Raw genomic sequence first — 67,676 nt, forward strand, 5'->3', positions numbered from 1 at the left:
GGGGAGGGGAGGTTGGGTTGTCACCCCGTCTACCCGCGCTCTAAGTTGAGTTTCCTTCTCCGGGGCTGCCGGGGCCAGAACTACTGATGGAAACCAGCTGCTGGAGGCGCGGACGCCGGGCGCACGCCCAGGCCCCTCCCCGGCGCCGGCAAACCCGGCTAAGGGGGGGAACTAGGGCGCCCTAGCTCCCCACCCCCCTTCCGCAGTAGGCCCGGGGCCCTGGCACGTCCGGCGAGCCTGATGCTTTCCAGATGTGAGCCTGGTTCCCCTCCCCCACCTGGCCCGTTGCTCCCGCAGAGTAGGGGGGGAGGGGAGCCAGGGTCCGACACCCCCCCAATCAAATGGCTACACCACGGATCTGGGCCGGTGTCCCCTCCCCGCCGGTCTCGTTCCCCTGACCAGGTCGTAAAATCCGAACTGCGATGGGCTGACTGCGGTAGAGACGCTCCTTCCCCCACCTCTACCTCTTTCCTGGGCTCTGGCCTCCGCCTTCCCGCCTCTGTCTGGGGTGGTCGGGACACGCCCATCCAGGCCACGCCCCTCCCTCCGGACCACGCCCCTCAGGGCGCCGAGGCCCCGCCCCCGAGACGCACCTCCGCAGGCCCCGCCTCCGCCACCGTCCCCTGAGCAAGGCTGGTCCACCCGCCTGTCTCTGCCTGGGTGTCTGTATTTTTCGGTCCCCGTCTCCGAGTCTACCTTTCTGTCTGTGTGTCTCTCCTGTACCCTCATGTCTCTGTGTCTCTGTCTCTCTGCGATCCTCTGCTTGTCTGTCTTCCCGAGTCCGTAGGTCTCTCTCCAGATTTGTCTGTCCCAGTCTCTCTCTGCGTCTGTCTCTCCTTGCACCGCTCAGCCCCTCTCTCGGTGTCCCAGCCCGTCTTCATTTCTCTCCCTGTCGCCCCCTCCACCTTCCTGCATCTCTCGTCTCCAGTGTCTGCACCCACCCGGCCGCGGGAGCGCCTTGCCCTCGGATTTCCACCTCCTCGTACGGCTTTGGCGCGGGCGCCCCCGTGTGGCCGGCAGGGGACTGTCACGAGAGGACTGAGGGCTGAGTGTGCGCGCCCGCAGGTGTGTGCTGAATGCGAGAGAGACACCGGGCGTCCGTGGGTGACACGGGAGATGGTGTGTGACACCGAGAGACTGTAAGTGTGTACTAATGGGAGATTGTGAATGAAGTCAGGGGTTGTGTGTGGCTATGTGACCTTGTGAGATGTGTGACAACCAGAGTATGATTGTGAAACTGTGTCACACCCAGAAGTTGTATGTGACTGTGTGTGAGAAGAGAGAGATGACATGTATATGACTTCGTGTGACACCATGAAGTTAGGTGTACCAAAACACTATTTGGGGGATTGTTTGTGGCATCAAGAAATCATATGTGAGGGTGAGAGATTGTGTGTGACAGTGTGCAATATAGTGACACGAGTGCTGTGTCACATGGGCAGACAATGTGTGACACTGAATGAGTGTGATCCACCCAGAGATGGCATGAGAAGGTAGTGTGATAGGCCAAGAGGGACAGGGTGTGACACAGAGACCAAGTGAATGTGAGACAGCATGTGTCAGCCTCGCTGGTGAACTGTGAGAAGGGTATGTGACTGTGTGTGACACAGATTGTGTGGGAGGCTGACAGACTGGCACAGCGTTGTGACAGTGCATGAGAAAGTGTGCAACTATGCAGGGCACTCAGAGATTAGAGTACAAGAGAGCCCTGGCTGGTGTTGCTTAGTGGTTGGAGTGTCGGCCGTGCACCAAAGGGTCGCAGGTTCAATTCCCGGCCACGCCTGGAGTGTGTTGGGGAGGCAGCCAATCGATGTTTCTCTCATCCATCTTCCTCTCTCTCTCCCCTCCCTCCTTCCCTTCTACCCTCTCTAAAAATCAATGGGAAAAATATCCTCCAGTGCGGATTAACAAAAATAAAAAGTAGAGTAGGAGAGAGACCTTGTGTGTGTAAGTGTGCAGCGTGGGAGATTACTGTGTGAGGGCGACAGCTGTGTGTTGTGTGATACGGACTGAAGCTCAAGAAGAGGTTCTGTACATGACAGTGGGGGTGGACAGACTCTGTGTGACTATGTGTCAGGAAATGTGTAAGACTGTATGACATTTAGAGATTGTACAAGAATGTATGTGACTGTTCGTGGGAGTCACTGGATATGACTGTTACTGTGTAATAAAACATATGATAGTGTTTGACAAGGAGGTTGCATGAGTAATTACATGTCACTATGTGAGGCACTGAGAAAGTGTGAGACTGAGATAGGATGTCAGACAGAGAAGTTTTTATCCGATGAGTGTGTGTGTGACATCTTGAAATACTGTGTGACACTGTGTAAAACTGTACATTTGACACTGAAAAAGTTTATCTGGTCGTGGTTGTGCAAGGTGTCATTGGTGACGACGTGTCACACTCAAAGATTGTGCAGGACTGTGTGTGGTATTTTGAGAGACCATGTGACAGGCACTGTGGGAGATTGTGTGTTGGGCACAGACCATTTGTGAGAATCTGTGGTAATACCTGTGACACAGTGAGTTACTGTGGGTCTCTGTGCGAGGGACTGTGAGTACGAGGCTGTGTGCTGAGAGGGGTCATCTGTGATGGGTGACGCTGAAATAGTGGATGTGACAGGGAGGGAGAGCCTGTGTGATGGAAGGAGAGGCTGTGTGGGACACACAGGAGAGATGTGTGTGACTGTGGAATAAATGCAGCAGGGTGTGGGGCACACCTGGAGAGACTGTCTTTTCCTGTGAGTGAGTGTGAGAGAGACAGAGACAGAGATGGAGAGGGGAGACTGGGAGAGAGATAGAGGGAGGGAAAGAGACACAGAAACAAAGAGGGGGACAGACAGACAGAGATAGGACCCAGAAAGACAGACCCAGGGTGGTGAGAGAGCAGTGGGGCTGGTGGTGGCAGCCGGCGGAGGCGGGTCCTCAGGGGCTGCGCCCCGGGGGAGGGGGTGGGGCTGGGCTGGGCAGGGGGACCCAGAAGCTGTCTCTCAGCCTCCGCCACCAGTCTGTCATCCCAGCCCTGAGCGACAACAGGTAGGAGGCTCTGGTCTTGGCCCCAACAGGTCATCCCTCTGCCCCTTCTCAGCCAGGCTGTCCCCCTGGGAATGAATGAACGAGTGAGTGAATAAGTGACTATTTCTTCATTTCCATCAGCCCCTCTCTCCCCCAACCCTTCCATCTCCCTCCCTCTGTCCCTCTGTCTGCTGTCCCCTTGTCCCCCGTGCCCCTCCCTCTACCTCGGCTTGTGTCCCTATCTCTACCCTCTCCCACCCCCATCACTCCATCCCTCCTGGGCTCCTCCATCTCCTTCCCTAACCCCCTCTGTCCCTTTGTCCTCTGTAACCCTCTCCGCCCTATCACTTTGTCCCTCCCTTTACCCCTCTACTTGTCCCCCCAGCCCCCTCCATCACTTCACCCTTCCCCTCTCCATCTCTTCCTCCCCCGCTCAGTCTCTTGATTTCTCCTGAGCCTCAGTCTCTCCTTCTGTCACTTTGTCTCTCCCTCTGCCCCTCCATTTGTCCGTCTCTTCACCCTGTCTGTCCCTCTCCCAGTCAGTCAGGATTCTCCCCCACCCCAGCCCTCTCTCCAGCTGCTAAGAGCAGAGGAGCCTTTGAGGTGGAGGCTGGGGGGGGAGCTCCGGGGGGGAGCGGAGGGGCAGCTGCAGCCAAGGCCCTAATGAGGCGCCCTCTGCGCCCCTCCCGCCGAGATCTTAATTCCTTGTTCTCCCCGGAGCCACCGCTAATTGGCCTGAGGAGGCCCCCTCCTGGCTCATGCTCCATCCCTGGGGGCCGAGGACACCTGGATCCCGCTCCAGCACCTGTGGCCCCGTCCTTCTGTCCCTCCCCCCACCTGTCCCAGCCTCGCGCCTGTGCCTCCCTCCTACCTCCCTGGTCCCTCTGTCCCCCCGTCCCTCCTTCCACCTGCCTCTTGGCCCCCCACCTGTGCGGCTCTTCATTCCTCCACTTTGCCCTCTGTCTGTCTGCACCCCGCTCCCACTGCCTCGGGTACCCTCGTGCGCTCTTCCCCCACAAGCCCGAGTGGCTGGGTCCCGCCCCCACCGCCCCCCTCACCTGGGGGCCAGCCTCGCCCTAGCCCACCCCCGCGGCCGCCCCTCCCGCCCGGCCTTTAACTCCTTCCCTGCCGCAGCCATGTCCAACAACATGGCCAAAATCGCGGAAGCCCGCAAGACGGTGGAACAGCTGAAGCTGGAGGTGAACATCGACCGCATGAAGGTGCGGGGTCGCGTAGGAGGAAGGCCGGGACTCCGGGGCTGGGTCTGGACCGGGTGCTGTGGGGGTGGGGCACGGAGCCCGGGGCGTGGGGTGGGGTGGGGTGGGGTGGGGAAGATCCTTCCTAACTGGGGGGGACCCGCGGGCGGGCTCGGGAAGGGGGCGGGGCCAGGGGCGGGGCCAGGTCCTGGGCGGGGCTGCACAAGGGGAGGGCGCGGGCGAGGGGCGGGGCCTGTGAAGGGAGGGGCGGGGCCAGGGCCTGGGCGGGGCTGCACAAGGGGAGGGCGCGGGGCGGGGCCTGCGAGGGGCGGGGCGTGGACTTTACCCGCGTGCCTGCAGGTGTCGCAGGCGGCGGCGGAGCTCCTGGCCTTCTGCGAGACGCACGCCAAGGACGACCCGCTGGTGACGCCGGTCCCCGCCGCGGAGAACCCCTTCCGCGACAAGCGCCTCTTCTGCGTCCTGCTCTGAGCCTTCCCGACTGCGCGCCCTCCCTCGCTAAAGTTTTAATCCAATAAACGTGGTGACTGGTGGTCCCCGAGGCACGCGCAGAGCCTGGAGCCACCGCGGGGGAATCTGTGTCCCTTCTCACATCTTGAGTGTGTGTGGAGTGGGGGGGGGGGTTGCGGGTGAGGACATGCAGGGTGTGTGGATGCGGAGGGCGGGCGTATCGGAGGCACTCCGCGGTCCTGAATATATTTAATAGGCCCAACAGTCCCACAGGCAGCTGGCTACTTGTATAATAGCTTTTTTACAGATGAGGAACCGGAGCCAAAGGAGGCCCCAGCTAGGAGGTAATGGGGTGAAGATTGTAAGGGGGCTCCAGCGCCCCCTTAACCCCTCAGCTGGCCCTGCTCCTCTCCTCCCTCTTGGGCTGGAGATTCTAAGTAGTCCCTTTGCGCAGCCCACCTTTCTCATCCCTGAATGATTTCACCCCTTTTTTTCACATTCGGCTACTTCCTGCCACAGGCCTACCCCTGTCCTGTCCTTGAGCACTGAACTCTGTTCATTCATTCACTTATTCGTTCATTCTTCCAAACACTCCCTGAGTACCTGCTCTGTGACTGGCCCTGTGCTGGGGGAAGCTGAGGACATGCCTGTGACTGAGACAACCTGGCCCTGCCCTCCTGGAACTTAGAATCCAGTGGGAGAGACAGACCTGTCCCCAGATAGTGACAACCCAGAGTAGGCAGGACTGGGGTGGGGGAGCTCATAGGGAGCACCTGACTCAACTTGGGGGTCAGGGAGGGCTTCCTGGAGGAGGAAGCTGGGACATGGTGGTAATAAAACTTGGGACCCAGAGAAGAGAGAAGTGTGGCTAGAGAGAGAGGAGGTGAATTAATGTGTACATTCCTTCCTTCAAATTATTTTCTTTGTTCTGGGGACACAAGGATGACTGTTACAGCTCTGGTCTCTGCTCAGTGTTTCCCACCTCACATATTGGTGGCCTGCAGGACATTTATAGGCTGCAGTTATATTTCTTTGGTTTTCTACTTTTGGCCTACATAACGTTTAAAATGTTCTTGCCCTGACCGGCGTGGCTCAGTTGTTTGGGCGTCATTCCGTGCACCAAAAGGTTGCCGGTTAGATTCCCAGTCAGGGCACAGGCCCAGGTTTCCGGCTTGATCCCCGGTGGGAGGCGTGTGGGAGGAAGTTTTGCTCTCACATCGATGTTTCTGTCTCTCTCTCCCTTTCCCTTCCTCTCTCTTTAATAATAAATAAATAAATAAATAAATAAATAAATAAATAAATAAATAAAATGTCCTTTACTTGTTTGCAAAGTTGAAAAATAGAGTACTTCACACAAAATTTCCTACTTCCCACTTCTTTGGAACTGTGACCTCAGATCTCCACAACCTCCCAGGGTGATCATAGGCTATAAGATGCGATGGGGGGGGCTTTCCAGCTTGCTGAAGTCCCCACCCTGCCCTATTGTCTCTCAGTTGAAGAGATCAAGGTCTAGTTGAGATTTATCATTGAGCCTGTGTCAGGGGCTCTTTATAGTAGAATGAAGAGAAAGATGAAATGTCTGTTGAAAATGAGGAAATTCAGATAAGCTGTGGGTTTGGTTAATTATTTTACCTGGTTGGCCCAGGGGCCATTGAGTTCAAGACCCCCTCCCCACTCTTCACTCCCACTGCCTCTTCTCTAGATTAACAACTCTGTGCCCCAGAGTGAGGCCAAACCCCAGGATCTAGATGGAGATGGACAGCTCCCTGGGCCTCCCCTCCTCAGAGGGGGGCTGCGCATGTGTCTGGCGAGTGTTCCATCCTTCACATCAGATTAGGGTCCCCTGGGCCCCAACTCTGAGCTTCCTGCTGAATTGAGGCAGGAGAGGCTGTAATTACATCTCCCTCCTGCCTCCCACTTCTCAGCTGGTTGCATCATGTCTGTGGGAGCCCCGGGGGAAACAGGGGACAGAGAGCCAAGGATGAGCTGGGGGTGGGGTGGGAGGGATGCTGGGACAGAAGTTGCCGGAAGGATTCTGGAATTTCTCCAGTCTAGCATCCTTGCATCTCAGAGCCCGAAATGCAAAGGAATCTATAATCCTAGGACCCTGGAGGGCTGGAATTCCGGAGTCTCAATCCTGTGGGGCCAGGATCCTGGGGTCCTGCCCCTGTCCGGCACTTCAGAACTGTAAGGATTTCTTGAACCTAGACTGTTGGGATGTAACCTTCTCAGCACTGGGGTCTTGGAGCTTCCTCTTTGGAATTCCTGGTCTTGGGAAAGGGAAGCCGATGGGGAGCAAGTGGGGCTGGCTGACCCCGGTGGGGAAGGCAGGAGGTGCCTGCCTGGAGCAGGGGGAGAGAGAGGAGGGGAGGCGGGTGAGTCTGGACCCAGAGGCCAGTCAGGACTGAGGCTGGGAGGGGGAAGCCAGAGGGACAGGATAGCTCCCTGGTGACCAGCCTGCATGCGTGCAAACCCAGATAATCTTGTCAGCTGGGTATTGTCTGTACATCAGCAGCTTCTGGTCACAGCCACCCTTTCCTGCCACTCCCAGCTGTGAGGTCAGCTCTGGGGCCAAGGGGCAGAGAGGTGACTGCCTAGGGAAGTACTTTCTCTAGGAAGTACCCTCTCAGTCATTCCAAACCCTGAGGGCTACTGGCTGCCCCTCCCAGGCTGTCTTTCCTCCCGCCCCGCACAAACCGCACGTGCAAAAGGCAGTGCTGGGCCAGCTGCGGGGCTCGGGGAGCTGTAGCCCAGCCAGAGGAGCCACAGTGGTGACCCTCGCCTCCTGGGCGTCCTGGAGCCCTGTCTCACTCAGCAATTCTCCTATAGCTCCCAAAGGGACTCAGTCCAGCCTTATTGTACAGCCACAGCCTACAGGCCCCAAGTGATGTCACCTGGCCAGGTGGGACTTGAGGTTGGAGTGGGACCTGGATGCACTCAGGAGGGGTGGGAGGAGTTGTGGGGAAGCCCGAAAAATAGAAGGGAGAGTATCCCTGGTGAGGGGCACACAGCCCAGGTACAGGCAGGGCAGGGACACAGAGCAGAAGCCCCTGGAGCCAGGGCAAGAAGCAGATGGATACAGAAGGACCCACTTGGGGTGGAGAAAAGGGTGGTAGGCAGAGAAAAGAACCTCTGGCTGTAGGTGCTGGGACCTGCCGAGGAGGGACAGGTCAGGATGGACACACAGCAGCTTTTTTTTCAAATGTGTTTTTATTGATTTCAGAGAGAGGGAAGGAGAGGGAGAGAGAGAAACATCAATGAGGGGGTCATTGATCCGCTGCCTCCTGCACGCCCCCTGCTGGGGATCGAGCCCTAAACCTGGGCATGCGCCCTGACTGGAATCGACCCGTGACCTCCTGGTTCATAGGTTGACGCTCAACCACTGAGCAACACTGGCCAGGCCACACAGCAGCTTTTCACAGCAGCGAGAGGGCACAATCAGATGGAGGACGGAAACAAGGGGGTCAGGAGGGGTGGGGCCCAGAGGGAGCCTCAGCAGCAGCACATCCAGAGCTGGACTGGGTAGGGCAGCGGAGGCTCAGAAGCTCCAGCCAGCAGGCGCCGGAGAGGCCCACTGCGGCCGCACTTCCTGGCCTGCTTGGCACTTGGCCCCTCGAGGACACCCATCCAGATGTGCGTCCCAGCTGGGTGTGAAGTGACTCAGCTGAGGGCCTGCCAGCCCAGGCTCCAGCTCAACCCTTCCTCTCCTGTCACTGTTGCACGCTATTGGGAACAGGTTCCCATCAGATGGTGTCCTCTGAGCCTCTCCACACCTCAGCCCTTGGGGCACAGTAAGCAGGTTAGGGTTTGTTGAGTGAATAGTAACCCCAGCAGCTACTGGGGGCCTTCCTGGAGGCAGGGAGGGTGGATTCCATCTCCAATCTTCACACAACGGCCCGACAGGGGCAAGGCAGCCATTTGATGAAGGCAACAAGGCTCAGCTGGGGAAGTCATTTTCCAGCATCACGCAGTGACTGGGAGTGGTGGAGGTGAGCTTCTAAACCCACTCCTTTCCCCTGCACCGTGTGCATGCAAACACACACACACACACACACACACACACACACACACACACACACGAGACACGGCCATAAAGAAATGCATGAGCCTGCAATAAAGACACAGACACACAGGTGCACAAACAGGCCTTAGAGTAAAGGATGGCTATCCACACATGCCATCCTCATATTCGAGGTCCCTGCCACACCCCTCCGGGCGTCTCCCTCCCTGCCCCCTGCTGCGTGTCCATTTCCAGTTGCCCTCCTCCGTCTGCCTGCTGCCCCCCTGCTCTGGGTCCCTGGGGGAAGCCCCTGCTCCTAGTAGTGGGTGGGGGGTGAGGAGAGCTGCTGACTCACCCACCCACCAGTTCCTTCCCACAGGCCGGCCCCTCCCTGCTCCGGAAATCATCCCCCCTCCACACCCCTACCCAGCCTGAAGAGTGACCTCTCACCCCAAGGCACCTGGAAGAAAGAGGAACCTTTGTTAACTGCTATGGGCGGACCTGGGGGGGGAGGCACAGCTGGGGAGGAGGTCCTGGGTCCCCAGAAGGTATGTCCGGCACTGGCAGGGACTCCAGGGAACCTTAGTTCTCTCACTAGGAATGAGTTCTAGTCATTGCTACCCTTACCTGCTTCCCAAGCACAGAATTGAGGCCAAGGTTGTAAACCTCCCCCCTTGGCACAGATGGGGAAACTGAGGCCTGGAGGAGGGCAGGGGCCTGTCTGAGGACCCACTGGGAACAGAGTGGAGCTCCCGAGTGCTCAGTGGTCCCTGGTGGGGACAGGAAGCCAGTGAGACGGAGGCTCCAGGAACCAGAACTCCCCCACCCTGCAGCTCCCTAGATGCAGAGGCCTGACGCTGGCCTGCCAGGCATAATCCTTCATTAATATGATATAGCTTCCTGAGTTCCCTCTGGCCTGCCTGGCGACTGCAGGGCATAAGCGGGGAGGGGCCACACGGCTGGGAGTCTGGGGCCCAACACACAGACACTCCAAGAACAGTGCTGTGTGGTCACTCTTGCAGGCCCCAGTGAGGCTAGAGTTGGGGCATCCATCCTGCTGAAAGCTGGGGCTGCCAGCTGGGCATGGTGATAAGGAGCTGGGCGAGGGTGTTGTGGTTACCGGAGGACATGGGAACAGAGGGGAAGTCTGCAGCCCCTGGGGCCAGGAGCGTGGCTCCTGGCCTTGGGTGGACACATCTGCACAGGCTCCTCCTTACAGAGTTCTCTGGGAGGGGCTGCTGGCCAAGGTCAGCCTCGAGGCCCAGGAAGCTGCTGTTACCCCCTTGTACAGATGAGCAAACTGAGATATACCAAACTGAGGTATACCAGCTTCCAGTCCTTGCCTAAGACCATCACAAAGCAAGGAGGTGGTCGAATTGGGACAGAAACTCAAGATAAATGGAGTGAGACACTGAGTTTGTCATTTCTACCCTGAAGCTGCCTCCCTGAAAGATAAAGGGTGTCTGAGAGGGTCTCCCAGTTCCCATTGGGCCCTACGGGACCAATGAGCTCAGTGGGAACAGGGCAGGTGACTGCTGTGCTGGCAGCTGGGACACATGGCAGTTTGTAGAGGGTAGGATGTGACCTCCTGGATGTTGGAGCCCTGGACGGCTGTCTGTGGCTCAAGTATTATTCCTGGAGGTCAAGGTCGCCAGAGCTTGGCCTGGGGCCTGGGATGCTGAGGTGAGAAGCAGGAGGGCAGGGCGCTTTTGAAAGCTCTCTGAGGACTTGGCACAGGTGAGGAAACTGAGGCCTGGAGGAGGGCAGGGGCTTGTCTGAGGTCCCACTGAGCATGGGAACAGAGTGGGCATGGGGCTCTGCAGTTCAGCGTGCGAGAGCGAGCCTGAGGACGGGCTCTGGTCCAGCCACCTCATTCCCCAGCCTTCTGGAAGGAGCAAATTGTGTCCAGGGAACAGAGACCTCAATGGTGCCTGGAAAACACTGCATCGGGGAGGAATTTCCTGGTCATTTCTCAATCCCTGGGCAGTGTCCTAACCCTGGAGCCCTGAGCCCAGAATAGCTCCCAGGGGCCACCCCCAGACAGCCTTGTGGACGGGCCAGTTGTGTTCTGCAGGGCCTGTTCTGGTCCCGACTGGTGAGTCCAAACTCCATGTGTCATGACTTAGTGACTCCCAACCTGGGGCCACTGGGAGATGCTGGGGAAGGGAGGGGGGCAGAAACCTGTGTGTGGGGAAGTGGCAGGTGGCTCAGTGACGGGGACTGTGAGAAGACACAAGGAGGGGAGGCAGGGAGGGAGATGGACGTACTGGGCTGAGGGGATGAAGGGAGAGTGCCAGGGAAGGAGGGAGGGAGCAGAGGGGGCCTCTGGAGAAAGCAGGGGAAGGGAAGGCGGGGCAGAGAGAGGAAATGAAAAAGCTGGGGCGAGCAAGCTAGATGAGGAGGGAGGGAGGGGGGAGAGAGGGAGGGAGGGAGAAGCTGACACACAGAGACCTCACAGACAGCGATCCCAGGCCTGAGGGGACAGAGGAGGGACAGAGAGAGGAGGCAGAGGTGCGGTGAGGAGGGGCTGCCAAGAAATGCAGAGACGGGGATAGAGAGCAGTGGGGGGGAGACGGGCAAGGAGGGAGAGGTGGAGGGGTTGGGCAAGGGAGGGGACAGAGGCAGAGACAGTGAGAGACAGAGAGACAGACGGGAAGAACTAGGAAAGAGGAGAGGAAAGAAGACAGAGGGACAGAAGAATAGACAGCCAGCCGGACACACGGGAAAACTGGATTGCCTGGAAGGCCCCCGCTGAGGTGGGGACTAGGGGGAGGCTGGCGGCAGATTTCTGAGCGGCTGCACCGGCTCCCCTCCGTCACCTCCCTCCCCACCCCCGGGCCCCTCCGGTCAGGCCAGGATGGCAGACTCCTGCAGGAACCTCACTTACGTGCGGGACTCGGTGGGCCCGGCCACCAGCACCCTGATGTTCGTGGCAGGTGTGGTGGGCAACGGGCTGGCCCTGGGCATCCTGGGGGCGCGGCGGCGGTCACGCCCATCGGCCTTCGCCGTCCTGGTCACCGGGCTGGCCGTCACTGACCTGCTGGGCACGTGTTTCCTGAGCCCTGCGGTGTTCGTGGCCTACGCCCGAAACAGCTCGCTGCTGGGCCTGGCCCGTGGCCACCCCGTGCTGTGCGACACCTTCGCCTTCGCCATGACCTTCTTCGGCCTGGCCACCACGCTCATCCTCTGCGCCATGGCCGTGGAGCGCTGCCTGGCGCTCAGCCACCCCTACGTCTACGCCCAGCTGGACGGGCCGCGCTGCGCCCGCCTGGCGCTGCCCGCCGTCTACGCCTTCTGCACCCTCTTCTGCTCCTTGCCGCTGCTGGGCCTGGGCCAGCACCAGCAGTACTGCCCGGGCAGTTGGTGTTTCATCCGCCTGCGCTCCACCGAGCCGGGGGGCTGCGCCTACTCCCTGGCCTACGCCAGCCTCGTGGCCCTGCTGGTGACTGCCATTGTCTTCTGCAACGGCTCTGTCACCCTCAGCCTCTGCCGCATGTATCGCCAGCAGAGGCGCCACCAGGGCTCGCTGGTCCCAGGCCCCGGGGCACGGGCACGCGAGGACGAGGTGGACCACCTGATCCTGCTGGCCCTCATGACAGGCATCATGGCCGTGTGCTCCCTGCCTCTCACGGTGAGTCCCCTCTGCAGCTGGGGTGGGTGGGTGGGGAGCGGCAGCACCCAGCTCTGTCCTCCATTGTTTGTGCCCATTTCACTGATGGGGAAACTGAGAATCAAAGAGGTCAGAGGCTTTGGCAACTGTCAAATAACTCCCTACTTTCTGGAGGTCCCTCCCATGTGCTTCTGCTCCATTGGACTCCTCCTGACGCCTGGAACCCCCTTTTCAGATCTGTCCCCCACACAATCAAAGGCATGCCCACCTCCCCTGCCCCTAATGATAATAAGATCCACCTTCACTGAGCACTTGCTCTATGGTTTACAAATCCTGTTTTAGATACTCTTCAAAATGGCCCATGCACCCATTCCACAAGCAATTACTGAAAACAGGTCAAAGTTCCCGTCTCATTACCATTTTCACAGATGAGGGGGCGATGTCTCTTGCCCACGATGGCACAGGGTTGGGTCTGGACCCCAAGCTCCTTTGATTCCAAGGTGTGAGCTCCCCCCACCTTCGGCTCCAGACACCCAGGCTCCCTCCCCCCAGTGCCACCCTCTCTCCGCCATGGACTCTCCTCACCTCACCCCTTTCCTCCCTGAGCCCTCCCAGCCTCTCCGGAAGTGAAGCAGGGCAGGCCCCCCACCCCCCACTGGTACTGTGGCACATGTCATCCCATCTATACACTGGGCCTCAGTTTCTTTTTCTGTAAAATTCAAGGCTGGGCCATACTTGAGAGTCATCAAAACTTTAGGGACTTTAGGGGGGTTACAGATGACGCAGGGACTGGAAACTGGACAGACACACACGGTCGCAGCCCCGGGACCCATCCACGCAGCTCCCTCTCTCCCCCTCCAGGCCTCCCCGGCTGTCTCCTGGGGCTTTCTCTCTCTCTGCTCCCCGATCCGGTGCCTTCATTTCTTAGTTTTCATCTGTCAGGGAGCAAGTGGGTGGAGGGGAGTGAGGGTGGGGCGGGTGGGGAGGCGGGTACTTTTCGACACCCTCTCCCTGCCCTCAGATCCGCGGCTTCACCCAGGCCATCGCCCCAGACAGCAGTGAGACGGGGGACCTGCTCGCCTTCCGTTTCAACGCCTTCAACCCCATCCTGGACCCCTGGGTCTTCATCCTTTTCCGCAAGGCTGTCTTCCAGCGCCTCAAGCTCTGGCTCTGCCCCAGGCCCGCCCGCGCGCCCCTGCAGAACCCCCTCTCCCAGCGCGCCCCGGGGGGGAAGGACCCACGGGCCCCTGCCGCTCTCGGGGGGAAGGAGGGGAACTGGGTGCCCCTGTCGGCCTGGGGCGAGGCGCAGGGGGCGCGCCTGCCCCCCGCACAGCGCTCGGGCAGCACCGTGGGAACGCTGTCCAAAGCGGAGTCCACGGCAGCCTGCTCCCTCTGCTGACATCGCAGGCGCTGCCAGCCCCGCCCTGCCTCGGAGCGGAGCCGAGCGCCAGGGCGAGGCCGGAGCTGCAGGTGGACGAGCAGAGCGAGGCCCCTGGAGCCCCTGAATTCTGGTGGTGGAGGGGGATCAGCTGCTATATCTCCTCCTCCAGGGTGGCCACACCAGGCTCTGGGAGGTGAGGGGGGAGGGGCACGGACGTTTATCCTGGAGCACAAGAGCAAAGTTCTCTCAAAATAACCAATGGCCTGGCCGGCCTGGTTAGGCCCTTGCCGGTCCATCCATCTCACTGTCGAAATATTTAGAAGGCGGAAAAGTTCCCAGAGCTCCCGTGCATGGGGGTTTCTTACGGTTAGTGTTCCTGTGCCAATCCCCATCCATTCAGGGTACCCCAGTCTCCAGGGGATGGTCCTACCCTCTCCTAGGCCACTCCAGGAGCCACCTCCTCTCTGCCTCCCCTGACTTCTGGTTCCCCATCTAACTTGGGGGCCCTGCCCCCCCAGGAGAAGCGGGGGGAAGGGGAGATGCTGAATTGGGGGTGACACTGCTGGGCGTGTGCCTAGGAAACTTGGTGTGGCTTGGTAGTTGTAAGACTTGGACTGTGGGGGCACGGGTGTGGGGTATGAATCCCAGGGATGGCCCAAGAACGCAAACCTAAGCCCCGTGCCTGTCCCCAGATAAATAGCTGCCTCCAGACAGAGCCTGACCTCACCTCTTGTGTCCTTGGAGCCCTCACAAAATTTTCATTCGTTCATTCATTCGTTCAACAAATAGTGGGCACTGACTCTGCCAGGTGCTGGAGACACAGAGCAGTCTCTGCCCTGCCCTGCACTCTGTTGGGTGATTTCCAGACTTCCACCCCTACCCCCTTCTTGTTGCCGTACCCTGCCCTCAGAGAGGGCCAGAATCAAGGGTGCCCAGGAGTGAGCCAGTGAGCTAAAAAGTTGAACGGAAGTGTGCTTAGAGTGGTGGGAGAGTTAATGGGAAAGCACCTCCCACTCCCCAACCCCAGCCCACCCCAGTTCCCCTTTCTCACTTGCTCGTGGGTTAAAACAATAAATCCAGACCTGGGGAAGGGAGCTAGGCAAGGCAAGAGCCGTCTACAGCAGCTAACACTGGTGATGTGTACTGTGTGATATGTACCCTCCTACTCCAGCCTGCTATTAGAGCCCTTCTACAGAGGCCAGAATCAAGGCCCAGAGGGGGCAATTAACCAGCCCCAGGTCACACAGCAAGAAGAAAGCAGCCTGCGGGCAGAGCTGGTCCATCTCTGGAGCCCAGTGCACTTGTTGGGCCAGTGACTTTGCCTCTCTGTACTTTGGCTTCCTTTTGCGTAGAAGGGCGATCAAAGCCTAGGACTTCGCTTACAGGGCTGTGCTGAGGATGAAATGGTTAGCCCTGAAAAGCCTTCAGCACAGGGCCTGGAGGGAGCCTACAGTAAACAGGACTGTCGCTTTCTGGCTCTCTGGGCAAATGTAGTTTGACAACAAAGCAATGTTTGCTCCATTGTTTTGACATTTGTCTTCAGTCACTATGTTTCTAATCATATCAAGAAGAAAAGGGGTGTCTGGGAGAGTTAAAAATAGGTCAAGATGACTGCTTAACGGGTTTGGGGTTTCCTCTTGGGGTGATGAGCATGTTCTAGAACTAGATAGTAGTGGTCGCACAACATTGTGAATGTACCAAATGCCTCTGAATTGTACACTTTAAAATGGTTAAAGTAATAAATTTTATGTTATGGGCATTTTACCACAATAATAAAAAAACAACAACATGTTATACTGAAAAAAATTGAGAGTGTGTAGAAATTTTTATAGCAGACTCGACAAAGTAATATTATTTGGTTGAATTTAATAATAAAGTTCATTTGTACAAAAAACAGGTGAAGAAACCTCTGGTGGGGTCCGGTCTTTGTTAACAACATGGCCCAGGCTCAGTGGGGAGCCACCCAAAGGGACCCCCAGAGGGCGGTGGAGGGGCTGCAGAGGGGTGAGAGCTGAGAGGGGCCTGCTGTCCAGGGCACGACTTACCTCCTGTCTCTGTGCTGCCCCTGAAGGTGGGTCAGTTCCCTCCAGGCGGCCGTAGGGCTCACTAAAGGCCAGCGCGGGGCTGGAAATTCAACCCACAGCACCCCGGCCCGAGGCGGGTCTATCATCACGCCCATCTTTCCGATGCGGTTTAAGGGAAGAGGGTGAAGTGTTGCTGGTTTCCTGCTGGCTCCTACCGCCTGTCCCAACATCTCTGGAATCTGCCTCCCCCTGTACCGCCACCACCTCTGGCCTAGATGTCTACACTGTCTGCCGGGTAGGGGTTTCAAACAACTCCCACCCTGTCCACCCCCAGCCCTCGGGGATGATTTGGGAACTCGTCTCCTAGCTGATGTCCTGACTCAACTGCCCGTGTAGCCTCTCTGCTTGCCAAGTTCAAGGGCTCCCACGGCCTGGAGGCCAAGGGCCAACTCCCATTCACTCTGCTCAACCACACAGACAGCAATCTCCCCCAAAGCGCCCGTGACCTTTCGGGCCTCCACCTCTTTGCTTACTGAGCTCATCCTTCCTGGAATAGCATTTCCCCTTCTCCCTCCATCAAAAGCACCCTGGCCCTTGGTGGTCCTGCTTAAACCCCTCTCCCTCCGTGAGGGCTTAATCACTCCCCTCAGGCATGCTGGCGTGTTTTGGGCTCCAGGCTGGCACAGGCATTTGCTCACTCAGCAGGCTCTTAGAGAAGGCTGACTGTAAGGCAAGTCTTATCTCCGTGATGCTGGGGACAGTGACAAAGACAGCCCTGCCCTGCCCTCCTGGGGCTCACAGTCAAGCGAGCAGGGCAGGGCTGGGGGAGGGGAGGGGAGGGGAGGAATCTTGGGTGACAACAGAAGGGCTTCTTGGAGGGGATGGCTGAGCTGAGACCTGAGGATTGGAAGAAAGTGAGCCAAGAGGAGGGTCCTGTCATGGTCACAGCTCTGACTCTGGCCTATAATGCCTTTCCTCTTTAGAGCTTCTCATTCATTCACTGATGAACCTGATCTGGGCCTGAGGCTACTGTGTGCCAGCTGGGGATATAACAGTGACATACATCGCATTGGCCCTCCCTCGCTCATGATGTGGTGGGGTGACCATTTAATACAAATATGTATTACAATAAGCAACACAAAGACAAAATTACGAGCTGTTACATGTACCGAGAGCACAGCGCAAGGATCTGTGAAAACATACACGAGGCACCTGCCTGAATCTGGACTGGGAGGGGTCAAGAAATGACACACTAGGAATGGATCTGTCTCCCTCCAGGACTTCATTCATTTTTAAGGTCACTTCTTTACTCATCTTTCTTCCTAGCTCCGTGCCTGGCCTACACCCTGCCTGGCTGATCCCTTCGAGTCGCAGCAGATCACCGGGACTTCTATAGTCACTGCCCCACCTACTGCTCACACTGGGAATGACATTTAGAAACGGCCCCCAGAGCCACTGCTCTGGACAGCAGCCCCTACCCTCTGGGAAGCCAGAGAAACCTGGATTTCCCTGGCTTGGCACTGGTTAGGCACCTCCCGGTGTATCTCCTTGTCTAGTCACATTGTCAGGACAGGCTTTGGCTGGTCTCGCAGATCTGGGGGCCTGAACTGGAAATGATTCCCACTGCATCTCTGCTTTGGGCTGGAGTCAGCTCCCCTCAGTGCCTGCCTGTGTGCATTAGAAGCTCCGAGTGTGGTCTATGTGTTTGATTAATAAAGAATGGGAGAAGTCATGATTATTTAATAATGTGCCCTCTATTGGAGTAAACATCTTTCAAAACACAGGACCCAAGGGGGAAAATGCAGGCAGTAGATACATATGGGCATTGGGAGGCAGTGGGTAAAAGTGTGGGTGTTGGGATCTAAACATCTGGGGTTTTGAGACCCAGCTCAGCCACTTCCAAGAAGTGTAGTGCAAGATTTTGCCTGCCTGGCCTTCAGTCCTGCAGTCAGCTCTCAGTAACTTACCTTGTGCCTATGTGCCCACCACACTGAACTTTATTAGGACTCAGTTTGGCCTGGGTGAGAATTAAACGTGTAGAAAGTGTTTGCACAACCCTCGGAGGTATTTTTATGACCCTCATTTTATAGATTATTCTCCATTTTGCAGATTGGTAAACTGAGGCCCAGAGAAGTGAAGTCACTGCTCCAAGGTTATCAGGCAGGAGGTGGCAGAGGTAACCCCTGAGGCTTGGTGAGCACATGCTCACTGGCTTGGAGCCCAGTCCTATGGGTCACCGAAGCCTATCTTCTCTCAACTCTGTGGCCAGACTTTTGCACAGGTCTCCTGGTGCTGAGAGGGCAGCTCCCATCTCAGACCCCACCACGATGACCTGAGCCTCAGCCCAGCCTGCCCACTGGCTGTCTCTGACCTGTCTGAAGTCATCTTTGCTTTAAAATGACCATTTACTCTAAAACCGGGCAGCTGAGCACAGACTTCTTGGGGTCAGATCTGGTTCAAATTCCAGCTCTGCCACTTCTGACTTAATGACCGTGGTACAGTCTCTTCACCTCTTTGGGCTATTTGTTTCCTAGGCTGCAGAATGATGACTGATGGCATGCAGTCCAAATGGCTGCTTGAGGGATTCAATGAGATCACTGATGCAGAGCACCAAAGAGAACCTGCGAAGTAGGAAGCAGCCCAGAGAAGGTTTCCTGGGCACTCGCATACCCCAGGCCTGTCTTGCCAGTTCACTCAGTGCTTGGCTCAACCCCAGGAGATAGGTGCCATCATAGATGGGACACTGAGATCTGGGGACAAATCTTCTGCCTGAGGCCATGAAGGCAATTCAGTGCTAGAGCCAGTGGTCAGCTCAGACCCTGAGCTCTTACCCATTTATATTCTTACTGTGCCAAGTGCCAAACCACAACCAGATGGCAGAAAAGGGGGCAAGGAAGCTGGGGCTCTGGTGATGCCCACACCAGGAAGGTCCAACCCAGGCCTAATCTCTGCCACGGGGAAGGCACCTGAGGTTGGGCCCTGCCAGGCTCCTCCACCCGCCCACGGCCAGGCGAAGATGAAGAGAAGGAAGTCCTTTTATTCCACTGAACTCTGTCTCTGCTTGACTCCTGCCCAGCCTGTGGTCAAGTTCGAACAGCTCAGAAGTTAGTGTCGATATATTATTAATTCCCTGTGCCCTCAACGGGGAATGGATGGGATCTGCAGCAGGGGGCAGGGCATATATATTTTGGGAAAAGCCCCTCGAGGGTTGTTACAGCCTCCCCTAGAGCTGGCTGGACTGCAGGCCTTTCTTTGAGTCCCCCTTACCTTAGGAGGTTAAGGAGCTCTCTGTAGTTTGCAGTTGCTCTGGGCTATTTGTTTCACTCCTCCTGAAGTCCTGTGCTCTCTCCACAATTCAGGAGCACGCGGAACACTTAAGTTGCCTGACTGCCATCGCCTCAGTGAATGCCACCCCTTCCCCATAGTACCCTATTGAGAAGCCCCCACCTGCCAGGGTCTGACGCTGCAAGCTCAGTTCTTGTCTTGTGGTCTGACTAATGTCCCCGTTTCCCCCTCATCCCCCAAGGATGGGGTTGGTCTCCGGCACACATGTATACCCCTGTGCTGCCCTGTGGCGATCAAAGCTGGCTGGCCCTCAATGACTTGCAACCTGGCTGGGATTGGAACTCCAGCTCTGAGGTCCGCACTTGGCTGCACCAAGTCTTCTGAGCCAGCACGAACGAAGGTTCTTCCAGGCTGGGGTTGCGGGGTTCCAGGCCCAGAAGCCAAGACGAGGGCCAGAGCCAATCAGGTAGTCACTGTATTTTATTGGAAAACATTGATATATATTTTTCTTCACAGCTTGAACTGAACACAATATTGCCCGGTTTAAAAAAAAAACAAAACCAAAACCCAAACACTCCAAAAATGTCCACAGCTTCACGCCTACCTGCCCTCACCCTCAGCTCTTGGCTGGGTCTCCCACTATGCCCCGACCCTCCTCTCCCCTCCCCTACCCTAGAGGCTGGGTATCAGAGGGTGGATGAGAAGAGAGTCTCAAAGCTGGGCAGGTCCCAGGAAAAGCCACTTGATCGACCTGGCGGTATAGGGAGCAGATGAAACGAACAGAAAAAGGGAAAAAATAAAACCCAGACGACCGAACTGCCCACATTGACGTACTTGTCCCAGAGGCGAAAGTCAGAAGCAAGGTCACGGATCATGCTCTCCGCTGGGGGTGTGCGGGGGCAGGCAGGTGGGCGAGGGGAGGCAGGAAAGAGGGCACAGAAACAGCGCGGTTGTGAGGGAGCCAGCTTAGTCACCACGGAGAAGCGGGAGGGCTGGCTGACCAGGAAGCAGAGCCGCCCTGGGCTGCTGGTCCTCGGGCAGCTGACAAGATTATTTATTGCAGGTATTTTCTCTCGAGAGCATGATGGGGGGCATCTCCCCTCTCCCCACCCTTCAGCTAGCCCAGCATGGTTTTTGACAAAATTTAAAGTTTTCAGGGGCATAAAGAAAAAACAACAGGATAACCTAGCACATTACAAAGCGACCATCCCCACACATCGGTTCCCACGAGGGGACCTCAGTATGGGTGGGTGGGTGTGGCAGGAGGGGGTGGCATGGGATGTTAGCACCAGGTATTTACAGAACAGCTTGAGATCGCTTTAGGAACATGGGCAGATTCGGTCCGCAGAGTGGCCAATTGAGCAGCCCCACCCCGTCCAGCGTCAGGGAGCCAATCAGGTGGTTTCGGAATAGCAGCCAGTGGGGTCTGAGTGCTGTCCACTCTGTCCGTCCCCTTCTATGAGTTGGCCCCTCAAGTGGTAAAAGAATGCCAGCTTCCAAGACTCCCTTGCCCCTCAACCCCCTCCGGGGCCACATCCAGCCAACACAACCCCTCAGTCCTTCTGGAACACCCCTCTCAGCACCCCTGCCCCAAAGGCTGCTGGAATTTGCACACGCATCACAGGGCTGGTTGCATGCAACAACAAAGGCGTGCTCTGACTGGATGAGGGCCTCGTCCCCTCCCTAGCAGGTCCCAGGAAAGGACTGGCAGCCACCCCAGCACCCAAAATAAGATGACAAACGGAAGGAAACAAACTGAAATGGAGGAGAGCCACCCGGGCTGGAGGAGGAGGGCAGAGGCTCCCCGAGGAGGAAGGGAGAATTCGTCTTATAAATGCATTAGGCCCTGGCAGAGGGCAGTGGAAGAGATGAGGGGTGTGGGAGGGGACTCAGGGAGGAAGGAGAAAGAGCAGTCATGCAGCTTGGGACAAATCTTTTGTTGCTTTATCAGATTCTCAGTCAATCGATTGGTGTTTGCTAGAACCGGAACGCAGGGGAGTGTTGAAGAGAGAGTGCGCGCGCGAGAAGAGAGAGATCGAGAGAACGGGCATCGCCAGCTGCCCGGCCTTCACTTTGCGGTCATCATCTGTACAAACTCTGCAGGGGAAGAGGGAGGAAGAGGTCAGCCACGAGTGGCCCTCCCTGACACGAGGGACCCGGGCCTGGCCCCACACAGCCCGGCAGCTCACCTTCATAATTGACCTGCCCGTCACCGTCGATGTCCGCTTCTCTGATCATCTCGTCCACTTCCTCATCTGTCAGTTTCTCACCCAGGTTCGTCATCACGTGACGCAGCTCTGCCGCACTGATGTAGCCATTGCCATCCTGGCATTGGGGGACAGGTAAAGGCTTTGAGTGGAAGGCAGTGACTTGGTCTTCCTGGGGGACAGTGGGACAGGGCAGCAGGGACGGGACTGTCTGTCATGCTCACTGGGCAGAAGAAGGGGCTTCCTGAAGCTGCAGAGTGAATGGCAGTCGGCGGGCACTGGAACGCAGGCTTCCCGGGAGAGGTGACTCAGTGGCTTTAGTTGTGCTGTGCACCCCATGGCCCCACCTGCTCTGTCCCTCGGCCCAAGTCCCAGAGCTGCTCTGGAAAAGGACTGCTGACCTTGTCAAAGACACGGAAGGCCTCTCGGATCTCCTCCTCGCTGTCGGTATCCTTCATCTTTCTGGCCATCATGGTCAGGAACTCCGGGAAGTCAATGGTCCCGTTCCCTGGAAGGTGGGAAGGGAGTTGGGAACACCCTGGACCTGGGCTTTGGGAGACAACTTACATCGCCCCAAGAAAGGGTCCCTGGCTCATGAGGGTGACCAGGAGTGGGGCTGGCCACCCACTCCACGGGGCTCACCATCCGCGTCCACCTCATTGATCATGTCCTGCAGCTCTGCTTCGGTGGGGTTCTGTCCCAGGGACCTCATCACCGTCCCCAGCTCCTTGGTGGTGATGGTGCCATCTCCATCCTTGTCAAAAAGGGAGAAGGCCTCCTTGAACTCTGGGGAAGAAAGGGAATGAGTCAGAGGTGGAGGGCCACGGGGAAATCCTGATGCTGGGATGCTGACCCCCTCCCTGGAGGAAGGCCGAGGGTCTGTCCCACCTAAAGACACCAGAACTGGACTTCAGTTCTAGTCCAAGCTCTCGCCTCAGAGCTCAAGGCAGCCCCTTCCTTCCTTCAGTCAACCCTTACTAAGCACTTCCGCCCAAGCAGGTAAAGTGACCTCTTGTGCCAACCTAGCTCAGTGAGGACAAAGGGGGCTGACTGTCCTTAGATGATTCTACATTTCTTTTTGGCCTCTGGATTCAGCCTCTACCTCAAATGATGAAATGGACCAATGTCACGGAGTGGATGAGAGCCAAGAGAAGTCTCCATCTAAAGTATGCCAGCCAAGGTCAACTGGCTGGGAAGGGGAGGCTGAACTCCTTCAGTTGGCACCACATCCCTCCTGCCTGGTACTGCCAGCCCCGTTCCCTGGGGCTGATGCTACCGGCTTCCAGAGGAGCGAGTGAGTGGCTGTGTGGAGTGTGGGGGTGCCCGCGGCAGAGCCTGCTGACGGACGGTGCGTGGGGTAGGTGGAGGGATGGAAGGAGAGGGGACGGCTGCCAAGCCAGGAGGATGAGGAGCTAGTGGCACTGAGTGGGAAGGCCACAGCTGGGGACGCTTCAGGAGCACGAAAGGAGCACGTGGTGCCTGCCCTCCCACTGGGCCCGTTTTGGCACCTGGCACTCTCTACCCCCAAACCTTCAGAGAGCAGATGCCCAGCAGCCTATTCCCAGAGGGTGTGGGCTGGGGTGAGGTGGGGGACAGTGTGCTAATGGGAACAGGGTGGGAAGTGGGGTGTTTGTGTTACTCAAGGTCAGAGAGCTGGGTGTGGGTGGCAGGTGCAGTGGGAGTCACACACACAGTCGAGAAGCTGTGTCCGAGCCTCTGGGCCCTAAGGAGATGGTAAGAGTCTCCTTGGGGACACCAGCACCTCCCTTGTTGTTCTTGGGGGCAGAGAGTGGGTCACGTGCACACCCTGAACTCATGATCACTAAACAACAAGGTAGTTTTCTCTGGTGTGCCTCAGTGGTTCTCCACAGCCACCTGGGGCGAAAGTTAGAAGCTGAAAGTGTGACTGTGTGCTGGGGAAAGGAGTTGAGAAGTCCACTCCTGCCTTCTCCCACTTCCAAAGCTGGGAATCCAGTACTTATGAAGCCCAGTGACTCGAACAGCAGAGCTGCAGTCTGGGTAGCTGCTGGGCCCAAGGGCCCATTCTCTGAACCTCTGCTCCTGCCTACTTTGCGCTGGCCCACTGCTACAGAGATAACCTGAGAGCAGGTCTCTGTCTTCTGGTAGCTCAGTCTGGATAGAGTGGGACCCGGAAACCCACTCAGTCACACAACAGTTCCTGCAGCTGTGACCTTTCTGGCCTTTTGGGGGGTGGAACTACAAAAATGAGTTAGATGGGATCCAAGGATTTCTTTGGTTTACTGGGAGATGTGATGGTTCTTTGTTCATTTATTTAGCCTACAAAAACGCATGGAGCACCTGCTAGGTTCTAGGCACTGAAGGTCCAGTAGGGACCAACAAAACAAAGCCCTAGCTCCAGGAACGCACATCTAGAGATGGACAAACAGCAGAGAAGGGCATCATAAAATAATGGCAGGCAGTGAGAAAGGCTGCAAAGGAAATGGAGTGACATGACAGAGAATAAAGGAAGGTCTATTTGAGAGCGAGTGAGCACAGGCCTCTCCAAAGTGACACGTGGTGAACGGAGACTAAGGGGAAGTTGCTGCCCAGGCAGAGAACAGGGGGGCGCATATTTGGTGAAGGTGAGGGTGAGCACGCGCGAAGGCAGCGCTAAATGCAGGGGTGGGAGTGCCAGGCCAGCTCCTGAGTGGCTCCTGAAGTGGGACAGGGAGGCAGGGAGCTCACCTGCTGAGCCTCACTGCCAGGAGCTGGGACAGGCAGCTGGGTTCACCCTGCAGCCACTGATTAAACTGCCTCGGATGACCCACAGCCAGGAGAGGAAGGCAGCTTTTGTTGTCTGGTTAGTGCCTGTCTCAGGACCATGGGGTCTGGTGTTACTGGAGCACCTGGGTGCTCTTCCACACCAGTCATCAACATTCTAAGCACAAGACATGGCTCTAGGTGACATAGGGGACACACAAGTTTATCTGTCAGGTGTCACTCCTGGCTGGAGGAAGGTTTGGCTGGGGATGCAGAGGCCTTCCTGAGGGAGGACTGGGGGGAGGGGGGGAGTGGGCAAGCTCACCTGCGATCTGCTCCTCAGTCAGCTGGTCAGCCTGGGAAAGCAGGAAGGAGAAAGTTAGTCACTGGGCTAGTGGCCATCACCATCCATCATGGCTATATTCTCCTTGTGCAGCCCAGCCCCCTCTGGTGAGGCCAGAGCACCTGGGCAAGGGAGGGCCATGTCAGAGTCAGAGTCTGAGGCAGAGCCAGGGCCTGGGACTCAGGTGGGCAGGATGGACTGACACAGGGCTCAATTAAGCTGCTGGACCCAAGGGTTTCAGACCTTGACCCAGTGGGCAGGAGAAGTACCTCTCCTCACCGGCACAGCATAGGTCCGCATCTTAGTGTCAACACCACCACTGGGAGCCCCAGAGGCTGAGTGAAGGGAGCAGTTGCCCTAGAGGCTTAATCAGGCAGCTCTGGAAGGCTACAAACTGAAGCAGGCCAGTCCTTGGGCAGGGCAGAGGGACGGTGTCTGGGGCTATCTGCTAGTTTCTGTGTCAGCTATTTGGAGGTGCTAAGTCTAAGCACAGTGCACTCAACTGGCAAAAATTATCCTAACTGGTGGCTCTGAGTTGCTCCAGTGCCTGAAAGAACCCTGGTCAGTCTGGAGGCAGCTGCTCTACTCCCTGGCACACAGGGATGGCGCAGGGCATCATTCTGATGTTTCTTTGGGCAGAGGGGCAAATGTCAGGGAAGAGACTGCAGTGAGCAGCAGCAGTGGTGGCAGAGGCTGTAGGACTAAAGTCAGCTTCCCCAGCTGCGCTGCAGTTTTTAACCCTTTCCAGCCCTGGCTGCTCTGGGGACTGGCCAGTTGGTGGCAGGCAGCTCTTGCTGCATGCGGGGTTTGGGGGCGGGGTAGAGGAGAGGCCAAGACTAGCTCTTCTTGCACTGGTGTGCTGGGAAGCAGCCAGGCGCAGGGAGCCTCTGCGGGAGGACTCAGGTGGGACTGATCCAACATTTAGCTTTAGGCAGCAAAAGACAAATTTTCCTTGGTTACTGTGAATGGTGCCAAGAAGGCACTGCTGTCCCCAGACCACTGTGGGTGCAGGCTGACTGCTCCCCCTCCTTGACTTCCTTTCACAATTAGGGGAAAGCGGCTCCAAGTCTACAGCAGGTTCTAGCTTTGGGTCTGGGAGCCCCCCAAACCGATGCAAACTACTGCATTTGCATTATGCTACACAGAGGTTCCAGAGCTTCCATGGAAGCTGGCAACTACCCCCAAACCCCACCCCATCATAAATATTAAGAAATGGTCACATTAGAACTGGTCTAAAATATTGTTTTTTTAATCTAAGGTAAGAGAAACTTGAGGCCAAGCCCCAAACAGGCAGGATGGGAGAAGAAATCAAAGTGACGATGACAGAGGAGAGAAAGCTAAGGGAGGGGGAAGAAAAAGCACCATACATGCACATTCTAGAAAAGTCCAAAGTCTAAAGGGAAGGTTGGGAGGCCAAATGGAGATACTTTTGCATTGCCTTAAAAAGACTCGGGCTGCTGGGCTCCTGACTGCCCACCTGGCAGCCCCAGGCCCATGAGCCCCTTGCTGTACCCTCCCCCCTGGCTCCTACAGGCAAAGAAGTCTAGGCTGATCCCCTAGATCCTGCCATCTGAGGAAGCTGCTAGGGGAAAGTGAGAAGAGAGGATGGGCTCTGGTTACCAAGGCCAGGCAATGCCAGGGGAGGGGAAGAGGAAGACTGGGGAAGAGAGTCGCCATGCCACCTGCTTCCATCCTCTCCCCTGGCCTACATGGAAAAGCTAGCCCAACCAGGGACACCCCCCCACACACACTCTGCAAGAAGCCCAATTCTCCCCAACCTCTGGGAAGTGCTGTGAGGGGCTGGGAGCATGGAGGCTGGAGCCGGTTACAGAATGCCCAAAGACCGCTGTCTGCCACTCCTCACCACCAGTGAGCTGGAAGGCACAGAGGAGGCACTGCCACACTGTTCCAGGGTTGCTGCAAATAGGCGTGGCTCTGCCTGGAGGGCCTGTCAGACACTGACCCTCCAGGCCAGGAGACCCTCTCCCCTGCTGGGCACAGGAAAGGTCTTAGTTCAGAGCTACAGATCACAAAGCGTGGCTGCTGCCCAGAAAACCGATCACCTGAAAAGCGATCATCGATCATCACTGGGGGGTACCATTTTCAGGACTTCTTCCCTTTCCAGATCTGAACATTTTAAGCTTTAACCAAAAACTGCTTCCAAAATAAACCAGCTGGTCTCCTGCTTCCTTATTCCTCATCTTGGGCAAGAGGCTGGACAAGAAAAAAATCGTGAGGGGGGGAGGTGCAATTTCTCTGCCCTGCCCAGCCCCCAGTCAATGCCAGAGAGCAGTGTTAGATGAGATCAGGAACCAAGGCCAGGGCCCCTCACCCGGCCAAGGAGGAGCCACAGTTCTCAGGCCAAAGTCCGTCCAAGGCCAGTTAACAGAGACTTGTCCCACCCATACCTTGCTGATTACAAATGGAAAGAGAAACTAGCTGGAGCCAAAGCTCAGGTCCTGTTTGGGAGGTAGGGGGGCCTCCTGGCACCTGCCAGTGCTTCAGTGCCCCTTCAGCAAGGTTCTGCTAGGGGAAAGTGGGGTAGCAGCAAGAGGAGCCATAGAGTCTGTGTCAGCAAGTATGAGATCTGATACATAGCAGCGGCTGCCTGTTCTTCCCAGCCTTGCCAGGGAGGAGGGCTGCGCACGGTTCTAAGGCTGAGCCTGAGGGGGCTGGGGGTGTTGTGGGTGGCAGGGAGTAGGAAAGAACCAGCCTGCTGGTTTTCTCTCAAAGCCCAGCTGTGTGAATTAACAGAATTACTCAGTGAGGGCCCTGAACGGAGCAAGTGGCCCTCAGGCTGATGAAGGGGTCCCTCTGGAGGACCTCTCTGGTCCCCACAGCCCCCACCCTGAGGCGAAAGGAACAGGAGGCCGACTGTCACTGACGCCACACTGTACTGCACTGTCATTTGGCACAAGTGAGGAGACGCAGAACAGTGCGTGGAGCTGGAGATCATGAGAAAATCAGCACTCCTGTTTGGAAAAAGCAGCTCTCGGGGTCTGAGAGGGGCAGTGAGGGGGTGAGGTTCAAGGCTTAAAAAGCTGCTCCTTTGATGCATCCTAAACTTTGATCCCACACCTCGCTTTCAGGCAGCTTCAGTGCGCAATAGGGGCCTGAAGGACTCCGCCTACCTGCGCCCACTTGCTCCCACTGCCCGGGTGCCTTCTGCCCAGCCCTGTTCTTCCTGGGGAAGGGGGACCCTAGAGCCACTCCCCATGGCCTGTGCAGCCCACTCCGCATCCAGACAGAATAGTCTTTGTCCCAGCTTTTCCCTGGAGACTTCCAGGGAGCTACCCACATCTACCTCCAAACCTAGGCCCACATTGGCTGTCATTCATTTCCTCCAACTACCCTGCCCTAGGCCTCCTTCCACCTCACCGTGGAAAGCCACCTTCTCATGGACCCAAACACAGCCCCCCCAACCCAACTGCCCTTCCTAGATCAACAGCCTCAACCCACTAATCTCAGAACCTTTTCTGGCTGCCCCCAAATCAATCATGAGGGCCTCTGTTGCCCCATCACGGTCAAGCACCAGTCTTGCCATCACCCCCTTTTAACCACCTCCCCAATCCCAATCGTTCTCAGTCCCCGTAGGCTTCAAGAGCATCTTCGAACCTCCACTGCCACCCACCCCAGGCCCTTCCTCCCCTAAGCTTTACCCTCCTCCCCCATCCTCTGCAACACCGGTCCTCGGAGAACCCCCACTCTATCTCCCAGGGTCTGATCTGCTGAAGTCACCCCCATCCCCGCCCAGGTCCAGCGACCCACCGCGCCTTCTGGGGGAGCCCCCCAGTAGCCCAGCCTCCCTCTGATCCACCTTCCCTGCATCCTCTCAGGACCCAAAGCCTTCCTCAGGGCGCAAATAACCCCCTCCCCAGCCAGTGTTTCTTATCTCGACCCCTGGGGTCCAAACATCCCATCTCAGAGACCAAACGTCCTATCCTGGATTCAAAAGCCCTTTGGGGGTCCAAACGTCCCCTCTGAGGGTCCAGATGTCCCATTCTGGGTTTAAATGCTCCCGTAGAGGGCTCAGATGCCCATTTTGAGGTCTAAACAAACCGCTTGGGGCTAAAAGTAGCTTCTGGAAGTCCCCAATCTCCATTTAGGGATCCAGACGTCCCGCTCTGGGTTCGAATGCCCCCGACTGGGAGGCAGAGAGGGGACCAGAGGTGTCCGCCGGGGCCCGGGCGGCCCCCATTCTGGGTCCACTCGCCCTCTCAGGGGTCCTGCTCCGCCGTGCTCGCCTCAGAGACCCCGCTTCCGCGGCCCCCTAGCCTCACTCACCATGGCGAGGCCGGGGTGTCCGGAACGCGGAGATCAAGGTTGCTCCGGCGGCGGCAGCAGCTGCAGCAGCTCGAGCTCCGCCGCGCGTCCGCGCCTCCACACTCACTGCCCGCAGCGCGCGCCGCCGCCGCCGCCCGCCCCAACGGTCCCTCAACGGACGCCGCGCGCGCCCCGCCTCGCCCGGCCCCGCCCCGCTCGGCCCACGTGCTGCCGCACTGCGAGTCCCGTGGATCCCTCCGCGCCGCCCGTTCCGCGAATCTCTCCGTACAGACCCTGGGTTTGCCGGCGGCCGCGCGCGCGCGCGCACCCGCCGCGGGACTACTTTCAGTCGCCGCGCGCCCCGCCCCCTGTGTTCGCACTACTTCTCTCCCCGGCGGATGGGCACGCTCAGCTGCGCGTGACGCGTCCCTGTGTGAGCCGCGCCGCTATTGGGCCCGAGCCATGGCGGAAATGAGAGCGCGGCGCCGATTGGTCCGGCCTTCCCTGCAATGCGTCAAACTGGGAAGAGCCACTGCGTGGTGGCGGGTGGGGGGAGTCTAAAATGTGTGGCCGCGTGGAGCGGTGAGGCGGAACGAGGTTAAAGAGGAAACTGTGTGGTTTCTAGAAAAGCAAATACATCGTCTTTGTGGCCAGAGAGTGGTAACCGACCGGCGGAAGGTGTAGAGGGACGTCTCGGGTCTCCCCTCTAACAAATGGAATATGGTGCAATCCAAAATGCTTGTCTCTGGAAGCCCCGCCCCCAATTGGGCCCTGGGAGGTGGCGGGGTCTTCAAGGTTTTGTCTGTCTAAAGATACCCCTCCCTCCCCCACCCCTTGGCTAATGCCTGCGCCCTGAGATGCTCTGCACGGGTGTGCGGGACTCTTGTCCCCGCTTCGCTCCTGATCGGCTCCAGGGGTCTATGAAATTGGGGCCGTCCCCAAGACGGCCTTTAGGAACAGGGAATTCATGAAGCTGATCATTCAAAAAACAAGAATTGGGCGCCTGCTTAGCTGGGCTATGGAGACCATACTTTCCAACCATTCTCCTGTCATCTCCTAAACCACCAGTCAGGAGATGCAAGTCACTTGCGTTCCTTGTTCCAAGGTTCCAGGAATAGGAGGAAAAATAATAACAAAGTTACCCAAGACAACTTGTTTATTGGAGATCAGAGAAGCCCTCCCCCTCTTGTTTAGGATAGTAGCTGCCATTCCCTTACGTGCCCCTCCTCTTCTCACCAAGATAGGCAAGTGAGTCGAGCTGGGCCAGTCATTATGTACCACTCGTACAGGACGTAGACTGAGCCAGTGAGAGTCTTTGCCTCAGTTTTGGGATCTGGAGTTTGGGGGCAAGAAGCCTTTTCCTTTTGGGTGGTAAGGCTGTGAAGGAAAAGGTCCAGACCTCTCTGTGGCTATTTTCCCACCCTGGAGGAGAGAATAAAATTGACACCGGGGAGAGGCAAAGAAGAGAGGGTGAGAAAGTCCAACTGGTATTCACCTCCCTGATTTCAGTACTCTTGAGGACAGCTGCACCCCATCATGCCAGAATTTTGAGTATATGAGCCATTACAATTTCTTTCATCTCAAGCTAGTTTGAGTTGAATTTCTGTCACTTGCAACCAAAGAATTCCTGACGAATATGAGCTGGGCTAAACTTTGTCTTGGTCATCAGCACTGGCCCTGAAACAGAGAAGGCCAAAGACCCAGCCAGCATTTGCTGAATGAGTAAGCAAAGGAAGCAGGCTCCTGCTCTCTCCCTCTTCTCTCTCTCTCTCTCTTTTTTTTTTATTCTCAATTTCCCCAGGCAGATCTTCTAAATTACTTAGGGCTACGAAATAATACAGAAGCTACTACTAACACCTTTGAGCATTTACTCTGTTCTAAGCATTTTGCATGCATTAGCTCATTTAATTCTCACAACCTCCTGTGGGCTTGTTACTTCCATTTTCCACCCGATTAAACAGTTTTATTGCCACTGGAATTAGATAAGACCAGACTGGTAGAAAGTCTTTTCTGGTTTTTTGTTTGTTTGTTTGGTTTTTTAAAGATAGGTAGAAATGGTACTTTTTTATTGTTTTGTTGGTTTTTTTTAGAGTGGAGTCTGTGTCCCGTTCCCTGGAACCTGAGTGGGCCTTGGTGACAGCCATGATGAATATAGTGGAAGCGATATAATTCCAAAGCAGGCTCCGAAAAATGTCACACACTTCTGCGTTGCGCTCCTGGGATGCTTGCTCTTGGAAGCCGCTGCCATGCTGTGAGGAAGTTCAAGCAGCCAGGGGAAAGGCCCACATGAAGAGGAAATGAGGCCTCAAGCCCTCAGTGCCAGCTGAGCTCCAGGAAGACAGCTCTCTGAGTGCACCGTCTTCCAAACAGATTCAGATGCGATTCAGCCGATACCATGTAGAGCACAGAGTTATCACTGTCTTCTTCACCATGCGGATCTGTGAGAAAGAGAAATAATTGTTTTAAGCTCCCAGGTTTGGGGGGTGATTTGTTATGCTACAATAAATAACTGGAACAAGAAAGAAGCAGCTAACTGGCTATTATCTGAGCCCAGAAAGCACTTTCTGCATGGAGTCAGGCCCATACTGACATCCAAATCCTACCTTTTGTTCTGAATAGTGTAACAGAGAAGAGTGGAAACCTTGGAGCCAGGCAGAGATGTGTTCATAACCCTGGTTCTAATGCTTGCCAATTGTGTGACCTTGGGCGATTTAATGGGCCTCAGTCTCTTAACCTCCTAACCTCAGTCTCTTCCTCTGTGAAAGAGGCACGATAGTAAATTTTCACCCTCAATTTGTCAAGAGGATTTAATGAGATTATATAGTGGAAGTGCAGAGCCAAGAACAAAGCACAAAACTAGAGCTGAGTAACCACCAGCCAAGATTTACCATGACTTTTATATGCTGAAGTTCTCTGCTTGGAGTCAGAGAGGCCTGTTTTTTAATTTTTTTAATCCTCACTTGAAGATATTTTTTCCATTGCTTTTCAGAGAGAGAGAAAGAGAGAAGGAGAGAGAGAGAAACATGGATGTGAGAGAGACACACCAATTGGTTGCCTCCCACACGCTCCCTGACCGGGTCTGGGGATCAAGCCTGCAACCGAGGTACACGCCCTTGGTTGGAATCAAACCTGGGACCCTTCAGCCCACAGTCTGATGCTCCATGGCTCCTCCAGTTTCTGGCTGTGTGGCCTTGAGAAAGAGACTTAACCTCTCTGTGTTTGGAGTCCTCATCTGTAGAAAGTGAGGAAAGTCATAATTCCCTCTTCAAGTGGTTGCAGTGAGAATGGACAGTGTAGGGGCCCAGCACCGGGTGCCTGGCACACAGTAGGTGTCCACAGCGTGTGCTGACAGAGGGAGCGGGGAATCCCCCACCCTCTGCAGATCCTCCGGGGATCTCTGGCCTGGCAGGGCCCTCCACCACAAGCCTGGCTGGGGGGGGTGGGGGAAGCGCTCCAGGGGGGAGGGGAGGGGAGGGGAGGAGGTCCCGCGCCGCAGCCCTGTTGTTCTCTCACTTCCCACCAGCGGGCGCTCTGGTGAGGTTAAGATCGCACATCACCATGGTCGCAGTGACCACAGCTACCCCCATTGGTCCACGGGGCTGAGAGCTTTGTTTATTTAAATGAGACAGGGCTTATAATGTCCTTGTTAAAATAAGAAATCTAGCAGTCACAGGCTTTGATTTACATTATGTTTGTGGGTGAAAAGTGCCAACTGTCATCTTCCGATTAAGAGAGGAATGGAAAACCTACAAGCATGTATTTCTTTTAATAAGAGAGATATGATGTTATCACCATGGCAACACATGATCAAGGAAGACAACCAATCAGAATGGCAAGCTTCTCGGGGAGGTTGTTTTTCTCAAGCTGTGGCAACAATTTCTAGGGGACTCTCACAAGACTCTTTTGTTCAAATTATCCTTCCAAGGACAGTCATAAATGAACAGATCAGGCTGGTGACAGGCTCTCAAGCCACCCAGGAACACAAGATTGGGGGGGGGGTCCTCGACAATGTTCTCATCTTATCGGGCAGATTCTTTAGCTTGGCTTCATTATGCAAAACAGTATCTCTGTGTAGCTGTTGGAAAGAGAGATCTTCACCTCTTTTTATATTTAAAAAATTATTTTTCTTAAATTTTTTTATTACTTTTGGGCACCCCCTTTGTTAATAGCTGGAGCTTTGCAGATTAAAGCTGGCTCTGAATGTTGTGGGTTGGCATTACAAGCAGAAAGGATGGCCTGAGGAGTTCAGTTTTAATGGCAGGAGCTCCACCACAAGCATTTCCAGATATCCGTGCAGTCATTCCTCAAGGTCCTCACAGCTCTTCGGAGGAGGTGTGCTCACTGTGGCCACAGGCAGATGCACCGGGGATCATGTGAGAGGCCATAGAGTGTGGGCCCTGGAGCCAGCTTGGTGCGAATCCCAAGTTGTGTGATGTTAGGCAGGTTACTTCACCTCTCTGTGCCTCGGTTTGCTCATCTGTAAAATGGGCATAAAACAGTGCCTACTTGTGATGACTGTAGAACGCGTTCACAGGTTCTTCACAGTGCTCTCATAAAAAGGTGGACTCTGGTATCCCATCCTCTTGAATATAGGTCGGCCTTATACTTGCTTCTCATGAGTGGAATGCAGTGGACATGGTGCTGAGTTGCTTCTGAGGCTGGGTTAGAAAAGGACAGGGCCACCGCCTGGGTCTTGCTATCTTAGAACTTGCACCTTGGGAACCCTGAGCCACCATGCTAGAGAGACTTCCTGGGGACAGAAGAGAAGCCAAGGAGCCTCTTGCACCAGTATGTGGATTAAGAAAGCTTCAAGCCCGGCTGGAGTGGCTCAGTTGGTTGAGCTTCATTCTGCGCACCGAAAGGTTGCCGGCTCTATTCCTGGTCAGGGCACATACCTGGGTTGCGGGTTCCATCTCTGGCTGGGGCCTGTACGAAAGGCAACCAATCGATGTTCCTCTGGGGATTAGGAAACAAACATCTTTGAGGGACATTATTCTTTCTACTGTAGGGTATTATTCTCTGTCCTGTGCACTGTAGGACATTTAGCATCATTCCTGCCCTCTACCCACTAGGTGGCAGTAGCCCCACCCTGATCTCAGCTGCCGCACCAAAAGGTCTCATTGCCAACCGCCGTTTGGGGGGCATAATCGCCCTAGTTGAGAGCCACTGCTGAGGCCCTAGGAATGCCTAGGTGAGCAAAACAGAGAAGCTCTTGCTCTTGTGGATTTTCCATTTTTACAACTGAGCCAGCCCATTGATCGCATCTCCCTGGGAAACACTGTCCTCAGTGTCCCCACTCAAGCTTCCCATTTATACCTTTGCAAGTTGCAACCTATGATTTTCATAGAATTGCAACCAAGGCCAAATGGGGATCTGGCAACAGGGCTGGGCAGGAGAGCCACATGGGGAAGCCATCAGCACAGAGGTGACATTGGAACCTTCCCTGAGAAGTGGGAACTCCACTCTGCCTACATGAGCGACAGGTGTCAGCTCCTGTCATCTCTCTGGTTGCTTCTTCCCAGCCTCCCTTGGGGCCTCCTCTTTCATGGTCTACAAATGGCACACAGCAGCCCTGGGCCCAGGCCCTAATGACATCCTCACTCTTCCGCCCCATCTCACTCATTCCGCGCTTCTATCTCTGATTGCTTCCCCTTCCTGTCTGCACCTTTGTCCTCAGTCCAGCTGTGTTCGTTTCGGGTGGCTGCGGTGACAAATCGCCACAGGCTTAGTGGCTTAAAATAACACGTGCGGATTCTCTTCCAGTTCTGGAGCACAGGAGTCTGACAGCGGTCCCATGGGGCTAAAATAAGGTGTTGGCAGGGCCGTGCTCCTTCTCGAGGCTCTAGGGAAGAATGCATTTCCTAACCTTTGCCAGCTTCTAGAGGCCACCTGCCTTCCTTGGCTGGGGTCTCTTCTTCATCTGCACTGTCTGCCTCCATCCTCATATGACATCCTTCCCTTGTATCTCCCATGGGGAGAAGCTAGAGAAGTTACACACGGGCCCTCCCCAGCCCAGGCACCTCTAGAGGCCAGGCCCTGGAGTCCATTAAATTCCATGGAAGAGGGGGCTTCCTCCCCAGTCCCACGCCCATGCTGTCCAGCTCCATGCAACCTTGTCTCTGTCCCAGGAAGGTCCCTGCAGCCCAAGGGGGCCACCTCTAAGCAGCTCCCTAGTCTGCTTCTGCACCCAGGTGTCCCGAGTGGGGCTAAGAGAATCCAGTTGGGCTGTGAGGACAAGCCAGGCTGCTGTGTCTTCCTCAGGATGGGCAGGGAGGGCCCTCCTGGTGTGATGAACTGCACCTCCTGGGGATGGGACCTGGGATACAGATACACACAACCCGAGGAGCAGAGACTTGGAGGGGTGGCCAGTGGATATAGCTACCGAGGGAAAACACTGATGGGCAGAGGGGGCTGGTGCACAGGACACACTTGGACATGACACAGTGCAGTAGTGTCAGCACTTGGGAGAGCAGGTGCTGACCCTGACAGTGCCAGGCCAGGTTGCTGGTGGGTGGTGGCTGGAGGGCTGACTGCACCTCCCTTCCCGGGGACATTTCCTCCCCTCTAAACACAGGACCCTAGTCACCTTCTACACTGGCGAGACCAGCTCAGTGGGGCTGTAAGTAGCGGTTACTGATGTCAGTCATCCTCCTGATCCTAATTCCTTTCTGTAGGAGAGCAGGCTGGGGCGCAGCGTTAGGGTTTTGCTGGGTCAGCACGCCCTCTGGTGGGCACAGGGAGACACAGCTCGGGGAAAAGATGGAACAAGAGGATTAATTTTTTAAAAATTGTTGACACTATTACAGACACCGTTTCCCCCACCCCCCACCGCGCTTTGCCCACCTGCACCCAGCCCCCGCCACCCCTCCCCTGGCCTTCACCACTCTGTTGTCAGTGTCCGTGGGCTATGTATATATATGTTCTTTGGCTACTCTGAAGATCTCCCTTCCCTCTTTTTCTCCCTCTCCCTCCCTTCCTTCCTTTCTCCCGGCTGCTTTCCTTTCCCCCACCGGGTAGCTCAGTTGGTTAGAGCATCATCCTCATGTGCCAAGGTTTCGGGTTCGATCACCAGGTCAGCTTCTCTATCTCTTTTTCCCTCCCTCTCTTTCCCTCTCCTTTCTTCTCTCTCTCTCAAATCAATCAATAAAAAAATTTTAAAAAAGCATGTTCAATATCTCATTAATAATTGTTTTATATTGATGACAAGCACAAATGATAATATTTTGTCTCTCTGTGGATAAATGAAACCTATTCTTAAAATTTATTTTACCTGTTTCTGTTTATTGACAGAAGGCTGCCAGAGCCCATGTAACATAGCCCTGTGACTTGCGTTTGGGGCTGCATTATATTTCTGTTGGACGCTGCTGCTCTAGAGAGAAGGTAACATACATTTGGGGATCAGGAGGGTGAAAGGAGAAGGAAAAGCAGGGAAATAGGAGCTGCAGGGGGGTTGGTAGGAGAGTGAGCCAGCATTTGGCTTGCCTGTAGGCCCAATTGCCATGGTAACCTTGCAATAAACTCTTCCTACACTAAAAAAAAAAAAAAGACTGCAGTGTTTTGGTTCTCTAGCTGTCTGTCTACCTACCTATTTAACAAATGCTTATATAATGGTAAGATCTCAACAAACAGTTCCCATAGCCACCTTCGAGGGAGCACCAGCTATGGGCCAACTTCTCTTCCAAATGCTTTCATGGATCAGCCCCTTTCGTCCCCGTAAGAACCCTGTGAGGGAGGGTTAGCGGCTGTGGCCATTTCACAGACGAGAACACTGCGAAACTTCCTAGAGTCGCAGCGGGGGGTGCAGTAGAGACGGAGACCCCAGAGCTGGACGACAGCGCGGGATTTTCGGGGGGGGCGGGGGGGGCGGGGCAAAGGATGGTGAAGCGAAGGCTGATTGAGCAGCTGTAATGTTTCCATGCCGGTCGGTGGCCCAGTCAGGGCAATGCTTTCTTGCAGGATTCATGTCTGACCTCACTGATGCCCACGCCCCGATACAAACCACGTACAAAACCAGGGTGAACTGCACGTGCACCCTCTTGAGTACAGGAACCTGGGCAAGTGAGGCCTGCTCTCGGAACGAGGCCGTCAGGGAGGTCCGCGCACCCCGAATGGGGCCTGCTCCCCGCAGCAGGTGAGGCCAGTGTCCCCTTACCGAAGCCCGTTTCCACCGAGTGACACCTGTGAGCTCCGAACCCAAGGCTGAGTCCGAGTCCCACGGTGGGGGGCCAGGGCCCCTTGCTTTAGGTCCCTACATACTCGCCCCTGTGAATTTGGCCTGTTCGGGGCTCATCGCTGAAGGGGGTGCTGCCAACGCCCACATCCTCCCTGGTCCGGCCCTTTAAGAGCCGGTCCCCAGAACCCGGCTCGGGCCAGCCGCGTTGCCATGGAGACCGGCCCAGCTCGCCGAGGGGCGAGCCCCTTTGCGCAGGCGCAGGACGGAGCAGCCGCGGCGCAGCGGAACTGCCGAGCTCGGAGCGCAGGGTGCGCGCCCAGACCCGCCGGAGCCGGCCAGGTGGCTGCCCTGCCCGCGCCGCTCCAGGTGCCACAGCGACACCTCCCTGCACCGGGCCCGGCGCCGCGACATCCAGACCAGGCACAGAGGCGGGCGGCATCCCCGGGCCTGACACGTAAGCCCCCTGCGGACTGTCCGGCAGCCCTGCGGAGGGGGCCTCGGAAAGGCCGCTGCGTCAGCCGGCCTGTGGCTGCGGGAGCCCCGAGCCCCGCGCCCTCGGCCCCGCCACACTCACCTGAACCTGCGGCGCTGTTCCAGGGCGCGATCCGCGCCGGGCGGTCAGCACGAGCGGGCGGCACCATGGCCTTGAGCCTTTTGCAGGACTGGTGCAGGGGGCTGGACGTCGACGTGCACAGGGCGCTGCTGGTCACCGGCATCCCCGAGGGCCTGGGGCAGGCGGCCATCGAGGCGGTCCTGAAGCCCGCCTTCCAGGCCCTGGGCACGTTCAGGCTGAGGAGCACGAGGGCCCTGAGAGACGAGAAGGCCAAGGCCGCCCTGGTGGAGTTCGTGGAGGACATTAATCACCCCGCCATCCCCAGGGAGATCCCGGGCAAGGACGGCGCCTGGAGGGTCCTGTGTAAGGACCGCGCGGAGGACACGCGAGTCCTGAGGCAGATGAAACGCTTGCTGCTGGATGAAAGGGCCCCCGGGGACACGCCCACCCTTTCCCCGTCGGGGGCGCAGGCCCAGGGGTCGGAGCCGGCGGCCGGGGAGGCCGGTCCCCCTCCGGGCGCGGCCAGCAAGGCCGCGAGGGGCCGTCGGAGCCGCAGGAGCAGAGCCAGGGGCAGCAGGCTGGCGCAGAAGGGCAAGAAGCGGGGCCGGGGCGGGCGGCCGTTCACCGCCGCCTCCGCGCGGCGCGGGTCCGAGGACTCTTCCTGCGACAGCCTGGGCGTGGTGATCGAGGAGATAGACGAGGAGGACCTGAGCGGGCTGGACGACCAGAGGGCCCTGTACACCACGCTCCAGGTGGCCGCCAAGGAGCTCGTGAAGAAGTGGGCTCTCCAGGGTGACCCAGAGGACGGAGACGGCCCCCGCGAGTTCTTGGCTCTGGTGACGGTGACGGACAAAGCCAAGAAGGAGGAGATGGACAAGGAGACCCCGGGGGCTGAGTCCATCAGCCTCAACATCGAAGACCTGAGCGGGGTCCCCGATTTGGTGGCCCTCCTTGCCGTGAGAGACACTTCTGGCGAGGAGCCCCTAGACAGCGACGCTTCCGAGGGCGAGTCGCAGGAAAATGGGAGCCAAGAGCAAGAGGGGGGCAACCCTGAGTTTGTGGCCATCGTCGCGTATACAGACCCCTCGGACCCATCCGCCCGGGAGGAGATGTTGAAAATCGCGTCTGTGATTGAGTCGCTGGGCTGGAGCGACCAGAAGGAGCAAAAAGATGCGCTTCCCGAGGTGCTGTCCGTCATGTCCAAGGACACGTCCGGCACCCGCGTGAAGGTGGAGGAGGCGGGCCGCCAGGTGGACGCCATGGTGCTGAGGAAGGCCAAGGCCGACGGGAACCTCCTGGAGTGCATTTCCACCTTGGCCGAGCCCGAGACCCTCCCCAAGGGGAAGAAGGCTCCGCGGGGCCTCTTCGGGGGCTGGGGAGACGAAGAGGAAGAGGTGGGCCTCCTGGAGCTCGTGGCGCTGCTGGCGGCCCAGGACCTGGCCGAGGTGATGAAGGGAGACCGGGAAGAAGCCCGGGAGGGCGGGAAGTCGCGATGCGCCAAGGGCGGCCTGGGGGAGGTGCTGGCGCTCCTGGCGGCGGCGCGCGGCGGCCGGGAGTCGGAGGAGGAGTCGGAGGGGGCGTCGGACGGAGGCTCAGAGGAGGCGTCTGAGGACACGGAGAGCGAGGAGTCGGAGCCTGAGGACCGGGCGTCCAGGAAGCCCCGTGCCAAGCGAGCCCGCACGGCCTCTAAGGTCCTGGGTCAGGCCGGCACCCCCTCGGGGTCCCGCAAAACCCGACGGGGAGGCCGGGGCCGCGGGGGGAGAGGCAACACCCCCGAGAAGAAAGCCAAGGACGAGGCGGCGGGCGACAAGAAGAAGAAGGGGCGGGCGGGCGCCGGGGCCCGCGCCAAGGCCGGCGAGGCCAGGGGGCAGCCGCCCACCGGCTCCAAGCCGGCCCGCGGGAAGAAGGCTCGTCGGGGCGGGAGGCTGCCCCCCAAGTGCCGCTAGTGGCCCCCAGAGACAGCGGGGCTGCGGCCGGCCATGTGGCCTCCGCCTCCTCGCTCCCTCCGCCCTCCCTGCGGCAGAGGCCGGTCTCCCGCTTAGCCGTGCGCTCTGTGCTCTGCTGTGCGCCAGGCGCGCACCGCGGGTCTCATCTTTACCTTCCAGTCCCTCCTTTACAGGTGGCACAAGCGATCCTGATGGAAGAAGGAGAGAGAAACGGGCACCCCCCCGGAGGCACCAGCCCCAGGTGATGGGACCGTGTCTCAAAGGGCACCTGGCGGGGGTGGCTTTAGGTGGCCCCCAGTTAGCACCAGGGTGAGTGTGTCCGTGGACCCGGGCACCTGGGGGGCCAGCAGCGCCAGTGAGTTCTTTCTGGCTCTTCGTAGGGCCCCGAAGATTCCAGGCACGTGCTCTGGCCAGCATCTGTAGGCCCCTTTCCCCCCTCCCCTCATCTGATGGGGCCTGGGGTCTGTGATGGAGGCTTGGCCACCAGCGGCCAGTGGGTGTCAGGGTGAAGCTGAGCTCCCTGCTTGGAGGAGGAAAGGATCCCAGAAAGACGAGCCTGAGAGGCTGAGGGGGCGGCTCCTGTGGAGGGGGGAGGGGGAAAAGACGTGGGGGAGGAGTGGGGACGGGTTACCAGGAGCTGGAGAGGAGGAGGGAGAGGAAGAAAGGAAAGACGCACCAGCCCTGCCCACCTCTGGTGCAGCTGATACAGATGGATTAGCTCCTCAAAGCCAAGGCCACCTGCTGGTGCCCACAGGCTGAATCTGCCACTCAGACTGCACAGTGATTCCCCAAAATCCTAGTTATTTCCCAACATTTTCAGTTACAGCAATTCACACCCAGGCTATTGGCTTCTCTCTGCAGTGCCAGGCAGCACCCCTCCCCCAGGAGTGTGGCTCCCCTCCGTAGTCCCACCTGCTGCCCACCCCCTCCCTTGGGCTGACCTGTCCTTCAGCGCTGGCTTTGCAGCCCCTGACTAAGATGACAGGTCTCCCAGTTCACCATCTGAGTGAATTAAATGCCAGAGGGGACCCAGAGGGGGCACCTAAGGGATTGGGGGCTTGTCCCGCCAGTGTAGGAGGTGACTAGGGACCTGGGTTTAGAGGGGAGAAAATGTTCCCAGGAGGGAAAGAGCCACAGTCAGCCCTGGAGCCAACCCCACCAGCAACCTGGTCTGGTGCTGTCCCAAGTGCTGTCCCCAGTGCTGATGCTTTTGTACCAAGTTGTGTCCATGTGGTGACCTGTGCATCGGTCCCCTCTGCCTATCTCAGTGTTTCCCTCACTAGCGATCTACACTGGCTGCCCCTCCAAGTCCTCATTCCTGGGGCTGTGTGTATCTGTGTCCCAGTTTCCATCCCCAGGAGGGTCCTCCCTGCCCACCTGGAGGAAGACAGGGCAGCCTGGCTGTGTCCTCACAGCCCAACTGGACTGTCCCAGCCCCGCTCGGGACACCTGGGTGCAGAAGCAGACTCGGAGCAGCTTGGAGGTGGCCCCTTTGGGCTGCAGGGACCTCCCTGGGACAGAGACAAGCTTACTTTGGATCAGGTCAGGGTGGGCATGGGGCTGGGGAGGAAGCCCCCCTCCCTGGGGTGTAATGGACTTCAGGGCCTGGTCCCAGGCTGAGCAGCTTCCGGAGATGTCTGGGCTGGGAGGGCCCCGCGTGTGACTAACTTCTCCCTGTAGCACTTAGGCCCCTCTCCTTGTGCACTGTCACCTGGGATCCCTCAGTAAAGTGAATTAAGTGTTCTGGCCTGGTCTCGGTGCTCTGCGCAGTGGGGGAGGGGAGCGTCTGAGATTGGGCAACAGATGCCCCACCTGTCACGGCTGGCGTCCAGCCAGAACACCCTGGGACTGCCCTGTCACTGACTTACACTCTGTCCCTTCTGCTTCAGTGACTCTGCCCCCGCCCAGACCCCTGCCCTAACCCACCCACTTAAATTCTGCCCTGGCTTCTACCTGCCCTGCCCCTGGCCTCCTCCCCCAGCCCTTCCTGCTGTCTCCTGCCCTATTGCATATTGCCAGGTCCCAGCCTGCCATCATTTTGGGTCCCTGCCACCAGGCCCCCTTTGCTGGCCCCACCCAATGACACATTCTGGGGCCCCTGCCCTCATCCCTAATCCTGGCCCCTATCCCACCCTGCTCCCCAGAACCTGGGCTGTGTCTCTGCCCCATTCACTAACCCTCAGGTCAGTCCCCACCCAATTATACCGTCCCAGCCCCCAGCCTGTTCACACCCTCACCTAGTCCAGCTCCTGCCCCCACCCCACTCAGGGCGGCTCTGCGCTCAGCCCAGGCCACCCTCACTGGTGCTCACCCTGGTGCTCAGCTGAACCCTTTTCCATGCTCTGTGTCCTGTAACCTTCTGTGCCCAGCTCCCAGCTGCCTGCTTGATCTTCAAGGCTCTGCCCTTGACCCAAACCAAGAGGCCTCCCTCCTACTGGGTCCTTGCCCCACCCCCATGTGTAGCTACAAGGCTGCCTGAGGGGTCCTATTAGGACTTACCTGATGTCTGATGAAGTCACTCCCCAAACCCTTTAAAGGCTTCCTCCTCACGCACAGGTCAGTGGAGTGCCCTTCCCAGGACATTTACACGGGCCTGTCCTTCACGTGGGTCTTTCTTCAAATGTCACATTTCCAGGGAGGGCTTCCCTGACACCCTATTAAAAATGCCACCCTTCCTGCACATCCCCACCTTATTTTCCAGAGCTCTGCCAGCTGATACACTTGTTCATTTCTCAGTAGTGTGCTGAATGTATTTTCGAGGAGGGGGCAATAGAGGGAATTGGCGTGGGTTTTGCAGGCAGGCAGGTTGCCCAAAGATTGGATACAGCGAGCTGCTCCCTGCCCAGGGGAGTGCTGCTGCTGGAGCCCAGGTCGCTGGGCCAACGAGGTTCCACAGCAGAGCCCATTGGCATGAGGTCGGACCCAGGATCCCCAGCAGCCTCCAGGTAGCGTCCCCCTACCCGCTTCCAACTGCCACCAGCGCCCCTGGGCCAGCAGCACAGCTGGCAGAGGAATCAGGACGAGGCTGAGGCCGAGGGTCCACCCGGTGGGGGTTTGGGGCGGGGGAGCGGCGGGGGGGAGGCGGGGGCAGCAGAGTGGGCAGGGCGGCTCCCAGGCCCTGAGCGTGCTGAGTGTGGTCCGCTCTGTCCCCGCCGCGTCCCCAGCGCCAGCTGGGTGCCCACACATGGCGTCTGCTGTCTCCAGTTGTCGAATGACTAACAGACCGAATGAACTGCGCGGGCTTGGCGAACCCAACCCAGATGCCTCGGCGAGGAAGGTGCTGGGACGCTCCGCGCAGGCGGGAGGGAGCCTGGGGGCGCGCGGAGCAGCGTCTCAGGTCCCAGGAGCAGCCGCGAAAAGGCCCCGCGACGAGCCCACCGAGGCCCCTTAGCAGCGGAATTTGTCCCTGCGGGGAGCCCGGAGGTGCCGAGGCCCCGGAGGTGGACGGAGCGGGGCGCGGGCGCCTCCGGTGGGGGAAGAAGGCAGTGTCCCGGGAGGAGGCCGGGGACCCACGCGAGCCTTAGGGGATGCGTATCCGGCCCCGGGGCTGGGGCTGGGGCTGGGGCTGGGGCTGGGGCTGGGGCTGCGGCGGGAGCAGCGCAGACCGATGCAGGCCCCTTGACTAATGGCGGGGGCGCGGGAGGGGCGCGGATACTAAGCCTCCTAGAGAAGGGCAGGGTCCTGCCTTAGATGCCGTGACTGCGGGAGAAAAACCCGGCGGGCGGGGGCCTGAGGATGCGGGGCAGGAGGGTTTGCAGTCATCACCTGTTTAAGGTTGTGCGGGGAAACCTCACCGAGAAGGTGACGTTTGAGCAGAACCCCGAAGGAGGTGAGGGTGAGGCAGCGGATGCCTGAGGGAAGCGCCCCCAGGGGCAGGAACAGCGGGTGCAGAAGCCGGGAGCCAGCGCCCTGATGCGAGGGGGTCGGTCATTCCCGTGTCATCAGTGACCACTCCAGTGCCAGGCTTCGGCGCTGGGTTTCTGTCTCTGTCGAGTTTTTGAAATAAATAGATTGGGGTGGGGGAGGGTCTTCATTTGCTACGGCGGTTAGAATAGGTTTGGGGAAAATAGGGTGAAGGCAGGTTTTCACTCCCGTTTCCCAGATCAGGAAACCGAGGCTCAGTGAAGCGGGGAGGGGGGGGCTCAGTTCCTGTACTGCTCCAGGGCTCCCTCGCGTCACCGCACGACGACCATTCAGGGCAAGAGGGGGAGGTGCCTTGGCTCCAACCCCATCCCCTACCCAAACTCGCCCCGCACCCCCACCCCACGCTAACCTTGTCCGGGCTTCTCAGGCCGCTCAAGTTCTGAGTGTGGTCAGGTCCTAGAGGTGAGAGGGACGATCCGGGGCTCCAGCAGCAGTGAACGACGCCCCCTTCCCACCACCCACCACTCACGAGGCGGGGAGATAACCCGCGCCAGCAGCAGTGCCCGCGGTGCCCACCAGACGGCGCTCCAGGACCGCTAGTTAAAGGCGCTTTGGGCACTGGCCCAGAGCCAGAGGCTCGGCCGGGCCTTCCAACGCCAGGCTGGGAAAGGGAACATTCCTGGAAGGCAGCGCTCCTTCCAGTGAGGTCCTGGGACCAGCAGCATTAGCATCACCCGGGACTTGATAGAAATGCATGTTCTTGGGTCCGCTGCAGACCTACGGAATCGTTTGGGGATGGGGTCCAGCAATCTATATTTTAAAGGGTCCTCCAACTGATTCTTAGGCACCACCAGTTTGAGGCCTGATTATCTGCTGGAGCCCTAGAGTAGGGTTCTCAGCCCCGGGTGCACACTGGGCTCATTCCCGAAGCTGTAGCTCCGGATGCCCCAGCCACACCCCGGACCAGCTCTGAGTGCCGGCTGGGTGTGGATGTTTGAAAATTCTACACAGCAGCCATGACTAGGAACCAGGAACCGCTGTGCTAGGAGTCCCGACAAGGGGTGAGATGTCAAGAATTGGCCGCCCCTGATATATAACAGCCTCTGATATATAACAGGATTAAGACGAGATGACATCTGTTGGGGTTGATTTGAGCTCTAACGTATCTTCTTCAGTCTTAGCAATCCTGGGAGGAGAGCTCTATGATGATCACTCTTTCAGATGAGTTAAGGAACAGAGAAGTTAAGTAACCAGCCAAAGGTCACACAGCTTATAAGGGGCAGTGCTGGAGGTGAGATGAGCATCCTCACTCCAAATCCCTCCTCACTCTGTCCCTGAATTTCCTCTTTTCCTGTCATTCCACTATGGGGCCTGGGAAGAGGGATCCAGAAAGTCCTGCCAGTTGCAGGGAGGCATTTCTATGTCTGTGCTCCATTGTTTTCTCTTTGGTTACAGTTAGGGAAGGCTGGGCCAGTCCAGATAAAGGCTGATTTAGCGACAAAACTCTAGTTTTCTGTGGGGCTTCCTCCCTGAGAATCCCAGCCGGTTTGAAACCACCCCAGGAGGTACCAGCAGGCTGCACTGGGGACTGGGCCCCTACTGGCACCACCTGAAAACCCTTGGATTGAAGGTAATACTGAATGCCCTGGTACCCTCTCAGGTTATTCAAGTTTCCTCCCGCCTCCTAGGCCTCGCTGGATGCTCATGCTGGGGATGCTGGGAACAGGAGGGACAAACTGAGAATTAGCGAAGGTGGGGTGGGGGAGGGAAGGGACAGATTTACCTAAAGTCTCTGAGTCTTTCTAGGTCTCTCTCACCATCTCTGCTCCCAGCTCCTTTCACCTTCCAGCATCCCAAACAGGCCAGGGCCCCCGTGGTAAGGAGGCCACTAGTCCCCAAGATGGGCAGTAGCCACGACAGACAGCCCCTACTGCCACCCAGAGTGCTCACTGGCCACTCCAGAGACAGCTCCACCCAGTTCGGTTATTCCCCTGCCCAACCCCCCAAAATCCATCCCTCCAAGTGGAGTTCAAAGCCCACTGTGGGCTTTCTTGCCAGGTTATGAGCTGTGAACTACACCCAGTGTGCAGGGGTTCTTAGTATTACAGCAAGTGAACCCATGTGACCTCTTGGAGGCCGGGGGTGGGAGAAGCCGTATCGTTCCTCAGTTCCAGGGAAAAAACTAAGAAATTCAGGCCAGGCTGCAGCCACAGGCAGGACAGAGTTGGCCTCAGATCCCCTCCTCCGTGAATGTCCTTTTCTCCTGCCCCCAGTGAAGCTGGCGTCTGGTTATTGCTATTTTTCACTGGTGGGGTCGGGGTTGGGGGACACAAACAATACAGAGAGATGTTCCCCAGCTCCCACGGGGCCTTAGCAACTCCTCTCTCCAGCTGTAACTACGGCGGTACACTCCATACTACTACACCCCCACCTTGTTTGGGCCTGTTCCTATTGCAATGATTTTTCCCGGATGCTTGATGAAAACAGATTCCTGGGCCCTGGCTGGGTGGCTCAGTTGGATGGAGCATCAGCCTGTGGACTTGGTTGCAAGCTCGATCCCCCTGATGTGTCTCTCTCACATCAATGTTCCTCTCTGCCTCTCCCTCTCCCTTCCACTCTCTCTGAAAACACACACACACACACACACACACACACACACACACACCCCAGGTTCCTGGGCCACACAGCCAGCACTATCAAACAGCTCTGGCACAGAAGCCCCCCCAATCTGCATTTGGACTCATTTCTTCAGTGAGTTTCCTTCACCTTGTAAACTGCATGAAGTGTATAAACTGCAGGCCCTGGGCCCGTGGAAACAGCAGAACCCAGGAGTGTGGGGATGGCAAGCAAAGTGACATAAGCACAGGTCGCCACCATGGATTATGGAGGGGACACAAGGGCGTGACAAAATTACCCTGGAGCGGTCTTCAGCTGCCAAGTCCAAAGCCAAGAAACAAGTTTGTAAACATTTTTATTTACACATTGTAAGTTCCAGGGGGCCATCAATGTGAGGTGTGCAGGGGAAAGGGGCAGGAGAAAGGGGGAGAGGAAGGAATTTCTCCCCCGCCTCACTCCCAGGCCTGGTTTCAGGCTGAGCACCTAGAGTTGCATTCGAGGAAATGAATGCAACCCCATTGTACAGGCTTCTTTCTTTACATTCCTTGGGTTACTATAAAGAGTGTTCATTTAAAAAAAAAATCAACGCATGGAAGATAAAATTTTAACAAGAAAAGAAAGAGGGGTGTTAGGTGGAGATGGGAGGGGAGCTGCCTGCGCTTGCTCTACCTCCATTTTCACGGGTGGAGGCAGAAATAGCACCTCTGTCCAAGTGCAGGAAGGGGAGGGACAGGCCCTGAGTGGCCGATAAGGTGGCAGGTGGCAGGGTGCTCCACGGCTTCCGTGCCCACCTCACAGCAGGTCCTCTTGCTCTTCCTGTTCTGCTTCTGCTCTGGCCTGGGCCCTCAGCACCCTGAGGCTCCTGGCCTCGCCGGCCCTGGGGACTCTCTTGGGCAGGGTTGGCAACCGGGGAGTGTGCCAGAAGGCTCTCCTGCGCTTGCGAAACCACGAAAAGCGCCCAGGGGTCTGGAACCTCACTGTCTTGACCTGTTTCCGGGCCCTAGCTTCTGGGGTTGCTCCTGTGGTCCCCTGGGCAGCTTCAGCTTCAGGAACAGCTGGGGCCTCTGCCCTCAGATTATGTGCAGCTTCTGCCCTTTGGTCTGCTCTGGCCTCTGCCCCGTCAGATGCAGCCTCTGCTGCCTGGACAACCAGGGCCTCTGCCCTCTGATTATCCACAGCCTCTGTCCCCTGGTCAGCTATGGCCTCTGCCCTTTGATTAGCTACAGCCTCCATATTCTGATTACTTGCAGCCTCCACTCTCGGACCATCTGCCGCCTCTGCCTCCTGATTATCCGCAGCCTCCACCCTCTGATCACCTGCAGCTTCTGCCCCCTGATTATCCGCAGCCTCCACCCTCTGATCACCTGCAGCTTCTGCCCCCTGATTATCCGCAGCCTCCACCCTCTGATCACCTGCAGCTTCTGCGCCCTGATTATCCGCAGCCTCCACCCTCTGATCATCTGCAGCTTCTGCGCCCTGATTATCCGCAGCCTCCACCCTCTGATCATCTGCAGCCTCCACCCTCTGATCATCTGCAGCCGCTGCCCCCTGAGCTGTGGGTGCTGCTTCCTCCCTCCTGTGCAGCTTAAATGAGGCCCAGTTGATCTTGGGCCTCCATCGCCTTGGGGGGGCCTCAGGCCCCAGCCCATCTCCCGCGCTCCCCGCTTCAGCCCCCTGACTGGCGCTCCCTGGCACCTCAACCCTCTCCACGCTGGCAGAGGCCTGCTGGGCCTCGCCCGCCCCAGGGCCGGGCCTGGGCGCCCAACCCTTCACCCTCCGCTTCAGCTTCCCCCAGGACACCTGGCTGACGTACTCCCGCCACCGGTCGGCTTTGGACGGCCGGGGCCCCGGGCTGTCCTCAAACATGGGCACCGGCAGGTGGACGCGGCGGCGGGCGGGCGCGCTGGGCTTCTTCTCCCCCCGCCGGAGGAAGGCGGCCACCAGCTCCTCGTCATCGTCGCTGTCCAGGTCGCTCCCCAGAAACTTGCTGCCCAGGTAGCTGACGGGCATTTTGCGCACCTTCGGGCCACGCGCCGCGCCCTTGCGGCCGCGGTCTCCGCGCTCTCCCGAGGTCTCGAAGTCGCTGAACTCGCTGTCGCTGGCGTTGCTGCTGTCATAGGTGCCCACGACCAGCCGGGGGGGCGGGGTCACCATCTGCTGGACTCTCCGCCTCACTCGGGGCTCTTTAGGCTTTTGGCGGGGCTGGGGCGGGTGCGGGGTGCTCTTCTCAATGATGCGGGCAACGTCCTCCAGGGTGCGGCCCTCTTCCTCCAGAAACTGGGTCAGCCGCTCCCGAAATTCCGCCTCCTTGGTGGCGGGCTTGGAGATGACCCTCCAGACGCCGCCCGCCAGCCTGACCTCGCGGGGAATCAGCAAATAGTCCACGTCCTCCCCAATCTGCAGCATCCCCACGGTGGAGTCCACCTCCCTGCGGAACACCTTGCCGATCTTCTTAAAGGTCCCCACGGGCTTCAGGGCTTCCACCAGGACGTCCAGGTCCACATCTTTGCAGACGTCGGGGACGCTCCAGAGGATCAGGCAGTCGGGGGACGGGAGGAAGCCCCAGGGGAACCAGCCCCCCACGTGGCTTTTCTCGAGGGTCTTTAAGATCTCCAGCGTGAAATCTGGGGTGGGGGCCCAACGAGCCCAAACTGCACGAAGCCCCTAGTCTTGGGGGGTGGGAGTGGGGATGGGGTCCCCGCAGTGCTGCCCCGAGAGTCTCACTTCTCCTGCGGGGAGGAGTCAGTATCACCCAGTTAGTTTCTCCGCCTGCAACAAGTCCTATCTGGACCAAGACTCACCCCACCGAGTGGTGGGAATCAATTTTCAGGATGCTTACGTGAGCCGGGTTGAGGTCAGTCCTGAGGCTCAGAGCCCACTGCGAGCTGAAAACGTGGTGTCCCAGCTGCCAGTTGGGGCGCACGGGCTGCCCGTGGCTCTTTCTGGCCCGGGCACCAGGGACGCGCCTGGAACTTGGGAGAGGACTTCGCAGACAAAGACGGCTCAGCCGCGGCTATTCAATATGGCCGAGGCCGAGGAGGAGGCAGCCCAGCCCCCCGGGAGGGTCTCCCGCCCCTCGGCAGGCCGCCACCCCCGTCCAGGCTGACCTTGACGCGCCGCCCGCCTCCCAGCCCGCGCGCCGTGTCTCCGAGCTGGGGGCAGGAAGTTCCTCCTCCCCTCCCCCAGGGTGAGGCCCACCTTCCCCCTTCTCATCTTACACGGGAAGACTGACAGGGGGGCTGTCCACTCCCTTCGGGGCGCCCGCACTCCCCTCCCGCACGGGGGTGTGGCCGCGCCCCGGCCTCGCTGGGGCCACCGCTTCCAAGCGCAGCGCGCGGAGGCCCACGTCAGCGCCTTCCCAGCACTGCCCACAATGGCTATTTGGGGGGAAGGGGCCTGGGGACCCCCAGAGGTGGCAGAGACATGTACTTTTCTACATCCTTTTGGATTGCTTGGATTTTTAGCAATCAAAATGTTAATTAAAAACTTAAATTAAACCAAAAGTCCTCAGACTTGGCCACAGACTCAGTGGGTCAGGATAGCTGGGCCTCGCTGGCCAGGATTTACAAAGTTTCCCAGGTGACACTGAGGGAGCCAGCTAGCTCAGCAACCATTTGCACAACAACAACAGCCTTAGTAATCATAACAGTTAACTTGCACGGAGGGTTTCCTTGAAACCAGACACCCTGCAGTGTGCTAAATAGGTTTGTTGTTACGAATCCTCAGAGCTATCATCTTCTTACAGATGGGGAAACTGAGGCCAGTCTGAAACAGGATAGCTGTTACTGTTTTTATTCCAGATACATTGTTTCACCTTTCTCCTTTCCTACTAGCCTCTGGAAGCCCAAGGAATAGTGTTTTGTGTTCTCTTGGCCATAAGATCTGATAACACCCCTTTTTAAAATAATGCAACCCATGGAAGTGGTTTTCAGAATGTTTCTTAGCAGCCAGGTTGTTTTTCCAAATTAAATCTAACATGGTTCCCCTGACATACCAAAGAGCAGATGCGTTGCATTAGCTACGTTTATTTTATGTTTGTACAACACAGCATCAACCACAGGAACAATGAAGAGATTTAACTGAACCCACTTTTGAAATCAGGGGTTTCCAAAGGCCAGCTGCTGCCTTCCATCGGCCAGCACATCCAGCGTACATGGGGCTTTCTGTTTAGGGTCTGCTGTGCCGGCAATGTCTTGATTCACACAGATAAGTCTCTTCGAATGGCACCAGTTTTGCACAACAGCTTGCGTTGCGATCTCAGGAAACTCTTCAACCGGTCCAGAAAAGCTCCGAAGAGCAGTGGTAGGAGACTAGGATTTTGCAGGCAACACTGAACCCACTCACACTGTGTATGCGCAGCGCCCAAAATCCACAAATACAGTCTTAGTGCCGCAATATGACGCTAAGAAATGGCGCACTGCCCCTTGTTACCATACGATTGTGCCTTGATGGGAGAACAGCATGCGATGAGCAAATCCGCCTGAGGTTTGTGTAGCAGTTATGGAAGCTCAGATTCCGGGGAAGCAACAGTGAACACAGCAATACAATATTCTGTGAGGGGCGTGGCCGGGCGGGACATTTACAAAGAATAGAAAGATCAAGAGAGGGCTCTAAACTTCCACACCAGGGATGCACTGAGGCCTGAGGGTAGAGAGTCAGTTTGGGGGATGGACAGAAACCAGAGCCTTCTGGGTTTTAGGTTATGTCAAGGCAAGTTGACTCTAAAAATTCCTTCTGGGTCTTGACAGCTGCTGGGAAGGCAAGGACCTCCCAGGCGTTTCTGACGGCCCGCGGGTGGGGTAGAGGTGAGACCCCCACCTACAGGCTCTGCCAGGGGGGCAGAAACAAGGTAGCCTCTCAGGAACAAGAAAGGGGGCTGGGCGCTGGGATTCGCAGACAGGATCGCCCACCACAGGAATAAATGGGGGTCTCCGGTGTTACATACAACTGGATAGGTAAGAATCTGAGCGTGCGCTCAGAAATTACATTTTTGAAAAGAAAATCAGCTCAGACTTTTGCAGATCCCTGAACTAACGGAAGTTTACAGATTCACAGGTGAGACCCCCCTGAACAGGAGCTCCGTCTACCGCAGACATTTGCATTTAACCTGATGGGGGGGGGGTTCCTTTCTTTCTCATCACAGGGGACTCGGAGACTCCACGTTAATGTTGTTAATGGATAACTCTCAAAGGCGACCTCTTAATTATTTACCTCCATTTGGACCATTACCTGGAAGCCTTGCCTTTTGTCCTTCAGGGGGTGGAGGGCACCCCGCCCCCAAGTCAGAGCTTCTGGGATTTAATTTGGGGAGAGCTCTACCCTCACCTCAGCTGCCAATCAGGGCGGAAGCCCCCCCCCCCCGGCTGACCATCTCTGCGAGGGAGGCCCAGCGTGTAGAGCTCAGCGACGGTTTTCAGAGTCACGCACGGAGCTGCGAGTTCCCTCGACGCGGCGAGCAGGCAGCTCACTTGTCAGGCGCGGTCTCCGCTGGTCATGCGCAAAACAGGGTGGCCCCCTGGACAAGTCTGTGCCGGGGGTACCTCCAAAGTACATCCTTTTAAAAGACGAAAAACGACCCTCGACTTTGCAATGGCAGGATTTCCAGCCGGGCCCAAAGCTAGAGGGGTCCGTGCTTCCTTCCCCGACGCGCCCCCCGCGAGAGGGGCGGCCCTCGCCGTCGGCCGCGGGGGTGGCGCGGGGACCGCGGCCCCTCTGCCGGGATCACCCGGCCACGTTTTCCTGCTCGGCCTTCCCTCAGCTCCATTCGGAGTCCTGCAGAACCTCGGGACCTCGGACCGGGTTTCTCTCCTTCCATTTCCCGCAAACACCTGCAGGTTCGGGGGTGGGGTGGGGGAGGGCACGCGGTCTCCGTGGCAACAGTCCGACGCGCCGCTCCGCTCCCACGGCGACCGCGCAGCTGGTCCCGCGCGGTCCCCAGGTGGTCAGGCGTGTTTGCGTGTCCTTGAGACCCTTCCCCACTCAGAAGTTACCTTCACCCACTCAGACAGTACCCGCCCACGCACTCAGGCGCCACTCCCACAACTACTCAGACGTTGCCCACTCGAGCTCATATACTAACACGCTCAGACGCTGCCCACGTCCACTCGAGCAGTCGGGGGACTCAGGTGCTACTCGCACCCACTCAGATATTTAACGCGAGTGCCGCGGGGGCAAGGCTTGGGTCTGTTTTGTTCCCTGCTGTGTCCCCGGTGCCTGGAACACTGCCTGGTACACCGGACGCTCGGGAAATATTTGTCGAGTGAATGAACGATCCGCGCTCCCGCGGACATCACCAGCGTCTGCGCGGCTAGCAGCCACGGCCACTCAGCTGTCCCAGTAACTGGAATGCTCCCGCTGACTATGAGCGCCCTGAAGGCAGGGTTTGCTCCCCTCCGTGCCCCCAGCTCCTAGAGCAGGGCCTGGGCATAGCCAGTGTCTGCAGGGTGGATGAAGGAATGAATGGCCCACACTCCGCCAGGCGCGAGCCACACCCACGCAGATGCAACCCGCAAGCGAGCCAGGTAAACACGCCCGTCGCACACACCAGCCAGCCGCCACCACGCCGCTCGGGTGACCCCCACTCTCACGCGGAGTCACGCTCACCCGCATCACCCGCACTCGCTCGCGTTCCCCAGCTTACTCGGACGGCACTCACTTTCCCACAGTCGGCACCCCCCCCCCAGCGGCCCCGCGCCCCCCACGTCCCTCACAGCTTCTTGTCGGGTGCCTGGTGCCGTCGGCGGTTTTTCTTTTGCTTCCTCTTGCCCCTCTTGCCCTCTCCAGCCTCGCTGCCCACCGCGGAGTCCAGCGGTGGCCCCGCGTCCAGCCCGGCGGTGGCCCCAGCCCCCGGCTCCTCCCCGGGCCCGGGCACGCAGCGCTTCCCGGCAGGCGGCGCTCTGGGGCCCGGCGCCTCGGGGCACAGCTCTTGCCTCAGGACCCGGGCCACATCCTCCACGGTCCTGCCCTCGCTCTGCAGGAAGAGGTCCAGCTTGGTCAGGAACTCGAGGTCCTGCTTCCGGGGCATGTAGACCACCCTCCACAGGCCGCCCTTGCCCTTGATCTCCCTGGGGATCAGGGCGTAGTTGATGTCTCCCATCAGCCGGACGATGGCCGCCCGGGATCTCTCCTCTTCCAGAAGGGCCTTCCCGGCCACTTCGAACTGGCCCAGAGGCTTCAGGGGGGCGCGGATGGTCTCTTCGAATTCCTCGTGGCTGCAGTCCTCCGGGATCCCCAGGATCATCAGGGACTTGTAACTGTCCACCTCGAGGGCCTTGCACCCGTGCTCCAGCAGCGCGATGTCCTTCACCCCGAACAGCATCTCACCCAGCTCTCGGAGGCAGCAGTGTGCCCGCCGGTGCGCCCCCGCGCCGCCTCGGGGATCCAGGGTGCCGCGGCCCCTCCCCAGAGGCCACGGGAGACAGGCCCTCGGGCCCAGTCCGCCCGCCTCAGTCAGGGCCGCCCGGTGCCCAGCCCTCGGGAGTTCCTGGGGACTCGCGCGGAGTGAGGCTCAGGAGGTGTCCGCCGGGGGCTCGTGGCTCCTGGGCGAGGCCGCCGCTGGGACGGTCTGAAGAAGCTGCTCCCCTTTCTTGGCGGTGGCCCCCAAAGGTCTCAGCAGGCCTGGGACTGCTGATCTCCCTGCGGCTGCTGCCCCCGGGGTGCCCGGGTGGGGGCCTGGCAGGAGAGCGGCCCAGAGGCTGCCCCCGGTGCCCCGCGGCCAGGCTGAGATGATGTGGCCGCGGCACTTGCTCCCGCAGTGACGTCACCGCCTCCTGCTCCGTGGCCCGGCGGTCTCCATGGCAACCTCTAGAGCATCGCCTCTGCCATTGGCCAGGCCCAGCCGCATTGAAATCAGAGTCCGAGGGGGTCATTCCGAGGTGAGGGGGGAGCCGCCAGCTCTCATTAGTACCCTCCCCCTCTATCCTTTGGGGAAACGGCTGAGTCGGGGGGGGGGGGGGGGGGGACAGGGAAGACACCAATGACCTGAAACATTTCCTTGGGTCTGAAAGCCAGGGAATGCTCAAGGAGTGATGAGAACAAGTGGAAAAATGCAGCTTGAAGGGCTCCCGCTGAATAAATCTGGGGCACTCGGAGCATCATCATTAAAATTGGGGGTAACAGCCCCCGGCCACTGCGGCTCAGTCGGTTAGGTGCTGTCCCTTGTATCAAAGGGTTGCCCGTTGGATTCCTCGTCTGAAAGATGAAACATCTCACATCGATGTTTCTCTCCCTTCCTCTCTCTGTAAAAACCAATAAATTATTTTTTTTTAAATTGGGGGTAACAGATCACAATCCTTTCAATAAAATAAGCATCCACGAGTCCCTGTAGATATAGGTAAATGGACAAATGGAAAATTTGGTGGAGAAATGTGAGTTTTTACGTTGTATCATAAAACTTATGACTCAAAAAGAACAAAAGTATCTTGACCGTGGAATGGCCTTGTTTGTAGGACACACCCGCTATGATATTCAGGGATAATACTCAGAATAAAGCACCAGGTTGGCAATTTACTCTCAAAATGGGTGCAGAGGGGGGAAAAAGTTCTTTGCAACTTTCTTGTTAGTTTGCGATTGTTTAAAAAAAATTAATAAAAAAGGAATGGCCTGCATATGTGATCGCCTTCACAACGTCCGTTCCTCCCCTCCCTGCCCCAGCAATAGTTTGGGTTGGACTGACAGCCTCCAAACTCCTAGCTCCAAAGTGAATGGCTTAAACTAATCAACCCCACCCCTTTGCCACATTGATTGGCTCAGAAATGGTCACCCATTCACCAGGGCCTAAGCCAATCAGTGCCTTCGGTCTCCCTAATCAAGAGACTGGTTAAGAGCTGGACACTGAACTCGTTAGTCCAATTTGAATGAAGCTCGGGATTTTTGTGACCACTTTCGAGGAGGACACCTTTTCCCCCTAGATGTGAGAACCTTGGAGAAAAGCCATTCTGAGGGTGAATTCTGCATCCCGAGGAAGCTTGAGCTCAGAGAGTCACCGAGAAAACATGCCATTGTCCCAATGCCATCATGTGCCTCTAGATCAAACTATGCCTGACAGTTACTCACTCTGAAACTTTATTTAACTTTTTAATTGAAATACAACCTATGTAATAAAGAGCACACAAATTAGAAAAGTGAATGGCAGAGCCAGACTTCTTTCCTCAGCTCTTTGATAGAGATTTCTCTGAAGTCTTATTATGGAGTTAAAAATTCACATTTGACTCCATTACATAGCATAGTCCATTTTAATACAAAGATGACTTTCCCTCAAAAGATGAAATAAAATTGGTAATAAAGAACTATTTGCCAAGGGGAATGTAAATGGGTGCAGCCATTGCGGAAAACAGTATGGAGGTTCATCAAAATGTTAAAAATAGAACTCCCATATGATGCAACAATTCCACCTCTGGGTATTTATCTGAAGGAAAGGAAACACTAATTCGAAAAGATACGAGCACCCCAATGTTCATTGCAGCGTTATTTACAATAGCCAAGACATGGAAACAATCGAAGTGTCCATCGATGGATGGATGGATGGATGGATGGATGGATGGATGGATGGATGGATGGATAAAGAAGACGTGGTGTTTATATCCAATGGAATATTATTCAGCCATAAAAAGGAAGGAAATCCTGCCATTTGAAACAACATGAATGGATCTTGAGGACATTGTACCAAGTGAAATAAGACAGAGGAAGACAAATACCATATGATCTCACTTGTACGTGTAAACTTTCTTTAAATAATCCAAACTCATAGATACAGAGGACAGATTGGTGGTTGCCAGAGGCAGGGTGGAGGTGGGGGAGGGAAAATTGGCAAAGGTGGGTAAAAGGTACAAACTTCCAGTTATAGGGTAGGTCAGTCCTAAGGAGGTGATGCACAGCACAGTGGCTCTAGTTAATGCTGCTGCATTGGCTCTGTGAAGGTTGCTAAGAGAGTAAATCTCAATGTTCTCATCACATGAAAAAAATGTTGTGGCTAAGTGTGGTGATAAATGTTCAAAGAAATGGCCACGGGTTTATGAATCCCTGGGGCCCAGTGCACATCCCCGGGCTTATGCACATTCCAAATTGGGAAGCAGAAGACAGAACGGTTCACTTATTTGACCCACCAATATCGACTGAGACGTTTCCTTGTTCCTGGCCCCGGGTGACGTGCTGGGCATACTTGAGTGAGTGGAACAGGCTCTGCTTTTAGGAGCTCAGGCCAGTGGTTGTGACAGGCTCGGCCAGCCTGTTTACAGTGAGGGAGAGGAGCCCCGTAATTATCACGAAGATGTGCTCTGATCCTTGGTGTGGGGCGTGGAATACAGAATAAGCTAATTAGGACATGTTTTGCCAAAGTTTAAAGAGAGAACCGCATAGAGTGAACATCCCTGGTGATGGGGCCTGTTGAGATCAGGGGTCCCTGCTGTGACACATGGAGGAGGTCACAGCATCACTTTTGGGGGGTTTCTGCCTGAAGCACAGCCCTGGATCTAATCTCCAGGAGACATCAGACAAACCCACATTGAGGGTCATTTCACAAAATAACTGGCCTGTCTGCCTCAAAGCATCAGGGTCGCAAAAGTCAAGGAAAGATGGGGAAGAGCTTAAGAGTGAAGGTGACGAGAAAGATGTGCCGACTAAATGACACTCATGATTCTGAATTAAATCCCAGGCCAGAAAAATTCAATTGCTCTGAAGGACAAGGCAAGGACTATTGACGATATTGAATATGGACTTGGGATCAGACACCTGCGTAGGGTGAGGGCTGAATTTCCTGATTTTGATAACTACCTTGGCTTTGTAAGAGAACATTCTTCTTATATTTAGGAAGTAAACGCCAACATGTTTAGGGGTCAAGGAGCAGGATGTATGCAACTTACTTTCAAATGGTTCAGAAAATACACACACACACACACGGTGTCCCCAAAAATGTATACACATTTTCAAATATAATTATAAAGGCAGAAGTTTGCAGGTATATAGGAGTTCTTGGTCTAGCTCTTGCAACTTGGCTATAGGTTTGAAATTCTTTCAAAAGAAGAAATTAAGCAGCAGAGATAGAAGAGGATTCGGGGGGGGGGGGCAGGCAGCTGAGGGCAGAGAAGCAGCTGTTCTACTAGGTTTACAAGGTGGAGGCCTTGCTACCTTGACAAGGGCCACGTGCTTGAGAGGTGGGGACAGAAATCAGACCACAGGGGTTTAGGAGAGGGAGCGGAAGGCGAGTCAGTGGGAACCTGAGGATGGCAGCTCTCTAAAGGTGTTGTGCTGAGAGGAGGCGGGGGGGGGGCACGGGGGGACAGGGAGGCAGCCGGAGGCGGGGCCAGGGAGGGCTTCTAAAAGCAAAAAATGATGCCCAAGAGATGGTGAAAAGGGCCAGGGTAGGGGGAGATGAAGCCCTCCCCGGGAAGGAAGGTGGACCCCCAGTGCAGAGAAAGGACTGGCTTTTGGTGGCAGCATGGCACCTCCTCCAGGGACCAGAGATAAGGGCAAGTGTACCCTGGCAAACTCGGGTTTCATGGGAGGAAGCTAAAGAAGCAAATAGATTTTTAATTTTATTATTTCATGTTTAACAAAAAACGTATATAGTGTTTACAAGCCGGACCCTGTTCTAAGCACTTTGCAAATAGAATTCATTTTATTTGTATGACAATCCCCTGAGGTAGGTGGGTACCTTATTATTTTCCTCTCCACCTGACAGGAGAGGAAGCTGAGGCACAGAAAGGAAAGCGTCACACCTCTGGTTAGAGTGGGGCCTCTTGCCCTGGCTGGTGTTGCTCAGTGGTTGAGCCGTCCGTGCACCGAAAGGTTGCCAGGTTCCACTCCTGGTCAGGCCTCAGGCCCACCTTGCGGGCTGGAGCCCTGGTAAGGGGCGTGCAGGAGGCAGCTGATGGATGTTTCTCTCACATCGATGTTTCTCTCTCTCTCTCCCTCTCCCTTCCTCTCTGTCTAAAAATCAATTTTAAAATCTTTAAAAAAAAAGTCAGGCCTCTTGAAGTCAGCAGTGGCTTTGAAATCCACACCCTTAAACTGCCCCCTGCCCCCACAGTACTTACTGTGCTCAGGGTCCCTTGCGCCTCTGTTCTTAATAAAGGGATTCCAGATCCTCACATCTGAATTCCAACCATCATGAAAAAGGAAAGGGCAAAGTCACTTCCTTTGCTCTCACAATACTTTCCAGAATTGGAAATTAATAAATGAGATTTCCACACAGTAACAGGGACAGCGCTCAGAGGCAAAACACCAAGCGAAAAGGGCAGGAGACAATGAGATGTGCGGCAGAATCAGCAAGGCCTGTTTCAGAAATATGTGAAAGTCTGGCCTCAGCTTTGGGGTTCAGTGTTTAGAGAGCCAAGTAGCCATCTCTGCCTCCCTGAACCCAGTGGCATTAGAGATGCTGCAGTTGCCGAGGTAACCATCTGACTAATCCCGTCAGTGCTGGGGACCAGGCAGGTCATTTCCATCTCCCACACACGTGTCCAATTTATAATTGTATTCTTGCTGTAACTAGGAGTGAAAATCTACCTGTGTTCTTTATATGTTGAAATGCTTCTCAGTTGAAATATAGAGTAATTTATACTTCAAGAGTAAAATGCTGAAACAATAAATGATTGTGGTGAAAACTGCTGATTGACGTAGATGCAAATATTAGAGAATTAATATTAATATTAAGGACATTATATACTTTTGAGCCAATCAAAACTGATTTTTTTAAATAATAAAAGAATAGATTGGATTTTATTGTGATTTATTATGAGTCTAATCTCTTAGAATTATCAAGTGTGCTGACATTTATAACCACATAAAATAACCATCAAGAACTGTATTTAATATTTAGTCACTTCACTGCATTTAATCCATGAGTTATTCAAGAAAAATGATTGACATTTTTCAAGAATGTCGTTTGCTGTTTCAAAATTTGGGGGCAATACTCTAAGATCAACCATGACTCCCATGAGAAGTCATCTTTGATCCAGATTATGAAGAATAAAAGAGAAATCGAGAATTTTGTTTTGAATTTTGGACCTCAACACAGAGAATTCAGTCATTCACGAACCCCCTTTGGTGACCTGCTCTCTTCACCGACACTCTTCTGTTTCTGTCTTGTGTGTGCACTTTATCTAGTTGTTTAGTTTATAACCAACACTCTTAGTCTAGTACCCAGCCTGTGAGGCACTGGCCGCGCTGCACAACTTCCGAGGTTAGATCTCTAAGGGACCTGCTGCTTCTGCTCTGGTCATACACACATATATCCACACACACACATATCCACAATCATGTGCACACATACATACGTATGCACACACATATAAATTTATACACACATACATGCACATGTGTGTACATAACTGCCCGTGTATATACATAAATGCACACATACACATATGTACATATGCACATACGCATATGCACACACACATTCACACACACATATACACAGACGCATAGACATGCACATATGGACATATAGAGCCGAGAAGCTGTGATGGCCGTAGGCTATGGGGCAGATAGAGGAAGGGGGGGCTTTTCTATTTTCAATTCTGCTCTGTGTGAATATCTAACACTGTGCAGACCTTATTTTAAAGTGTCCTCAGGGGCTATTTTGGCAGTGGGATTATGGGTCATTTCTTGTTTTCCCCTTTATACGGAGCCTTATTAAATAAAACCAACCACTGCAACCTAAAAATAAAACGTGCTGGCAGCCAAGACCACAGTATTGGCTGTAGCCATGATTCTTTTTTCTTTTCCCCCTTTTCCTGCAGGCCTGATTGCTCTTGTAAATCTGTCACTGCCCAAGGGGACAGTCCCATCCGAGTATCCGGCCGGGCATGTCCTCGCGTGCGAGACTGGCCAACCTGGCAGCTGCCCCTGGCTCGCGTTCCTCAGGCTCCAAGAAATGACAGAGCATCTGTCAAAGATTAACTCAGCCCTGGTGACACGGAGCTTTATGACAACAAATGGTTGCGTAAGGAGTTTGAACACCAGGGCTGGCCATCCTAGATGGCTCCACGCTGGCAAATTCTGGGTATTTCCCCTGTGCTTTCTCATGTGGTAAGAAATGACAAGAGCATTGCAATTCCAGTCAGATGTTTTAACATCCCCCACTGCCCCACTGAATTTTTCTGGACCTGCGAAACCAAATTAGAACAGGCAGCTGTTTAAAAACTGTAACCAGGTCACACAAGCCAGGACATTGTGGAAAAGAAAGTGAGGCCCGAGCCGGCTGCTCAGTGGTTAGAGCATCGGCAGTGGACTGAAGGGTCCCAGGTCTGGTCCTGGCCAGTGCACATGCCTCGGTTGCAGGCTCGATCCCAGGCCTGGGTCAAGGCAAGTGCGGGAGGCAACCAATCGATGTCTCTCTCTCTCCCCCCTCCCACTCTCTGAAACGCAAGGGGAAAAATATCCTCGGGTTAGGATAAAGAAGAAAAGAAAGAAAAAAAAGAGACCAGCACATTTAAGAACCATTAAAATATTTAAGAAAAATACAATAAGTAAAAGGTTTTGGAAATAGAGAAAAAAGGTATACACCAGTGGAAGGATTTCAAATATTTGCATTCACAGTTTGGCAGTTTTTAAATTTTTTTAATGATTCTTTGGACACATACAAGCTTTAAAATTCAGATGAATTGAGCTTGCCCCTCAGAGTTTCTGAGTTTTTTCTGCTTAGAAAAAGATTTCCTCCATGTCTAACAGCATATAACTCACCAAAATTTTTTGCCCTTGATGGCTGCGTGGTTTGCATTTAAATTTTTGACACATCTGGAATTTATTTTGGTGAAAGAAGCACAGGAATCCAGCTTTTACCCCCTCACTCTACAGAGAAAGGCTTGACCACGTGGTCCTGCTGGCTCACAACACTGCCTTCGTCGAAACCGAAAATCTCAGGGCAGTCGGGGGACCAAACTGTTAGGAATGTACAGGGTGGGCAAAAGCAGGTTTACAGTTGTTCTCGTGGAAAATAATACAATAAATAATACAAGAATAAACTGTTTTACATACTCACAACTGTAAACCTACTTTTACCCACCCTATATACATTTATATTGCATTTTACGGTCTAATAGGGCTTACACTCTTGTCCCATCACACATTACCCTCCTTTTTCAAAGTTTCCTGGTTACTCTCTATTATTATTTTTATTTTGTTATTCCTCACCCAAGAATATATTTTCCATTGAGTTTTAGAGAGAGTGGAAGGGAGGGAGGGAGGGAAAGGGAGAGAGAGGAGAGGGAGAGAGAAACATTGATATGAGAGACACATCAATTGGTTGCCTCCCTCCCCCACTCAGACCCCTGACAGGGAATTGAACCCGAGACCCTTTGGTGTGTGGGCCAACGCTCTACCCTCTGAGCAACACCAGCCAGGGCATTGGTAACTCTTATATGGTAAAAATTTTTCAACAGGTTCTCTCACACTCAAAAGTTAATCTCTAAGAGCTCAACAAAGAGGCAGTGGGGAGTTTTTATTTTTTCGTTGTTACTAAAGACCACTGGCAGCTGTTCACATTGCTTAGCCTGAATGTCAAAGTCACAGGGAGGCACCCAGCCCGTGTTCCCCACAGCACAGGGCCACGCCCTCGGTTGTCACACCTTCACGTGCTTTTATAGAACCATTAGGTAGGGCCGGAGCTTTTCCATGGCAGCTGTGCCGGAGCGTCACTCGAGCGGAGTGTGACGAGGCATGTGCTTTGCAGAAATAGTTGGTAGGGTGTTTCGAGCACGGACATGCCCGTACCGAACAATTGCTTCCAGGGGGCTACACCTTCCAAAACAAAGATGCTTTATCAAAAGGGCAAATGTTCATTCAGAAATGGCAAGAAATGCTTTCAAGAACTGCAGGAAAAATCTGGTTATTTTAGCAATGCAGGTGAATGTGTTTGGGGGTAATGTGACTTTTTAAAAAGTACAGTGGTGTTCTTTAGTGCAAAGTTTAGAGAAAGTGAAAAATGACCTACTAACTCTCCATGTCGGCATTTAAAAAATAACGTGTAGCCCAGCCAGGCGTGGCTCAGCAGCTGGGCATTGACCTAGGATCCAGGAGATCGGGGTTCAATTCCCGTTCAGGGCACATGCCCAGGTTGCGGGCTGCAGCCGATCAGTGACTCTCTCATCATTGATGTTTCTCTCTCTCTCTCTCCCTCTCCCTTCCTCTCTCTGAAATCAATAAAGATATATTAAAAAAATAATAATAATGTGTAATCAAATGTGAGAGTTAGAGAGGGGGATAATTAAGCTCGGCCCCCCCCAAGTCCTGCACTGTCCCCCAACTCAGGAGCAATTTAGTTTTCACAGTTTATTGTCTTTGCTTCAGGAAAAGAAAATTGACATATACACTACCATTGTAACCAGATAGGCTTTTCCTTTTTATGAAGCTGATTCCATGTGTCCTGCTGCACCTTGGTGTTTTTCACTTAAAATATTTCCCAAGTTGTTCCACATCAGTGATAGGTATCTGACCCTTCTTTTTTTAAAAAAATATGTTTTCATTCATTTTAGAGAGAGAGGGAGAGAAACATTGATCAGCTGCCTCCTGCGTGCCCCCACTGGAGATCGAGTCTGCAACCTAGGTGTGTGTGCTGACCAGAGTTGAACCCACGACCTTTTGGTTTATGGGGCAACACTACAACCAACTGAGCCACACCAGCCAGGGCCACATAAAGAACCTTGAAAGCAGTGGGAGGAAAGTCTTGCTGAGGAGTTTTGATCTTGAACATTCTGAATGCTCACATTTCTTATTCAAGCGTGAGAGTCAGAGGAGGAACGCTCAAAACTCACCTCAAGCGTGAAAGGAAATTACTATCACTGACATTAGCTACACATTCACTGTTGTTCCAGAACATTCCCACCCAGGCCAAGCCCCAGGGCTAAGCGTAACCAGACGTGACCAGACATGTGCACCCTGCCTGCCACCTTGCTTCCCCGGTTATGCAAGAATAGATGACCCCAGGCTGGAATTTTAAAAACTGGCTCTTGGGAAGCTGAACCGTCTCCGAACCAAAAACAGATGGATTAAAAAATTCAAATGCACTGGGACAGGGAAAGCTTTCTTCCCAGGTCTGCAGCAGTGAGCGGTCATTCACCGGGCAGTGACGGGGACGTGGTTCCATCTAACACGCGGGCTTGGTGTGGTTACTTTTTAATGCAAGGAAGGTATAAAAACCTTCACCTTACTCCCCGCAAAAGGCCCATGATTCAGCTGGCAGATTTTTAAAAAACTGAGTTGAAATTCAGGTAACATAAAACTAACTAAAGTGTACAACTGTGACATTTAGTACACTTCCGATGTTGTGTGACGACCACCTGTGTGGTTCCAGCACATTTTCACTGCCCCCCAAGGAAACCCTGTACCCACTTCCCCAGTCTGGTGCCCCCCCCCCATTAATCTACTTCCTGTCTCCACCCGTTCGCCTACTCAGGACAGTTCTGAAAGCAGAGTCACATAGCATGCAGCCGTTTGTGCCTGGTTTCTTTCACTGAGCTTCATGTTTAGCAGGGTCAGCTACACGGGAGCAGGTATCAGTACTTCACTGCTTTTCGTGGCTGAATATTTACTACTTAAAACAAAAACAGCCCGGCCAGTCATGGCTCAGCGGTTGAGCATCGACCTAGGATCCAGGAGATCCTGGTTCGATTCCCGGTCAGGGCACATGCCGGGGTTGTGAGCTCGACCCCCTGTAGGGGGCGAGCAGGAGGCAGCCAGCCGATCAATGACTGTCGTCATTGATGTTTCTCTCTCTCGCCCTCTCCTTTCCTCTCTCTGAAATCTACAGACATATTAAAAAAACAAAAACAAAACCCCACACACTCAATATTTAATTTGCTAAATTTTATAACATTTATACTGACAATTACTAATCACGGCGCCAACGTGAGGAACTGATTTTGACACTGGGTGCTGCAGACCGCAGGCTTTCGTCAGCTGAGGGTCCACTCTGCTCCTGTGTTGTTTTGCACACACCAAGGGAAACTGTGACGAGCAGCAGTGGACGAAGCTGCTTTCTTTATTTCCACACTTTCAGTAAGACTCAGCCAGGATTTTGCAAGGAATTGTCACAAGGAGTTTGTTTTCCAAGTTGAATCACGATAACATCTAACAGTTTGCAACTTTATCACAAGAACGGAAGTCAGAAGAGAGGCTCTGAAAACGTGAAAAGTTCAATGTCTGGCAGAATATTATCACCGGGAGCCTCCTTCATGCAGCAACCTGCCGCCACACAACTGAACACCGCAGCTGACAAGGCGCGTGAATTACGGGCGGGCAGGAGATCAGCCTCTCCCATTCAGTGACATGTACAAGACTGGTTCTCATGAGTCACACAAGAAATTAATTTATATGCAAATAAATGGCAGAAAACAATTCACTGGAGACCTGTACAAAAACAAGTTAACGTGAACTCAAGGTAGTTTTGCTAGTCTCCAACGTGATGGGTTAGGCTGTCGACACTGTCGATCACTTTCCAGTAGTTCTTTTTAACACATGAAAAATAGATTAGAATTACATCTTTGAGCATCAGGATAACTTGGAAACCACTGATCTCAGGTGGCCCCCGCTCCAGCCTGCCCCTACACATGCGCACACAGGAGACGTGGTGTTCTGGTCTACTGAGAGGCCAGAAATTGATGGCCAATTTTTCAGACTATTTTTCCCTCTTGCTATAATGTGAGAAGTGTCTTTAGCCTCAAAACTGTTGAGCGTTTGGTGGCAGTGGATGGAATCAGAGCAGGAAAGCTGTGACAGCTGGAGTCCTTCCCTACCGATCACCCCTCCTCCCTGCAGGTTCCTGAGAGGGTTTTACCCCAAGTGGGAAATCCAAGGACCATTCTTATTAACAGAACTTAAAACTCAAATACTTCAAGGCCATTTCACCCCCCCAAAACTAACTCTTGGGACCTCACCACCCTCTTGGTCAGTGGAAGCTAAAGACTGGGTGGAGTAAGGACGCCGGGTCTGCATCAGGATCTTGGCTTAACTTGCCCGCGGTCGTAGCGCAGAGGGTGAAGGGAGAGAACGGCGGCCCTGCTCCTAAGAACGCCAGGCCCTAGGTCAGCCGGCCGCTCAGAAGCAGCAGGGAGTGGGGGAGAAAGGCCAGGCACGGACAGCGTAACAGTGACCCTGCCCAGGGCCAAGATGAGTGTTCTAGGATTTTCCCATCTGCTTATTGACTCACCGGACTCGAAGGTGAGTCTAGGGGGAGGTGTAAAGCAGGCCTGGCAGGGAAAGCAGCACAGGGGTACGTACACCTTCATTCCTCCCACCTAAGGTCTTATGCAGCATTTACCTCTGAAAGCGGGTCCCTAATAAAGTCCAGAGTCTTGATTCGTTCAATGACAAGAAAAAGCTTTGCTCCCAACTGGGAACTTCCTTGGTCTTCTTTCAGCTTGGTGGTCGCCCAACTCAAAGTTTCCTGGGTTCTGCGGATATAAATGAGACAGCTCAAGAGGTGAAGCAGAAGTGTCACTTGGAATTTTTTTTACTTCCTGAGATTGTCTATGTCCATGAACATTTCTATCCCCCAACCCCACCTCCAGAACCCTCCATCCTCAAAGCCACCTACCCGCACAAACATAACCCCAAACCATTCAATTCTTACAGAGGGGGGTGAGCAGATGGAGTGGCAGAATGATCTGAAGATACCACAGTGACACTCATCAATGAAAGATAGCTGCATGATTGGCTTTGCCACCTCCTGCCCCCACAGGCGTCCCATGTTGGCCTTCAGGGGCTCCCACAAGGGAAGTCAGGGTTTTCTCCCTCTAAATCCTCAACTTGTTTGTCACCCACCTCCTCCACTGCACTGGGGTCCTCCTCATTGATCCTGTGACCTGCCACCCCCTTGGGCTCATCAGCCCCCACCTGCCACTCCTGCTCCCCCCCCATATGCTTGTTGACACAACCCAAATGACTTCTGTCGTCATTCTCACCACGAGGAGAGCCTTCTGTCTTGGCCTTTGCATCCCATGACGTTGAGACTTGCGACTCAGCGGGCTGTGAGCCTCGAGGGGCCCTCTGGACTGACGCACGCTTCCGGGAGCCTGGCCTCTTCTTTGGGATGAGAGGCTGCTTCTTGGCGTCTTCTGCATCGACAAGGACGTAAGAGACGGGGCCCAAGCTCACCTTCCTCTTCCGCACGGCCCCTCGGCTCTTCGCCGAGGCCCAGCCCATGGCCTTCTTCTTCGGCGGGCCCTCGCAACCATCATCTTGGTCTGACCCAGAGGCAACTCCAGGGCCCGCAGCTTCTGGCCGGGCACCCTGAGGTGTGTTTCTGGGGGACTTCCAGGGACACTTCACGGGCTTCCTCAAAGCCGACTCCTCCTGCTTCACACAGGGCTTTTTGCTGCTCTGGGGGTGTTCTGAGGCCTCCCTATTTTCACCACCATCAGCCGCAGGATCCTCCAAGGTGGCAGAGCTGTTGGAATGGTGGCCTCTGGCTTTCTTCCAGGGCACTGGGTCCTGCTTGGGGTTTTTTTTCTGCTTCTTTCTCCTGGAGCAAGTCTTAGCTCCAGCCTTACGAACCAAAGGTTTGGGAGGGTCACCTTCATCTCCCATGTCACTCCAGCTGTCTGCATTCTCCAGCTTCAGGGGAGACCCCACACCAGCAGCCCTCCCTGGCTCCTCCTTAATCTTCCTTTGGGCTGTTGAAGCTGCCAAGACAGCATGTGCCTCCGCGGCCTCCAGAGTCCTGGCCTCCTCCAGGCTGCGGATCTCTGCGTCCATGTGGAAGACGATTTGCATCACAGTCCCCAGGAGCACCCCCAAAGCTTCCACCCAGTTCTCTGGAGGCGGATTCTGGTTGCGGGGTGGTGGGAGGTTGTTAAGCTGGAGCAGGCGCACCACATCCTCCCAAGAGCGCCCCTCGGCCTCCAGGAACTCATTCAGGTTTTTTAAAAACTCTGCATCCTGGGTGGGGTCTCTGCAGACCACTCTCCAGACACCTCCCCTTCCCGGAAATTCCCGAGGTACGGCCCGCAGGCTCACGCCCTCGCCCACCTCAACTAGGGCGGCTTTGGCATTCTCTTCCCGCACAAAAATCCTGTTGAGCACGTGGTACGGGCCCAGCGGGGAGAGGACCCCACTCAAGGTCTCCTCAATTTCTGCTTGGCCGCAGTCCTCGGGGATGCCCGTGACCAACAGGGCCCTGTGGATGTCCACGTCCATCCCGCGGCACCAGTCCTCCAAGAGGTTCATGGTCATGGTCGCAACCACCTGCCAGCACTCTTCCACTTGTTATGAATTGTCTCCCACGTGGACTGGGCTGCAGGGGTCCCCAAAATTAACCCTGTACGGTGACGACAGAGAGAGGTCAGATTCCCAGGCTCAAAGGTCTTAGCGGCCCCTCCGCGGGTGTCCCGCAGCAGGCCTCGCGCTTTCCCAGCGCCCAGCTCCCGAACCCCGCCCGCTGCTCACACGTGTCCTGGGAGCCCCTGGAAACCGCGCGGGCCCCACCGCGGGGCCTGGCTCTCCGCTTACCCGCAGGGAACCGCAGCCCCGCCTCCGACCGCCCAGCGGGGCCCAGGAGACGCGCGGGGAAGAAGCAGCTGGACCGGTGCCGCCGCGACCGCCAGGGGAAGGGGAGGGCGAGCCCGCGTCTGCCCCGCGTCCGCGCCGCACCCGCCCGGGCTGGTCACGCGGCTTCCCGCCGGGATCCCCGCGGCTGCGCGGAGCCGCGACCCGCGTCGCAGCGCGCGCTTGCGCACTTGTTCCCGCGCCTCCCGCCAGGCCGCGCAGCGCCCGCGGTCTCCATGGCAACGCACCAGCTGCGGGCTGCGGCCGGGGCTCTGCGGTGGGCCTGGGGAGCGGGGCCCGAGCCCCACTTTTCAGCTGTTGGGGGAGCCGCGGGCCTGCATGCTCTCCTCCGGCCCCTCCCCCTTCCCTACGCGGTGAGGGCCGGGGGCGGGGTGGGGCGCCCTCCTGCCCGCCGCCTGCCTGCGGGGTTCCCGCAGCGTGACTCCCGGAAGACGCCGCAAATCAGAGGGCGACAGGGAAGAGCGGCTTTAACCCTCCCCGGCTCCTTTAACAAAAGCTGCGGCTCCTGGC

General features: G+C 55.9%; 7 protein-coding genes across 9 annotated transcripts; 3 read left to right on the forward strand and 4 right to left on the reverse strand.

Annotated features, from left to right (window-relative positions):
- The first annotated feature begins 625 nt into the window (after positions 1 to 625).
- GNG8 (G protein subunit gamma 8) lies at positions 626 to 5,939 on the forward strand. Of its 2 annotated transcripts, none has more exons than XM_081118607.1 (3): positions 626 to 1,065; positions 4,150 to 4,235; positions 4,572 to 5,939. In XM_081118607.1, the coding sequence occupies exons 2-3, from the start codon at positions 4,152 to 4,154 to the stop codon at positions 4,698 to 4,700; spliced, it is 213 nt and encodes a 70-aa protein (XP_080974733.1). In that variant the 5' UTR covers positions 626 to 1,065; positions 4,150 to 4,151; the 3' UTR covers positions 4,701 to 5,939. The 2 variants fall into 2 exon arrangements, with proteins under 2 accessions (XP_080974733.1, XP_080974732.1); XM_081118606.1 differs by lacking the exon at positions 626 to 1,065 and adding an exon at positions 2,985 to 3,036 and having other exon boundaries at positions 4,572 to 4,782.
- Positions 5,940 to 11,133: 5,194 nt separating this feature from the next.
- Positions 11,134 to 15,552, forward strand: PTGIR (prostaglandin I2 receptor). The gene is made up of 2 exons (XM_081118826.1): positions 11,134 to 12,310; positions 13,311 to 15,552. The coding sequence occupies exons 1-2, from the start codon at positions 11,537 to 11,539 to the stop codon at positions 13,686 to 13,688; spliced, it is 1,152 nt and encodes a 383-aa protein (XP_080974952.1). The 5' UTR covers positions 11,134 to 11,536; the 3' UTR covers positions 13,689 to 15,552.
- A 3,889-nt stretch (positions 15,553 to 19,441) lies between these two features.
- On the reverse strand, positions 19,442 to 28,848 carry CALM3 (calmodulin 3). The gene is made up of 6 exons (XM_081120056.1): positions 28,535 to 28,848; positions 24,233 to 24,263; positions 21,829 to 21,972; positions 21,588 to 21,694; positions 21,169 to 21,304; positions 19,442 to 21,076 (listed from the first exon to the last, which is right to left on the reverse strand). Exons 1-6 carry the CDS (start codon positions 28,535 to 28,537, stop codon positions 21,048 to 21,050), a joined length of 450 nt encoding a protein of 149 aa, XP_080976182.1. The 5' UTR covers positions 28,538 to 28,848; the 3' UTR covers positions 19,442 to 21,047.
- Positions 28,849 to 37,246: 8,398 nt separating this feature from the next.
- On the forward strand, positions 37,247 to 41,000 carry PNMA8B (PNMA family member 8B). The gene has a single exon (XM_081118493.1). It carries the CDS (start codon positions 37,326 to 37,328, stop codon positions 39,183 to 39,185), a length of 1,860 nt encoding a protein of 619 aa, XP_080974619.1. The 5' UTR covers positions 37,247 to 37,325; the 3' UTR covers positions 39,186 to 41,000.
- A 5,003-nt stretch (positions 41,001 to 46,003) lies between these two features.
- Positions 46,004 to 48,808, reverse strand: CCDC8 (coiled-coil domain containing 8). The gene has a single exon (XM_081118623.1). It carries the CDS (start codon positions 48,069 to 48,071, stop codon positions 46,458 to 46,460), a length of 1,614 nt encoding a protein of 537 aa, XP_080974749.1. The 5' UTR covers positions 48,072 to 48,808; the 3' UTR covers positions 46,004 to 46,457.
- A 774-nt stretch (positions 48,809 to 49,582) lies between these two features.
- PNMA8C (PNMA family member 8C) lies at positions 49,583 to 53,436 on the reverse strand. The gene has a single exon (XM_081118804.1). It carries the CDS (start codon positions 52,981 to 52,983, stop codon positions 52,372 to 52,374), a length of 612 nt encoding a protein of 203 aa, XP_080974930.1. The 5' UTR covers positions 52,984 to 53,436; the 3' UTR covers positions 49,583 to 52,371.
- A 10,016-nt stretch (positions 53,437 to 63,452) lies between these two features.
- On the reverse strand, positions 63,453 to 67,307 carry PNMA8A (PNMA family member 8A). Of its 2 annotated transcripts, none has more exons than XM_081117537.1 (3): positions 67,110 to 67,307; positions 65,564 to 66,918; positions 63,453 to 65,053 (listed from the first exon to the last, which is right to left on the reverse strand). In XM_081117537.1, exons 2-3 carry the CDS (start codon positions 66,831 to 66,833, stop codon positions 65,037 to 65,039), a joined length of 1,287 nt encoding a protein of 428 aa, XP_080973663.1. In that variant the 5' UTR covers positions 66,834 to 66,918; positions 67,110 to 67,307; the 3' UTR covers positions 63,453 to 65,036. The 2 variants fall into 2 exon arrangements, with proteins under 2 accessions (XP_080973663.1, XP_080973662.1); XM_081117536.1 differs by having other exon boundaries at positions 67,047 to 67,276.
- Between the last annotated feature and the right edge of the window lie 369 nt (positions 67,308 to 67,676).

This window comes from Miniopterus schreibersii, assembly GCF_964146895.1.
Source record: "Miniopterus schreibersii genome assembly, chromosome: 18".
NCBI classification, from domain to species: Eukaryota; Metazoa; Chordata; class Mammalia; order Chiroptera; family Miniopteridae; genus Miniopterus; species Miniopterus schreibersii.

Bases quoted from the DNA above. Each gene is read 5' to 3' on its own strand.
- GNG8 (XM_081118607.1), top strand. From the start codon at position 4,152: ATGTCCAACAACATGGCCAAAATCGCGGAAGCCCGCAAGACGGTGGAA. The intron at 4,236-4,571 runs GTGCGGGGTCGC...GCGTGCCTGCAG, and splicing joins TGAACATCGACCGCATGAAG to GTGTCGCAGGCGGCGGCGGA.
- PTGIR (XM_081118826.1), top strand. From the start codon at position 11,537: ATGGCAGACTCCTGCAGGAACCTCACTTACGTGCGGGACTCGGTGGGC. The intron at 12,311-13,310 runs GTGAGTCCCCTC...CCCTGCCCTCAG, and splicing joins TGTGCTCCCTGCCTCTCACG to ATCCGCGGCTTCACCCAGGC.
- CALM3 (XM_081120056.1), bottom strand. The intron at 21,973-24,232 runs GTGAGCTTGCCC...TTTCTTCCCCAG, and splicing joins GACTGAGGAGCAGATCGCAG to AGTTCAAGGAGGCCTTCTCC. The intron at 21,077-21,168 runs GTGAGCTGCCGG...CTTCCCCTGCAG, and splicing joins CGGGCAGGTCAATTATGAAG to AGTTTGTACAGATGATGACC.
- PNMA8B (XM_081118493.1), top strand. From the start codon at position 37,326: ATGGCCTTGAGCCTTTTGCAGGACTGGTGCAGGGGGCTGGACGTCGAC.
- CCDC8 (XM_081118623.1), bottom strand. From the start codon at position 48,071: ATGCTGCAGATTGGGGAGGACGTGGACTATTTGCTGATTCCCCGCGAG.
- PNMA8C (XM_081118804.1), bottom strand. From the start codon at position 52,983: ATGCTGTTCGGGGTGAAGGACATCGCGCTGCTGGAGCACGGGTGCAAG.
- PNMA8A (XM_081117537.1), bottom strand. From the start codon at position 66,833: ATGACCATGAACCTCTTGGAGGACTGGTGCCGCGGGATGGACGTGGAC.